Source organism: Ruditapes philippinarum, unplaced genomic scaffold (assembly GCF_026571515.1).
Source record: "Ruditapes philippinarum isolate M1 unplaced genomic scaffold, ASM2657151v2 ctg4878_1_1_1_1, whole genome shotgun sequence".
NCBI lineage: Eukaryota > Metazoa > Mollusca > Bivalvia > Venerida > Veneridae > Ruditapes > Ruditapes philippinarum.
In genome coordinates this window covers 1,272-73,360 of record NW_026862602.1, presented here as the reverse complement: position 1 = coordinate 73,360, position 72,089 = coordinate 1,272, and the positions used below count along the sequence as shown (strand labels likewise).

At 33.0% G+C, this 72,089-nt stretch overlaps 2 protein-coding genes and 1 pseudogene across 2 annotated transcripts; all 3 read left to right on the top strand.

Annotated features, from left to right (window-relative positions):
• Positions 1 to 14,280: 14,280 nt before the first annotated feature.
• Positions 14,281 to 16,922, top strand: LOC132719535 (heavy metal-binding protein HIP-like). The gene is made up of 2 exons (XM_060703311.1): positions 14,281 to 14,819; positions 16,242 to 16,922. The coding sequence occupies exons 1-2, from the start codon at positions 14,357 to 14,359 to the stop codon at positions 16,652 to 16,654; spliced, it is 876 nt and encodes a 291-aa protein (XP_060559294.1). The 5' UTR covers positions 14,281 to 14,356; the 3' UTR covers positions 16,655 to 16,922.
• A 10,132-nt stretch (positions 16,923 to 27,054) lies between these two features.
• On the top strand, positions 27,055 to 32,509 carry LOC132719533 (complement C1q-like protein 4). The gene is made up of 2 exons (XM_060703310.1): positions 27,055 to 27,484; positions 31,757 to 32,509. Exons 1-2 carry the CDS (start codon positions 27,412 to 27,414, stop codon positions 32,095 to 32,097), a joined length of 414 nt encoding a protein of 137 aa, XP_060559293.1. The 5' UTR covers positions 27,055 to 27,411; the 3' UTR covers positions 32,098 to 32,509.
• A 21,545-nt stretch (positions 32,510 to 54,054) lies between these two features.
• LOC132719534 (uncharacterized) lies at positions 54,055 to 56,866 on the top strand (annotated as a pseudogene).
• Positions 56,867 to 72,089: the final 15,223 nt, after the last annotated feature.

Sequence of the window (72,089 nt, the reverse complement as noted above, 5' to 3'; positions counted from 1 at the left end):
TCGTGATTTGTCGGTCTCCCTTTTTCAAAAATCATGACTTTCGTTTTACTTGTGTTTATTTTTAAACAAAATGTATTGCAATAATTTTCTACATCGTTTAATAAATATTGTAAAGATTCAGGTGTGGTAGTAAATAATACTTGGTCATCAGCATATAATATTAAGAAAAATTTAAGTTCGTTAAATGAAAATATACCGTCAATGTCCGTATTTATATGTTCCATTATGTCATTCACGAACATCATGAACATAAGAGAAGAACTCGGGTCTCCCTGTTTGACCCCTTGATGTGAGTTGATGAAACTGGAATGGATTTTTCCATTATGTTTCAATGCAGAGCGAACAACAGAATACATAGATTTTATAGCATTAATCATTTTTGTACTTATGTTTTGATTTATCAATTTTTGCCATAGTATAGATCGGTTAATCTTATCGAAACATTTTTCGTAATCAATAAATATTGTATAAAGTTTTTTACCGCTATTTAATACTTTTGATATGATAGAATGTAAAATAAATATACAGTCTACCGTACTTTTTCCCTTTTTGAAAACCAAATTGACAATTTGATAATTTTTCATACTTTTCACTCCATGCGGTTAATCTATTTAGGAGTATTTGCGAGTAGATTTTTTTGACAAGATGTTATTTAGTGTAATACCTCGATAATTCTTCGCTTCCTTCTGATCCCCACCTTTAAATATAGGCACAATATAACCTAACCCCCATGATTCAGGATATTCTGCTGTGTCAAATATTTTATTGAAAAGAACAACCAGGTATTGTGAAATAATATCGTATGATGTTTTAATAATTTCTGCTGAATTTTATCCGGACCGGGTGATTTAAAACTATTTTGTTTAAATACAGCCTTTTTTATCTCCGATTCAGTAATTGGTAAATTTAACTCTTCATCTTCGACATTTTCTGTATATAGATCTTCTTCTATTATGTTTTGAGTTGTATTTTCACCTAAAAGATTGTTGAAATGGTCATGTAATTCTTCAATACTTATTTCAGCATTATTAGAAGTTGACTTTTTATTGGACTGTTTTATAGATTTCCAGAATTTTCTGGGTTCCTTTAAGGCTATGCTTTCTAATTTTTGCCCTTCTTGTACTTTAAAGCGATAATTTGTTTTTTTGCTTGACCTTATTATATTTATTACGGAATTTATTGAAGTTCATTCTATTTTCTAAAGTATTATTCTTTAAAAATGCATTTCTTGCTTTTTTAAAATCTTTTTTTGCATTATAGCAATTTTCATTAAACCATTTTAGACGTGCATGATTTTGTGTGTGTTTTCCATTGTGACGAGAATGTTTACCAAACGTCGATAATTTTTATTGCATTTGTGTGCAATAATTCTGTTAAACTTGTAACTTGATTGTCAATAGATAAATCACAATAATTTCCTGAATACGTTTTACAAATATCATTTAAAATAGATGAACGAAATAAATCAACTTTACTTTCATCCCACACTATTTTTGTTGCATTATCACACTTTGAACTGTTTTCCTTCATTTATGTTAAAAAATCTATATGATTTTTCAATTTTAGAGAAAAATATAACCTGCATGATCAGAAAAGACTGTCCATTCTTTGATAATAAAAATTCAAAACAATGTTAAATGCATTTTTATCAACAATAAAATAATCTGTTACGCTTAAACCACGTGATGAGCTAAATGTAAAATTGCCTAATCCACGGTCGCTGTGCATTCGGCCATTGGCTATGACATGATTAGTTGATTTACATAGTAAGGTTAATCTCCGCCCATAAGAATCAATCACGTGATCGCTATTGGTGCGGTCATGAATAATACATTGATCATTTAAAAAAATATCATCTTCATCGTCAAGATATTTATCATATTCTAAAATATCAGATAAGTTCCCAGTCCTAGAATTAAGATCTCCAGTAATGAAGGTTTTACCTAAATTATTATATATTTTTCTATTCCCTTTTCTATTTCGTCAAAAAATCAAAATCTTTATCATACAAAACTTTAGAACCAGGTGTGGAATATAAGCATTACATATGTATACATTTTCTCAAGGTCGAGTAAATCTTTGTAAATTTTTAGCCAAATAATACCATACTTGTGAGTCTCTACAATAGAAATATTTGAACTAAATTCATCTTTAAAATAAACAGATATTCCTCCGCTATAGCGTCCTTTCTTTGGTGCCACTTGATTATTTCCATATAAATGAAAACTTTGATAACCGTTTATTTCTAAATTAAACATGTATTTTTCACTTATCCAAGTCTCACAAAATAAACAAGATATCGTAGCTGCTTATATAGTCTAAAATTCCTCATCATTTAATTTTCTTGATAACCCGTTTAAATTCCACACAAGAATTCGTAGTTCCTCTTGCTCTTCCTAGCTTGTAATCTCGTGGAATGGTCCCTCGGCATGATCACTGACTAAAAGTTTTGCTCCAGCCCATTTGACGAATCTGCCATTTTTCTTTTCACGATCCATAATGGAATAGAGTTCTTTTCTTTTGGCCAGCACAGCTCTAGTTTGTTGAACGCCGACGCCTTTCTTTTTCATTTTTAATTCCGCGAACTTGTCATTTGCAGTTTTACGTACCAAATCTCTATCTTTCCATTCCAAAAATTTAACGACAACAGGTCGTATTCCTTTACGTTTGTTGGTACCAATTCGATGGGCTCTTTCAATATTTATTTCCTTTTGGTCGATGCCTAGGTCATGTTTAATGAAATTTTGTATAATGCTTCGCAGTTTTTGTCTGGTGATTCGTTAAATCCATGAAACAACAGATTGTCCCTTAAACTACGGGCTTCCAAGTCATTGACTTTGTTGTTCAGTTGCATATTGTCCGTTTCTAGAGAGCTAACTTGTTTCTCAAATGATATGCACATGTCTCCGAATTTTTTAATGTCAGATTTTGAATTGGCTTATTTTTTCTTTGTTTCTTCAAACTCGTTACTGAGAAATGCGGCTGCTGATTCTGTTTCATTTACACGAATGTCCATAGTTCTATATTTGTTTTCGAGTTCATCTACTTTCAGGCAAATTCTATTTACTGTTTTTTCAATTCCATCGATCTTTTCTACGGATTTTTTGATCATTTTTATGTCCGTATTTATTACTTTTATGTTCTCAATGAGTTCAGTGGCCCATGTCGACGGTGTTGGGGAAAACTGCTGCTGCATCGGCTGTAACTGAGTGTAACTATAAGTTGGAGATGGCGAAAATTGACTTCCGTATTGTGGATTGGTAAATGTCGCAACATTTGTAGCCACATTTTGTCCAGTAAAATTTTCATTTTGCATTTTGTTGATATCAAATATGAAATGTTCAGGAGAAGAAGTATGCAAACGTTTGTTTTGAATACTCACATCAGATACACATGACTGTCCGACACAATAACCTGTTTGTCCACTTTATACAACATGTTTAAACATGACGGTCAGTGTTTGCATTACATTATAATCCGTTAAGCAGTTTTGTCAGTTTGTATCGTACCTATTCACAGTCACTTAAATTTAAATAATGTTTTATTTTCATTTGTATAGATTTAATCTTATAATTTTATCTACAATATGATTTTATAGGTTAAGAATCTATTGCTATTCAGTCTAATTTTTACGGGTTTAAGGAAGAAAACATGTCAAGGGTTTTAACTGTAAAGCAATTATACCAGAAACTCTTGATGTATTTTAGAACAAAATTAGCAATAGTTTCTTATTTTAGCAATATTAAGTTATGAATATGGAATGAGAAGAGAGTTAACTTTGTAATTTATATTTGAAATTCTTGTAGAGTTGCCTCCCTTCCTTTAGATTAATTTTTATAGTCTCTTGTAATTCTGATAAGAATGGCCGTACAAAAGTAACTTTTACTTTGTAAAATTATGTCATTGAATTGTTTTATGTTGTTATGTATGGATGAGACTCAAATAAAGAATATATATACCTATTAATGTTATGAAAAAATCAATTGGTCTTAGCCAACCTAATATAAGGTCAAGCTATTTAAATTCGCTTCCTTTTTTCTTTTCTTTTTGGTTGTTGTGTTTTTTGTGGTGTTTTTCTTTTGTTTTGTTTTTGGTTTTTTAGGGGGACGGGGGAGTTTGTGTTTTATTATTATAATAATTATAATAATAATTAGAATTATAACTTATTATTATTATTATTATTATTATTATTATTATTATTATTATTATTATTATTATTATTATTATTATTTAAGTCACACTTTACCATTTTTATTATCTATTTTATAACAAAAGTGAGATTATATATTATTATATTATTTTTCACTGTAAAACGTGAGTTGAATTTGCTTTATATTTCAAAAGATACACTATTATTATGGTGATTGAAAAACATTGATAATTACAAATGTTAAAGAAAAAATAGAAAAGAGTTAATGTTTTTTTAATGTAAAAAGACTGCTTACTTGATGTTAACGATGAATTATAAAAGCTATTTATAAAATTTTTTTGGGCGAGGTGGCTTTTTTATTTTTTTTTTGCTGAAAATGAAAATAAAAATTGGAAATTATGGCAATCAGTAAAGTTATTTTGACTTTTTACTTTTACACCTGTTTATTTCACCTGCAATTTAATTTTGTTGATCTAAACAAAACCAATCCGTATTTTGCAGTGACTCCAGGTCTGACTAACGTTTTTGATTTTCCCATAGACTAACATTATGAGAAATGGTCCCTAATCCGACCTTTATGGTCTTTATCTAAGAGAATGAAATGCCTGACACATTAAAATGTGACGTTTGTATATTATGTTATTTTCGGAAACTCTGTCATTGCTTTTCAAATCTATCCTTATCATTGCTTTCGGGTTTGCTTAGTTTTATACGTTTTTCATAGTTCGAAACAAACAGTGACGTTTTTTTAAATAGAAGATGATGTAAAATGAATACTATAAAAGAAAATTGCATGGCGTTTGAAATTGTATCTCGTTATCAAATTTATTTATTTATTTGTTTGTTGGTTTGTTCGTCCGTTCGTGTTCGTCCGCTATCCAGTCCTTCCTTCCTTCCTTCATTTGTACCTTCCTTTCGTCCGTCCGTCCGTTTGTTCGTCTGTTCGGGCAAACATATATAATCTTAGTTAAAAAAAGAGCAAATACCATAAACCGACTGATTTGTATTGTTATTTTCCGGGTATATGGGGAAAAGTGCTACAAAAAGAGCAAAGAATACGCACATAAACCCAAAATGTTGGCATCTTCGTTCCATCATTCGTCCGTCCGTTCGTTCGTTCTTTCTTTCTTTCTCTTTCTTTCTTTCTTTCTTTCATTCATTAATTCTTTCATTTTTTCATTCTTTCATTCATTCATTATTTTATCTATTTATTATCACATATTATCATAGATAACAAATATGAATAGCTAAATTAATAGAATTGTACGACTGTTATAACTTGTAAGGACGACAACTCCTCTGCCCTTATAACATCAGTATTTTGTTAATGTGCGCTGCAGATTTACCTCCCTAAATCACGCGAATGTCTTGTCACATATTCATGTTAACACATTTTCTTGCATAATCACGTTTACAGAGAAACGCGTAAAACCACAAAGATTTGTGCTGCCTGGCAAGCTCTCAGGTCTACAAAACGTTATTATCTTTAAAGTGCATACAGACAATAACAGCTTTTATCAGATTAATTCATACGTTTAGTATTAAAAAGAAGATTTTGAAGGTGGCACAAAGGTGGCATTTGTGTGTGTTTCATTTATCTTGTGCGCATAAGATACTATGTCGTGGCCACGAGTTACTAAGTCGTGGCCACGAGTTACTAAGTCGTGGCCACGAGATAGCTGAGTCGAGACCACGAGATAAATAACCAATCATATTACACCATTTATATGAATTTCCCTAATTAACTAGACATGTGCTATAGTAAAAGGATGCCCCTACTTCACCAGCCTGTAAAAGTGTCATTTATACAGCTTATTGACTGGTCAAAAAATTTACATTTAGCGTCACTGTGACCCTGACTTTTGACCCAATGGTTATAAAAACCATGGCTTATCCCTTCTAAATTATTCATCAGACAAGGATTTTACCTTATAGGCTATCTACTGTCCATGGACAATGTCCCTTCCAAATAAAATAAACCAGAACTTATTCCTTCACATGTTATCGTATAAACAATGCTAACAGGCCGTAGTACGTACAAACTGACCAATGCTATCACAAAATTGTCCGAACAAAGAGCTATAGTCAAAATTAAAGGCTAATGGGTCTTGGAAGGTGACTTTCAAATATGATCCTAAAGATAAGTTCAAAGTGAATATCTTCACTATTTTCAATGATTAATGTTGCATGTAAAACAACAAACAAACAATAGCTACCTCGTGGCCACGACTTAGTAACTCGTGGCCACGACATAGTATCTCGTGGTCACGACTTAGCTATCTCGTGATCACGACATAGTATCTCGTGGCCACGACTTAGCTATCTCGTGGCTACGACTTAGTAACTCGTGGTCACAAAATAATAACTCGTGGCCACGACTTAGCTATCTCGTGGTCAGAACTTAGCTATCTCGTGGCCACGACTTAGCTATCTCGTGGCTACGACTTAGTAACTCGTGGTCACAAAATAATAACTCGTGGCCACGACTTAGTATCTCGTATCTGATTTTTCATAATTGTCTTGAAAATGTAATCTTAACATATGAATGGAAATGTTAAGTACAAGTATTCGCATGTTTTATATTTTATCTATAAAGCTAGATTAAACGTTACGATAAAATATGTACAGGCCAGATACTCGCATTAATTTTACAAAGACTTACATGATAAGAAATGACCCATAAACGGACCTCAAAATTGAGTTTTCATCATAGAGATGTGATTTTTCTCGGAGAATGACATGCTTGACACATGCTTGACACATAAAATTTATCTCGTAATATAAGGGTAGCAAACAAGATTTTTATTCAAATTGACTTATAAGAGGATTACCATCCACACCACCCTCCCCCCTTTTCACTGTAATTATCTTACAGACTTACACAAAAAATTCATGTTTTGTGTGTGTTTTTTCTTTCAGAAAACAGTGAACTGTTAGTTTCTAAAATAGTTTTTATACTTAAACACAATACCTTTTCACCCAATCTTCGGATGTTCTATTGAATCTTACGGTTTTCCCTGCACTTTTATAGCCAGTCGCTGGCCATGTAACAAAGCGAGAGCCTGACCTACATGTATATTCAAGTTAAGCATCCACCTTTTGTCAGATAGGCCATCATTTACATTATTGAGCTGCCACTAATTAATAGCGTAATTTTATACATGCGGCATATTAAATCTTTTCAGATTTCCCTGTGACAATTTACTTACATTCATCTATAATAAAATAAATGGCGTGTTACTGTTGCAAGTGCTTAATTTTATTTAGATTTCGATTACTTCCCTTTATATTTCCAATTTTACCTGCACGAAAACAACTTCAAACGGAGATAAAAAAATCCAGAAATGGCTGTTTATTTTATTTTTCTAATTATTTCATTTATATTTTTTAATTCTAATTTCGTTCTGAAAACTTGCGATTACATAATTATATACAGTTTTATACATATTTTAAGTCAGTCAAACTTGAAAAAATTGTGTTAACAAAACGATATGAATGTTACTTCTTATGTATGTTAAGCATAACTTACAATGCAGTAGACTGCTTAAACTGCCGGTGACTTCAGGTATTTGATACATGTACTTCAGCTGCTGAACTACATGTAGATGTAGAAAATAAAAAGAAGCAATCTATGAAATACTTATATAATATAAGCTTTCTTCAAATCATACAAACAGATTATTCATTTTACAATTAGCATTCAGAACAAAAGAAATGGCTGCAATAAATTTAACTGTGCAAACTTCAAAACGAGATATCCATAGTTTTAATTGTTTAGCAATGCCAAGAATGTGTTAAATTGAGTTTTAATAATAAATTTTGAGCATTTAAGATGTTTTACAATTAAAGATAGTAGCGCTGAACGAGAAGTAAGGTGTCATAAAAAGTAGCAAAATGTAGACAAAATATTATGTTGACTTCCACACAAAATATTTATTCACTTTAATTATGCAAATTGCCAGCATAGCAAAGAAAGCAAAAGATAGTTCATCTATGTGGCAAATGAGTATATTTCTACAAACTGTCACAAGATATAAAAAAAAGTGATAGCATTTTTATGGAAGCTTGAATTGACCCCCCGAGATGCCGTGGTCCGTGATAAATTTATGTGGTCATGTTGACATATATTAGTGCGACATGGCGTGTTTTACCATGGTTTGGATGGGGAAAAAATATAATCTTGACAACACCTGTATCAGAGCATGTCGACTTTACTTTTGTCTATCATAAAAGAGGACTGGAGCCTAATTATTATTCGGAAACTAAACCCCGCCCATCGATTAATGATTGACGTACTGCATAACTATATCGTTGATTTTAAGCTTTAAAGTATATCAGTTTGATGTTTATTTCCTCTCTTTTATACATGTATATCAATTGAGTTATGTATAATACGCGCAGAGCATTTTGTTGAATAACCTTTCTGGAAACAAAACAAGTTAAATTACTTAAGTGCTCTTTAAATAACCTTTCGGCTAAAATTTTCAAATGAACATTTTTGAAGGTTATATGTATATACATATATAAAATATAGAAGGTTGCTTAGCAAACACTGACTGAAATTATTAACTGGTAAAACTGCTTGTTAAACACGCATATACAAACAAGCACATACTCAGATTAAAAGACCTTTCAAAGTCTCTAGCGAATAGTACTACAGAAATGTTCTTTAAAGAATGAATCATTCGATGTATTTAGATTTTGGTTTGGTGGGAGTGATTAAGTTTCCGAATATTAATAAGGTCTTTCCGACAGTACACATGATGTTATGATGCTGTGATATTTACCAAAAGCAGAGATATTACTAGGCTTGTCGAGATGAAACAGGTTGACATAGCTGTTCACAATTCTCATCAACTCCTTTATGGAGAAGATTACATGCATTAAAACAGGCGTTGTCAAGACGTCTTTAATATCCCACCAAACAATGATAGAAGGCGTCATGTCGCGTGAAAATGTGTCGACATGCCGACACTGGAGTTATCACGCTTATGGCTTCTAGGGGGTCAATTCAAGCTTCCATACATTTTTGATGCATAATGGGCCTTTGTTAAAGCAAGGATATAATATTGACGTTGAAAATCTTGATATTACATACTAGTTGTGTAGCTTAACATCAAATAATGCATAATAAATTAAATGTGTATCCAATAAAATTGATAAATTCAGAATAACTTGTTAAGTCAGCGATAGCCTCACTTCCGAGAATGCGTTTGACCCCTAGTGTTGCTTTAAAGTTTATAACACCCGAGGTTAGCCAAAATCATCTTTCCTGTTTCGGCGACTCGTAACCTGTACTAAGTTAGTGCGCCCTAACCAGTTAAACAAATGAACCGAGATTGTGACGTTAGTTACCTACATCTGCTGCTGATGAATACACCAATTTTGATGTTTGATAATATTTACATTTAATTCACCTAGGCGTTGCTGTTAACTTTTTTTATTTATAGAATGACAGGGGTGTGATTTAGTGTCAAATTCTGTCAGTTTGTATTTTTTGGACCTCCACTGAGGTCTACAGACCTAAAACAATTAAATTTGAAAATCTAAAAAATATCAAGTTGAACACTTAAACTGGTAAACTCTGCCAAGGATAACAACGGTAAATACTAAGAATTGAATTTAAACTCGATTTTCTTTGCTATTATTAGCTGAATTTGAGTGAAAAGCGTTGCAACGCTTTTTCATTTTCTGGTCATTTTGCAGAACAAAAATGATAATTTTGGAAAAACGTACATACATGTATTTTGGTTTACGCATGCCTTGTCATTGTTTTGTTTGGTTTGGTTTTACAGCGAATCAACATAATTTAGGTCAAATGGCGCCAGAACAGGAAAGTTGATTTTGGCTTACCTTGGGTGTGACAAGCTAAGAAATTTGATTATGAAAATCCATCTTGTACGCAGAGGATTTGAACCGAGCACATCTCGAACTACTTTAGACACTATCTAAGTTTAATGTTGGTATACTTACCTCTTAAGAAAATGTTTATACACACTATGTACAGGCTTTCATGTATTTGCTGTATTTTTTAAATTTTCATAATACCCAGAATGTGAATATTTCAAGTAATAATGACTAATGTCCGAAATCAGGAGGTCGATATACTTATAAAAAGAATACAAGAAAAAAAATACATAAAGTTTTAACTATCTATTTCGCAAATATCTACAATATTTCCATATTTCTTACTATATGCATTGGCAATAAGTTACTGGTATGGTAAAAAGCAGTTTTATTTGGTGAACAGTTAACTGTATCATACTTAAATATTGTGTATGGGCCTAGCATTCAAAAATGGATATAGAGAAGGAATGTTCTAATTCCATGTACTGATATGGTGAAATGTAGAAGACTATCTAAAACGACATGAACGACATGTGTTTTCTTTTAATAAAAATAGTTGTAGTGTGCGTGTGCGTGAAAAAAATAGCTAAGTTCTAGACACAGCTTCAAATGGAAGATTGTGGAATGTGTGTGACAGGTCCAATTTAAGAAGAAACTGTTAAACCCACATGACAGTGCATATTTAGTGCACGTTAAAAATTCAGAAAGTTTGTACTTCAAGAAAAACATGTTAAAATAAACAGCACTTAATAAGTAGTAAATATTTTTGGATCATGTTCTTTTTTAAATGCCATGTAAAATGGTATTCATTTAAATCAAATATTTTCATTCGAGTCTCCTTTTTTGGAGTCCAAATAAATCAATATAAAATCACAAGTGTTCTCCAACTAGCGTCTTTTTCTTTTCCGAGTCCAAAAAAAGCCACATGAAATCACAAAAATACGCAATCTAGTCTCGTTTTAACTGTCAGAGTCCAAAAAGTCCATATCAAATCACGACTTTATACCTTGTAGCTTTGTTTTGATTTCCTGAGTCCAAATAAAATCTTTATTGTATTCAAAAATGTATAGTATTGTTTTAGTAAAATATATGTAAAGTGTACCCACAATTAATTACGTTTGAACCAACTTGGTCCGTCATATAACATTTACGCATACAAAGACTTGGAATTTCTTAACTTTGTAACAAATAAATGGATTACAATTAGGAAATAGAAATGAGCCTTGACATGACATAAACAATGCGCACATCAGTTGGATGTAAGCAAAAAAAAAGAAATTCGTTACTGCATGAAAAGAATAAAATTGTTCACCACAATGATGACGGTTTTCCGCAGTTTAAAGATATGGGAAGAAATGACTCATTTTTACAGAGTACAAACTGCGCTGATAAAAAACCTATTCTGGTAACCTTAAACCTCTGAAATAAAACACTAGCTGAATCGTGATCTTAAGTACCAATGAAGAAAATTTCACATGGAAAATATGACTTGACAAATCTAATTTCATCTATTCAAACGACACTTGACATAGTGTCCTTACAACAACGAAAACACTTTCAGGGCTACTTATTTAAAGTAAATAAACAATAATTACAAGTATTCTTTTGATTGTTATTTTATTTCAAGTGTCGAGATGTTTTTCCAAGTATTTCTCCTTATTGTAACATGTCATGGCTGATATGTATATAAATTGGAACACTTTGATGTAATTAGAACAAGGAAGATATCACATTACATGGATATCATTGTTTTATATAACGGACACTCAAAACAAAAGTATATAATTGAGAGACAATTGTTAAGTGTAGTGGATGTGTGCGTCATACGCTTGAAGTTGTTGAAATCCCGTCCTGTGTTATATTAAAGTAAGGGGAAAACAAAATGTCCTTGAAAATTACATCATTAAACATTTTTACGGCGCGATTTTGTTTGAAAAATCTGATAAGTAAAAAACAACTTTGTGTTGATTTTTTTCTTAAAGAAATCTAGAATGATCGTCAATGTGTTGGAGGAAATAACAACGCATTATTGTGAAATATATCGCGTTTCCGGTCTTCTTTGTTAATATATTAAGAGAAATCTCCGATAGTGTAAGAGCCACCTATTCAGAGCTGTAATATTAGCCACTCATACACTGACTTATTTAGCTGTACATAAACATTGTTTTAATATTGTTATAACATCAATATAATAACAAAATTCAAGAATGTAACATACACACATGTTCTTCAATGTTTCACTTAATTTGCCTTTTTAACACATTCAAAGTGATAATGCGTCACGTCAGTGCAACCGGATGTAACTGTTTTAACAAAAGTCAAAGTCAAAGTATTTATTAGCATAAACATATATACATGTTTTTCGCCACACATAATTGGCGGTTATATTAACAAAAGTAATGTAATATTGAAAAGTATGAAAATATATAATTCATGTTTCATGTTCATGTTTCAACTAAAGATGGGCAGTTTTAAGTACACATAAACACATACAATACAAGACATGTCATATTTAACATATCTAATAATATACAGTAAAAATATGAAAAATAATTTAAAGAAATACAATCATATTTTATTATACAACAACACTCTCGTTTCTCTTCTTTAAAGCCAGATAGACAAATTTTGCAAGTTTTATTATAACAGATCTTTTGGTTGTTGACATAAGCTTATTGAATTTATTCATATTACGCCATGTGTAATAATAATTATCTAAAATAGTTAAACGTAATTCTCTATAAAAAGGACATATTAACAAACAAATGATATGAAGCTTATTCTTCTCATGTCGATTATCATTTATCACGAAATTCATAGAATGACGACCCTTATGTCCGGGTTTCGAAGAAAATGAAATTTAAAGCTTTATTGAATCAACTACGAAAAGGCATCTATAAAAAAACGTAGGCATGGATTGGTTAAACTATATAAAATAACAATGAAACATAAACAAGGGGGGTTGATGAAAAAGTAATGGTAATTTTGAGTTATATCCATTTGATTACCGGTATCATCCGATCAAAAGATTATACTTTAAAGAAGGGAAGAAAGGAATTCTTAAATAAATTTCCGTGATAAAAATCAAACAAATATCCATGTTTATTCATTAGAATCATGTATTTCTTTATTGTTTCATTAGAAACATGAGTGTATGTGTGCATGTGCTTGTGTGTGTGTGTGTGCGTGCGTGCGCGTGCGTGTGCGTGCGTGCGTATGTTAAAAATGGAAAGTGAAAATTTCAAGCATGTTAAGTTTATGCCAATTTATTTTATTGTGTTGAAAGCTAAAAGGTTATATTAACACTCGAATCCGTTCCTGGAACCGACCAGAACTAAGCAATAAGTATAAAGTGTGCCAATCTCTGACGGGATTTGAACCCACAAAATACGTTAGCCAGTGGTTAACTTTAACCAGTGGTTAGTCATCATCATTAAACTAGTAAAAATTATTAATACGTATTTAAAACCAGGTTTTTCTTACAAATATATGTTTAATAATTTCTTCACTAGAACATTTCATATGACATGCATAGGATTAATTTTAAACATTTCTAAAACGTGCTTTAAGAACCCTTTTTCGGTCTCATTTTGTTGTTGTTCAGAAAATTCAGTTAAATAGTCATAACTTTCTTTTTTTTTTAAATAAAACATACAAGTGTAAGTACTCATTTTCTAAGTTAGAACATAACAATTCAAAATTTTTAAAAAAAGTTGTATATAATCATGATGTGTATCTTAAGGAAAATAGATCCATCGATACTTTAAGGTCTTGATATAGTGTTTGTTTAATTCCAAAAACATGCAAAATTAATTCTTTAGGAGCTTCCTGATTCTTAAAAGTTTAATATTCATTAATGAATCGGTCATTTTGTTTCCATAATCACTAACCGGCCCTATTGCATTGTGGTACTTAAGCAGTGGATAAATACGCAACCAACTGGTCAGGTAGCAAGAGTACTATCCAACTGTTGCACAATTAAATTTTATCCACTGGATAGCTGGCCGCTGGTTAAGGATTTAACCAGTGGATAAGCTGTCTATTGGTTAATTTGAACAACCCAGTCCAGCAGATTTCTAGTCCGACGTGTTAACCACTCTGCATGCTGTCACTCAACTGAAGCGTACAATTACAAATTTATGTCAAGGTTTGAAAAGTTATGTTTCCTCAAAACCATTGGAATTGTTTCATTATCTCCTAAACATCATGAACAACCCACCACAATCTTATGGATATAACATTTATCCACGTTATTTTCTCGTAACTATATTAGCGAGCAAACATAAGAGTGGTAGTCACTTGATGCGGTATTACTCTTGAAGTACATGCAATATTTCACAACTGTAGTAACAAGTTAATATGTTGTTGAAATATTATTCCGTCGTGATACTTTGTCTTTCCATCGTCAACGGAGAACCTGGAGAACCTAAATGTTTGTCGAGGTTTGACTATGACGAGAAAATGTTAATGAAACAATTAAGATTTGAAGACAAAGTTCAGAAATTCGAGGATTTTATAAACGGAGTTAAGGCGCGAGAAGCCAAGGAAAAGGAGGAACGCGATGAATTGTTTGCCGCAGAATTAGATAAAGTTACAAACTTTCAAGAATTTATGAAAGAACTGAAGTCGAAAGAAGAAAAGGAAACAGAAGAACGCTCTAAGTTGTTTGCCGCAGAGTTACACAAACTAGAGAAATACAAACAAGAGAATGCGGAAGAAGTTGAACGACAGAAAAATGTGACGTCAGAAATGCTCGAAAGTGTGGCGAATTCTAAGACGGAGTTTGAAAACATTCATAAACAAATAAATGAGACAATGAAAGGTCAGTTGCACATAAAGTATTACAGAAATGCATATCACATTTTTTGTAAAGAATTGATATTGTCTTAATATAAATGGTCTAGCTAAGCGAATCCCACTAAAGCAAATGCTGAAAAAATAACTTTATATTAAAATGATTTTTAATGAAATATACATCAACGTCAACAATATTTTGAAGATGATCAACGTTTAAACTTGGATAAAACGCATGAGTTTATTGTACGAGCTAGCATTGTGCAATATTTTCTAGGGGTTTTTTTGTTTTTTGTTTTTTTGTAAATAAGTTATTTTAATTGCCAAAGAAAGGTAGAATTGTTCATAATTAGCACGCCTTATATGTCTTTGTATGTTATACACGAGGAAGCAGTAAACAGTTTTACAAGCTTCCCGGCAATCTACCATATATTTCTAATAGTACAAGCCCAACATCAAGTTTTCTTTTTGATTGCTGTTTCTGAAGCGAAACAATACACACAGCCAAAATCTATAGTCAATGAAGTCCTACAGAAACATTAATATACTAAATTCTAGAGCTCTTTTTAACACTATTTTATGTATTCTGCTGCTTCTGCATACACTTAAATTAAAAGGCTGATTTCCAAGCTACTTCCATGAATCATATATTCTAATCCAACAGGTACTCCCTCGCTGCTTATAATGGCTAAAACCCCACAATCTGGCCACTTCAATTCCAAATTTCTTTCACATATGAATGTGACCATGGCAAAACGAAACTAACCTACTAAAACTGTATGCTGCCACCTGAGGTATAACGTTTACGTCTGGTTAGAAACTGATTGACTTTATGCGAACTTTATTTAAACTATTACGAAAAGTTTATCATTAATTATGATCACAGTGTCTATATCGTGTGCTTTATGTAGCAGAAAACCTATACAAAAGACGGTAATATTTTCCATCGTGATTTTTTTAATGTTCCATCATCTCGTTTGGAATAGATTGAAGAGTCCGCTTATTCTAATTATTAAACCCTTCATAGGATGTTTCTTGGGAAAAATTATATTCTTCCATTAAGTGAAACCGCGTTATTTTCTGAATGTTAAAACACGCAGTTACACTTTACTAAGATATGACTTAATTTTCCTACAAAAATTCCTTAATGAGAACAAATTACTACCCGAACCGTTGTATTGGTGTTCAGTCGCATGGAGATTATAAAAGTCACGAGGTAAAGGCAACGAAAGAATATTTATAATATGAAATTACATTTGAATTAAAAACAGAGTACATGAATTACCATCATGCCAAATTTCATGCATTTCTTCTTTGTAATATAAGAGTTACATAATTATATTTTTCTAAAAGTTACAATTAAAATAATTTTGATAAAACATTTATCTAAATGTATTAATGTATCAATGTTAAAACCCAAAATGTTATCACTCTGACGTCTTTTTTTCAGAGAAAGTGGTGGCTTTCACAATGACCACACCAAAGGTGGGTGCTACATCAGGATCTATGTCTTTTACAACGGTCGTTACAAACGAAGGGAACGGGTTTGATACATCGACTGGCAAGTTTACATGCCCTGTAAGCGGGCTTTACTTCTTTTCCTTACACATTATCAAAAAGAGGGCATCCGTCGACTATGCCGGATGTTACATTTATCTGAACGGATCGAGTAAAGTGAGAGCTTACATAGATCCACAGGACGGGGCAAATGGTGCAGACATCGGAAGTTACGGAGTTTCGACATCGGTGTATTTAAAGCTGAAGGTTGGAGATGTGGTGACCTTAGAGAACTGTAGTGGTACAATACCAAGCGCTGTAGAACCATGGACGTCATTCAGTGGTTATTTAGAAAGACAAGTTTAATAACTAAAACATAAATATAGTATAACATTGATACTTTATCAAAATACACCATTTATGCATAAATGTTTCAAGTATGAAAATATTAGACTTGTTAAATATAAATTGATCAGTCACTATATACGTTCATATGTATTGTTCCCTGAAACACTCTCATGTATTGTTTTCTGAAACACTCTCATGTATTGTTAATATTTTATATGGGAAATATACACATTGCAGTTTTATTATATGTTCAGAATGTACACAATAAATACGGCCATATACATAACGTATAAGTACGTATTGTTGATTGGAAAAGGAAATTAAAATTAAAATGAACTGTCAACAATTTATTTTGTCAGTTTATTAAAAAAAACAAGGCAGCAAAACGAGCACTAGCCCTATTATTATTTTTACATAATTTTATTATGAAAAACGTTACAATTGTATATTTGAAAAGATAAACGAAAGTGCAATGTGACCATTTTACATGTTTTACAATTATCTTCTTTCTTTGGTATTCGATTCTTGAGAAATATTGAATATCTTAACAGTCAAAACTGTCCATCTATGACACAATTCATTACCATGCTCTTATCATATGCAACACTTTTCCCTTAACCTCCTCTATATTTGGTCATATTTATTTCTGAAATAAGACAATACGATAGTCTAAATGTTTGTTTACTATTTCTGCATGACGTTTTACCAAAAATGACGTCAAAGTCACCTGCTATTGGCACATCTTTAATGTTGACATCTTCTTAACAACTTATTTTTGAAGGCATCTCGGTATTTCTAATAAGTCGACGTGAACACGAAGCTTGTTAGAACATCGAAAATCCCTGAGAAAAAATACAACAACCAAGTAAATTTGTCATGGTCAATACTGCTCTAACTAACAACTTACTGTCCTACCTAATGAAGAAACTATTGTTCCATTCACCGAAAAGCTAGACGAAAAATATAAGTTAACGCTTATATAAAATTAAAAAAAAATATTAAAGACACTTAATCTTCAAGTTGGCGTTTGACTTGTTTAAAATTCCTGGTACATCTACTGAATATAATTTATATTTTTTACTGCACAATAGGCATGTAGTTGCAGACATTTGTTGTTTGTTCGATACATGTGTGGGAGTTCATGCTTTTGTCATAGAAATAGGTTGATACATTTGAAATAAACATACTTTAGATGGTGGTGGTTTTGATAGTTTTCATTACTCCGAATCACGACGGTAAGCAACCCTGAAATTACCAGAGAATTGTTCTGGACAGGGCTTATTATTCATGTCAAGCAGGGCACCAGTACTAGCTTATTTTCGCAAGGAACTGATAACTTATGTACATGCCAAAGCAGTACGTATGACAACAGAAAAAATGTCATGAACAATCACAACGAAAATGACCTGCTTCGTCCGGGTATCGAGCTCGGCTCGGCCTATTTACAGTCTGACGCTCTACCTATTGAGTTAATCGAACGGTGCAATAACATAGATAACTGTTTCGATTTACTTGTTCAAAAGATGAGAGGGATTTAAGGAATGAATGGCCCTACTTTGGTGTGATATCAACATGTACATATACGTATATATATACGTATATATACGAAGCCAAAAACATGTTCAGCTCTTTTCGTGAAATTGCTTATCGTCACTTTCGGATGTATCATATTATTTAAAACACGACTGGAAGTGACTTGTCTCCACTCGAATAATTAATATTTAAAAAAAAAACAGCAGTAAGAGGGACATAAAAGTCACATAAAAGCAGTTTCGAAATCAGGATATTTGAGAATGACGACGAAAGGGAGATAAATATGTATTATTTCAAAGTCTTGAAGATTAATGAGATACACCAATGTTTTAGCGATTCATTCAACGCATTCTCCATTTAGGTATACTACTAAACATCGGATCAACCAGATGTAGTCTTTATTTTTTACTGACCCCGGGTCTAGAAATTTATGATGATAGATCATATTGATATCATGTCATTATGTTTCAGACATAATCATAGGGGGGTCAACTTCATATGATTCAACGAATGTACATCAGTTAGAAAGATCTTTCGTCTCCAGTTTCCATATGCTGGTTAATCATCCATATGAGGATGCCTTTTCTACTTTTTTCAATTTTGAATTATATTTTTGTTAGAATGAACTATCATTGAAAAAAAGGAAAGCTATTCGAACCTAAACCAGTTACTTTATAGTTACTTAGTCATTTGTCATTGTCATTTGATGCCGTCTGTTAAGAGAAATATTTGTTGTCGTTGGTTCAGATGTGCCAAAAACAAAATGCATTAATTTAGTAGTTAACCAATATTATGAGCAATGGCCAAATTAACATAAAAGCTTAAAATATTCAAAGATTGACTTTTGTATAAAATTTCCATTTATTTCTATTTTATACTTTTTTTAAAAGATGTTGTTATTTTTCACATGTAATCAATGTTAATTTTCTTTTAATCTAATTAGTAATATTTGTTTTACCTAACACAGATATCTTAGCGATTCTGTGTGACAAACACTTTCAATCGGTGACGCTTGCTGATTTTTCATAATCGAAATTGTATTCGTATCACTTGATTGTTTAAACAAAATAAAAAAGATGCATTATTTGCATGTTCGTACATTGATTCTGATTCTTTTTTATGCGTTATAGGCACATAATGCCTACGAAATCCATATATTTTTATTCTTTGGAACTGTCAAACATGTTTTTTTGTTTTTTTTTATTTGGGGGGGGGGGTGATTGAGTTATATTATGTCGCAACAACACTGACTATGTCAACTTTCCAGCTGTAGTGGTGGAGGAAGTCCACAGGTGCCATTCCGTGCATTTTTTCAGGCACAAATATGGGCACCTGAGTAGAACCACAGACGGAAAAGTTCCGAAAACTAGCTTGCTCACAGATTTTAATCCAAATTCACTGCTAGTACTCGAACTACGGACACCAAATAACATTTTATGTTACTGTTCAATCAGCATTCACCGAAAATCGATAACTGTATTACGATATGTAACTCTTCCGTTCAAAAATTCGATATAAATTTTGATTACTTCCCTTTGTAAACATTTCAGTTTACAATTTCTGATAAAAACTTATGTTAAGGATACATTATTCGTTTCTGATGTATAATGTGGGTTTAAATGAACATAAAATCACTCTATCAGTATGCTTAACACTTTTACTCTTATTTGTGAATCAGCATTTATTAATAACCTAGCAATTCCAAAATGCATATCAGTTCTATGTCTCTGTCCATGTTTGCCCTATTTGAAAATCATTTTGTTTGATCAATGTATATATTGATTTTAAGAAAGTTAGAGGTTTCTATTGCAAACATTATGATATCGTGACCTCGGTTTCAACACAGGACTTTTCATGTATAAAATTCTGATCGCAAATCTTGAATGAGGAGAATTCTAGAAAAGGATATGACTGAATCTTCTTAAAAAAGTCCTTAAAGTACGTCTTTTTTCAACATTTTTGATATCGAGAAAGGATTACGATATTGGTATAGACTATTTTACAACTTGCACGTCACTTATGAATAATGACGAACTGAAATATGCAAAATCCATTTGGATGATAACGTTTGTTATATGAGTTCGCATGTTAAAATAATTTAGTTGACTTCGATGGGTTCATGAAACGCCAGATATTTTTAATTATTTAATAAGAGGAAGCTATCCTGGTAACTTATGGAATGTCAGTGATGTAATCCAGGTGTCCATACGTGCCATGAGGAGGGAGACCCGAGGTTTTTCTCCTCAAATAAACCTAGCAAGTCGCCATATGACCTTTACATTGTAGTTGAGACGATAAACCAAAGCAAGAAAATCTTACATTTATATCACATTCGAGTACAAGTGTTTTAGTCATTTTGTTTTACAGATATTCATAATTATAATGTTGTTGATCTAGCGACTGCCACAATTTAGAACGGAGACATTCAGTTCGAAATTGCATGAAAACAAATAAAAATAATTATTTTCAGTACTACAAAAGAAAACTGTTAGATTAAAGCAAACACTAAGTGTTCTCCAGTACTTCTTTTCATAGTTTACCTTTATCCAGATGCACCTCAACATTCAATTGAATTATGTTTTTATCTCAAGTGTTTTACTGTTTAACAATGTATCAGCATCAAGCGCGAATTTACGTTAATTATAAAGGATAGCAAACACTATGTATTAAGGACGTTTTCAGGGGGTTTTATATAGACACATAGGTAAAATTAAAACTGTTCAATGGATTTCTTTAAACTTAGCTTTTTGTTAGACCATTAACATTTTGTCGCTTATAATATTTCTTTTTACCATATTCTATCACTTGCCAAGTTTTAAGAAATTATATTGAAGAATTTTAGTTTTGCCTAAATGTCTATGCGGAAACTCCCGGAATAACGTTTTGAAACACGTGTGCTTTAACAAATGCCTTCATAAATTCTGATCTCCTTTCAAAATTTCATTTTATTTAGTTCCACCCATTGTTTTCTCGTTTAGAGCACGCGCATTCTTTTACTTGGGGACCATATGCCGCTTTTCATGGAATGGCACTACTGTGTAACATTGAAGGTTCCATAATAACCGCCGTATGAACGCATCTGCGGATGTTTCTAAATTCAAAATGATACCATTTTCGTGTTTAAATTTTGAATGCTGCTTAAACCGATGTTAGGGGGCGTGGACAGTAGTTTGCACTTGACATGTCTTGATTGTCTTGCTGAGGGAATGAGCGTTGAAACAAATGTATAACTCTGCAAGTAACTAACTAAACTTATAAATGGTTGTGAGATATTTTGATATGAATATAACAATACTTATTCAGTAAATATTGTATTTGTTAAATATTTATTTAAATAATTTTAAAGTGATAAAGTTTACAACCTAACCGAGAACAGTTTGATGTTATCTAACAAACGATCAGATACATACAAGTTATTTATGAAGGGTGCTGTTCAACTTAAAGTCACAAATATTTTATATGAAACTCGTATATTCTAACTTCTAACATATATTTGGAATATTTTTCTTACTTGTCGGTCATAAACGTGTTTAATTCTATTCAGCTGGCGCGGATAATTTCCTCCGATTTAATTGAAATTTTCCAAAAATTCTTATGTGCAAAAAAGATCGCTTGTCGGATTTTATTATACTTTCATTGCCGAACATAATTATTTATACTTAAAGCACTGTAAGGGTTTTACCATTCATATCCCGCAAATAAACTGTTATCGTATATGTTTTCTTTCAAATAGGAACTTAAAGGAATCTAAAGTGTAGTATAGCATTTATCACTAAATTGAAAAGAAAACACACCCATTTTCAAATTAACACTCTAATATATGCACAGTATGGGACAGTACACCGGATATATCGTTTTTTGAGTCAAACTAAAACCGAAAAAAGTTACAAGAGGTGAGAAAAATTTGATTGCTCGGTTCTTAAGACACTAATCTCATCTCGATTTGATGTGATGTACTTTTTGTAAAAAACAAAACAAAACATAGTTCCTTATGGAAAGAAATGTTTTCAGTGTATAAAAACTAGTTCTCTATCAACCTGGTCGAAAATTAAAAATACTGAGTCGACAGTTTTCTATACCCTTTCCTCACGTAGATACAAATTATCAGTAAGATAGACAAACAATTGAAGTCTACAGCGGCCATAAAAATCATGTAATGTCTACATAAAATATGTGCACAAAAGTGTATTGGGTATAATGAGCAATGAAAACGATAGGATGCCTCCTTCATCTTCATAATCAGTATGATCATCATTATTATCATTGATCATCATCATTGTTATCAGTTATTTTCAGGCATACGTGGAAAGTGAAACATTGGACGGAGTAAGTATTGGTTTGGCTGCCAACATATAATTTATACAAATATATACTTGCCACACACGGCAAGTGTTCAGTGAAATGGAAAAAGTAATTTTGATACCTACCTTTATGCAATTATGTTAAATTTTTTACATCATAACGTTTACACAATATACGTGTCATTGGTCTTATGGTTAAACCCCAATGAACACAAACACGTATTTACCAGTATGTTGTTATGAAGGTATTAAATCTGTAAAAAAGGACTACTATTAAACAAAATGTAACTTTAAAATAAGATACTCGGGCGAAGTAAAACTTGTTAACTTTCAATTGTTATTTCTCAGGTTGTGATACATTATAGCAATGCTTACATAACAACGACATAATTATTAATCCTTGTTGCTCAGAATACAACCAATATTGAAACATAGAGATTAGATTAACATATTAATGTATATTCAAAGTAGGACAATTTCTTTTATCAATATTTATATAGATTCCTATTATTTTATTTTACGTTTGTCAAATTTAAAATACACATACAAATAGAACAGTTTGGTTTATATAATTCAATAATTTCGTTCCCGTTCAGTTTTACTCTATCGTTTTGTCGTTATTATATCTTCACGGATTGGCAACACGTACAGTGGGCATGGTGGGTAATACAGAAAACACAAACACTGAAAATCCGAAGCCTTTTCTTATGTAAAATACTTATGTTACAAATGACAGAATGACCAATAGTGTTATTAATAGTAAAATTAGTATTTCTAATATTTTGTGCACAAAATATGTGTAGACAAACAATCGCACATTGTCATATTCAAAATGAGGTGTTGAATATGGCTGATAATAAAATGAAAGGAAAGGAGAAGAAAGAAAGGAAACCGACACTGCTGAATCATTAGAGAGGTCCGGACCAGTTTACATACAGGTCAAACAAAAATACAACTACAACAAAAACAGTGTGATATCTGACACCATAGAAATGTATAAACACTCTACAGTATGTAGCATAATGTATCTCTACAAGTTTGATTCTCCACATGAATTGTCAACCGAACATTTCATTTTTTAAAATGATACATGCACCGATACTTAATAAAACACCACCAAATTACAAGTTTACAAATATATTACACGCAGATCCATTCCACATTTTTTCTTTATCATTGTTTGCTTATTTTCTATACAATATTCAAAATGGTGAAAGTTTTATATCTTATTTATTTTAGTGCCACAGGTTGTACAATGTGAAAGGCAACTGGATAATCTCACTCGGATTTTGTTAATTACATTCTTTAACGATAAACAAGACTTATGCCAAATTTACAATTAAACATGATGGCAGTTGGAATCCCATTAAAACCGTTGGCAAAATGATTAGAAAAATTCTCAGAAAATGAAACTGAAATAGGGAGGGTTGGTGAAAAGTTTCTTACTTGCATTACACTTTCATTTATGAATATTTGTTTCTGGTTGTTTTTAACACAATCGTACTTTTTATCTATGAATATCTTGTCTTATCTTTTGAGAAAGAAATGTTAATATAACGAAAAAAGACAAATATTTTGGCTTGCCTGAAATGTGATTCAAACTCAAAACCTGTCAAATCATAGGCAAACTTTTTGGGCACAACAAAAATCAGAAGCACACCAAATTACTGTCACATTTTGAATTTCTATTAGACTCGTTATTCTTACATACACGCATTCGGAAAAACATACAAACTCATAGCAGACTTAAAATGATAAAAAGGATATAATAACAAATGTTTAGAATACGTACGGAATATTATGTTGTAGTAGCTTTTTGGGGCTTTGTATTTTGCTACGAGCAGCGGTGGAAAATAGATATCTCGCGCGGCCGAAGGTCGGATGACTTATCAATTTTCCAACGTTGCAAGTAGAAAAATATATAGCCTCAGAAAGCTACTACAATATAATCTTCCTTTTATTATATACCTTTTCGTTTTGAGCAAAAACATGAATTTCAATATACATAACTTTTATAAGGTATTTCAGAAAATGAAATGTAGTTGTCATGAAATAAATTCATGAATAATACGTAATTTTGCAAAACCGGCTATGACTTTAATAATTTTGGTTTCCGTTTCAAAATGCTACGTTTTACACAGCTAAGATCAGAAGGAACATGAAAAATAGTCCTGTTCTTCCATATATGGTAACGTATTTGTCACATACATAATACGGACTTTTCTATCCCTTGAAGCGTATTTGCACTTCAAGATTTGCATGTATTTTTGGGAAAAGTTTTTAAGTTTGGTGCTTTCTGGGTGCCCTACTTGGGGTAGTCGGGGTCTGCGTCCTGTGAACGTTGTCTTTGCCTTATTGATCTTTATTCTTTATACGAGTTCTTTTGTACTGAACAAACTACAAGCGTGTGGAATTTATATTCACTGATAATGTGATACCAATGCATACACTCACGGTGCATATCCATATCGGTACCCTCTTTGCGAAATCTGCTGAATCGGCACCCTCTTTGCACATGCACAGGCCACTCTCTGCTAAAAACAAACCAGCAATGGATAACAATCCAGTAAACTTTCATTATAATAAGGAAAGAAGGTATGACACGTAGAAAAGATGTATACCACGGAACACTAGAATGTTTTATCTATGTGCTGATTTGTCATGTGCCCGTTTTTCATGCACTGCAACTTCACAATAAGCTAAAAAAAATTAACATGTCTTGCTTCGCCCATCATCTCGACACACTTTTCTGGCTGAAATGAACCTGCGGCTTGATTATATATGCATCATACATATTAAGTATGTTCATTTACATATCATCGTCGGACAAATGGCAGTATATTGTCAAAAATAAATTTAAAATTCATAAAAACACCCTACTTTCGGTTTTGCAGTGACACGGGCTACCTCTCTTCATTTGATTTTTGCGACGGACGCGCCCTCAGGCGCGTTCAGAGCTAAGTCATCTACACATGGGATTTCGTCGGCTACAATCGCGCAAGGTGTCCTCAACCGATTAACAGCCCAAGAAATAGTACATGAATTTGATCCTTTAAAACTCCCATACTTTGTCGGGATATCTTAATATCTTCCATATTTATCCTTTTCAATTTCAAATTAAGTTATCCAAGTTAAAATATGAACGTATATGATTGAGAAAAACGTTGTAGTCCCGTAGTATTAATGCGCAATATGCAAATTACTGCCGAAACGATTTACCGCTGTCGAAAAGTAGGACAGCAAATTATACTATAATAAAGGTTTAAGCTCTGAGTTCCAAGAAATTATTAGTAGGAAATAAATAATTCTACATTATACAGAACATTATTATTAACAAATCAAAAGTTTTTCGTGACTCTAGAATAAGTCGCGTATTTATTAAAGAAGAACTATTTTTGTGACTCATACCGTGGGTTTAGCTGAATATTCAGCAGTTATTAATAAATTAGATACAGAACAATGGTTAGTATAAATATGCATGTAAAAAGAGAGTTTTTCAACACTTTACCACCATGTAGTCTTTCATGGTAATCTTTATTGAAGGAAGTTAATATATCAGTTCTACTTCCGATTCTTGTGGTTTGTTTACATATTTTTCTAGGTCACGATATGAGTTAACCTTCGCTATTCTAAAAATAGATTCTGCACCACCTGTGCTGATTTTTGGACAGGCGATTAGGGATGTAATAAACCAACGGATTACATGCAATACTTTTAGAAATTCTATACAATTGTAAGAAGCAATCAAGTTGAAAATGGAATTTAGTGTGAAATTGAAAAGGACAACTAAACACTGTTGTGCTTAGGTGACATTTTAATTAAAATAAAAACGATGTGCTCTGGCTTCTTGTAAATAAAAAAAAATATAAATAATACACTATTTATTGCTGATGATTTTAACCAAAAATATTTTTAATGAGACATATCCAAGAGAAATAAAAATACAAATGACTTATATTTTATTGTCTATATGCCCACTATGATAGCATTCTCACATGTATAGTGTATTATGCTTGAAGTTTATTTGCATGGTTTTATTTTAGAAATAATTTGTTGACGGTTTTTTGTTCTATTTACATATCATTTCTTGGAATAAATCGATAAGGACACTGATTTACAAGTTTGACCAGAGTTTTTAGGCATAAATTTCATTCTGTATTTAAATGCTTGAAAGAAGAAAATCTGAATTATATCAGTTTGGGACACAAAATATATTGCTCTACAAATCTCGAACTTGTATGGAACAATTTTTTTCTGTTATATATTTTCTGGTTTTTTTTGTTTTTTTTTCTAAACAAAGCCTTAATGTCTCTCCGGTTGCATGTCCGTCGCATTCAGTGCTGCAGCACTTTGATTTATATCACAGGCACCCTCTCATTTTTTACACATAGGTACCCTCAAGGCACGACATATGCTTTTATTTGCGTTAATCGTAGGGTATGTAATATTTCTTACTTTTATGTAAATATTACATACTTAACTTATGTGTTAAAAAATTAAGATATTGTCATGATAACAGAGTTCCATGCTTTCTTTATAATTATATCAAATATAATATCATATTTTATATAATCAATGTGTTAATGAAACAATTAAGATTCGAAGACAAAGTTCAGAAATTTGAGGATTTTATTAACGGAATAAAGGCACGACAAGCAAAGGAAAAGGATGAACGCGATGAATTGTTTGCCGCAGAGTTAGAGAAAGTTAAAGAGTTTAATAACGGAGCAAAGGCGCGAGAAGCCAGGGAAATGAGGAACGCGATAAATTGTTTACTGCAGAGTTAGAGAAAGTTAAAAACTTTCAGAGGCTTATTAATGAGGTAAAGACAAGAGAAGAAAAGGAATTAGAGGAACGTTCTAAGTTGTTTCTCACAGAGTTGAAGAAATACAAACAAAAAATGCGGAAGAAGTTGAACGACAGAAAAATGTAACGTCAGAAATGCTCGAAAGTGTGGCGAATTCTAAGATGGAGTTTGAAAACGTTCATAAAGATATAAACGAGAGAATGAAAGGTCAGTTTCACAGAAAGTATTACAGAAATGCATATCACATTATTTTTTTTACTGTAAGTAAGTGATATTGTCGTAGTATACATGGCCTTGCTTAGCAAATTCTACAAAAAAAACAAATGCTGAAAAAATAATATGTTTATATTAAATATTTATATGCAATTTCTGTGTGTTCTAAAGCATCCGGCCTTTTATACATACACCAATTTTAAATATGGTTTTTGTCGGCTTAATAATATTTATAATTGTCCGGCCTTTTATACATAAACCAATTTTTAATATGGTTCCGTCGCCTTAATAATATTTATAATTGTAAACAAACACTTATTGTTTATATTGTCCGTCCATAAAAAGATATACATAAAACACATGCGGTTCTTTTCCGCCAAATTATCAAATGAATCAATAATTATCGCGAATATGATATTATATTTGATATAATTATAAAGAAAGCATGGAACTCTGTTATCATGACAACTTGTACATAAACGTTCTCCGTTCGGTATATCATTGTGTCTGCCTCTTTCTTTGACTTATTTATGGTTGGATCAACGGAAATTACAAACGACTTTTTATTTATATATGTTTATATGTATATATATATATATATATTTCTATTTATAGGTAGCTTACTTCATATAGAGGTGAATTCAATTTATTATTATAGTGAAAATATCGACAAGAATTCGTTATATTTTCTTGCCATGTTTTTAGTACAACAATCAATTAGGAAAATATTGATGCCACCAATTTCCTGAGACACCGCCTCCGTGGTCGAGGGGTTAGAGTCGATGACTTCTAATCCAGTTACCTCTCTGGCGTGGGTTCGATCCCCGGGAGATGCTTTGGAAGTTTAGCGCGGAGGAAGGTAGTCTTGTACTGGTGTAACTCTCCAGGAACGATGGTTAGGAAACTACCCGCCTATATGACTGAAATACTGTTGGAAAAAGGCGTAAAATCAAACAAACAAACAAACAAACAATTGTCTGAGGTATCCAGAAAAAAACGAAACCATACTTAAACGGTACCCGGTTAACTTTTTTGACCCGAAATATTCGACCTACTTCGTCTTAATTTGAATACCACTATTTGGGATATCAACATAAAGATAAGAATTGTACAAACATAGTGTATGCTGTTTGTCACAATACAGAAGGGTCATCTCCAATATTCTCCTAAAACCCATTATTAATTGCGAAAACAATACAAACAGCCAAAGTCTCGTGTCACTGAAGTCCTACAGAAACACGCCCGTTTAACTCACAACGAGTGAAAAATGTCCATCGGTTAAAATGTTGTGAGCAACTTCCGTTCCTCGTTGTGAGCACCCATCTTTGACGTGTGACACGATAAACAAGGTGAGTTTTTCATAATTTTTGAAGATTACAGACATTTATGTAAAAATATCGAAATGCAGTTAGCTAGCGATGTGTTTTCTGAGTATGCACATGTAAAGATATTGCCTGTTGGTGGACAATTTGATGGAAATACCGTGCGACGCAGTCACTCGGGGTAGCAGGAAAACTGGAGACAACTTCTTTTTGGACCTAATGTAACATTGAAAACGTCGATTCTGGTGACGTTTTGTGCATTCTTACCTTAAACAGATGCCCACAAGTCTTCAGCGAAAATTATTATCTGAAAGTCATCATAGAAACGAAGATATACCTTTTTATGCTTTAATCCTCGTTGTGAGCACCATAACCTCGTTGTGAGCAAGACAAGCCCAGTGCGTGTATGGTTTTAATATGTATTTCAAATGGCAAGAATACAATTTTCAATCTACCAAAAGCAACCAAAACGTTTTTGTACAATAGTTTTTCTTTGCAATAGTTCTTCTTTTTCTTTTTTTGAAAATTATTCTTCATATTCACAAGTCATCAGATTAACGGAAGAACTAATCAGTGGAGGTAAATCAGGTGTTTTATTTAGTGTGGCACGAGTGAACATCACGGGGTGTTTAGGAATATTTTAACAATTTCACAATCTGTGTGATACACACATACAGGTGTTTATCCTGAGCTGAAGACTGACCAAGTTATGTAAAACAAGAACTATCACAGGAAGTTGACAATGCCCCTGAAGTGGTGCTTTGTCCTTTGATTTATGGACCAGATAGATTATTTGTTTTTGGACAATTAGATCTTCAATGTGAAGGTCATTCAAGGTCAAGGTGAAATAAATATAGTTCAGTTTGAAGGTCTTGTCCAAAGGGGTATTGTGTCCAAATACGTACAGGGTACAAGGTAAAAAAACACAAAAAGAGATCAGTTTGAAGGTCTTGCCTAAAGGGGTGTTGTTTCAAAGTATGAGTAGAATCCGTATGCTAATAAGGAAGTTATGACAAATTTTTAAGTTTCTGGACAATTTGACCTTCAAGATGAAGATCATTCTGCGGTTACGGTCAAAAGGGTATAGGATAGCTGAAAGGCCTTGTCCAAAGATGTGTTGTGCCTAAACATTGTGCCAGGACATTATGGCCAATCTTTAATGTTTTTGGACAATTTGACCTTCAAGGTAAAGGCCATTCGGGGGCCAAGGTAAAAAAACACAGGTCTGTAGGACGGTGTTGTGCTAAGGGATGTTGTGTTCACATATGAATCAAGTCCGTTCACTAATAAGGAAGTTATGGCCAATGTTAAAGTTTTCGGACAGATTGACGGACTGACAGACGGACAGTTCAAAACTAATATGCCTCCATTTGGACTATGCACAACGTCTTGCAAAGAAATGCTGCTGTGCAAAAACGTTTTTATTGCTGTGGTAGATTGGAAATTATATTTTCACCATCTGAATTACATATTAAAACCATACACGCACTGCGCTTGTCTTGCTTACAACGAGGTTATGGTGCTCACAACGAGGATTAAAGCAAAAAAGGGTATATCTTCGTTTCTATGAAGACTTACAGATAATAATTTACGCTGAAGACTTGTGGGCATCTGTTTTATGTTAGAATGCACAAAACTACCCTAGAATCGACGTTTTCAATGTTACATTAGGTCCAAAGAGAAGTTGTCTCCAGTTTTTTCTGCTACTCCGAGTGGCTGCGTCGCACGGTATTTCCATCAAATTGTCCACCAACAGGCAATATCTTTACATGTGCATACCTGGAAAACACATCGCTAGCTAACTGCATTTCGATATTTTTACATAAATGTCTGTAATCTTCAAAAATTATGAAAAACTCACCTTGTTTATCGTGTCACACGTCAAAGATGGGTGCTCACAACGAGGAACGGAAATTGCTCACAACATTTTAACCGATGGACATTTTTCACTCGTTGTTAGTTAAACGGGCGTGAGAAACATTAAGGCCGATGTATATATCATATTCTTTATTAAGCTTTCCGTCTCAAGCTATACAATCTGAAAAACATCATGAAAACATGGTGTCCTAGAGCTCCTTTTTACACGAATTTAAGTATTCTGTTTAGTATACCCTTAAATTTTGAATCATATATTCGAATCCAACAGATACTCCCTCAAAATGCATGGCTAACACCACTACAATATGTCCACTTCAATTTCAAAACTGTCTCTCATGTGAAAATTTGACAATGGCACATTTAAAACTTGCCAAGTGAAACTGTATACGGCCTCTTGAGGTATAACGTTTACGTCTTCTTACAAACTGATTGGCTAAATACGGATTTTATCTAAATCATTATGAATAATCTATAAATAATTATGATCACGGTGTCTAAATCGTGTAATGTAGGTAGCAGAAAATCAGTACAAAAGACGGAAGTATTTTCCATCATGAATTTTTTCATGTTTAATTATCTCATATGGAATAAATTTTAGAGTCCGCTTATTCTAGTTATTTAACCCTACATACATGTTTCTTGGGAACAAATAATATCTTCTGTAAAGTGAGACCTTGTGAATTTCTGAGATTCAAACAGGCGGTCACATTTTCTAAGACATGACTATTACTCAGAATTATTCCTGAAAAGTTAATACTGCCTGAATCGTTTTTTGCATTTTTTTCAGTCGCACGCAGATTATAAAAGTCACGTGATTAAGGCAACGTTGTGATTATGGCAAACAAAGAAATATTTGTGATAATATAACTTTAAAAATATAAAAAGTACATGTCGCTTAATCATTACCATCAAGTCAAATTATATGCATCTTTTGCATTATAAGATCAACATAAATATTTTGTCTGAAATGTACCGGTATCATAATATGTTTCAAGAAAACATTCATCTAAATGTATCTTTTTATCAGTTTTAAAACCTTCATTCTTAAAATTCTGTCTATTTTTAGGGAAAGTTGTGGCTTTCACAGTGACCTCACCTAAGGCAGCTTCATCAACATCTTTATCTTTCACAACAGTAATTACAAACGACGGGAACGGGTTTGATACATCGACTGGCAAGTTCACATGTCCTGTTAGCGGGCTCTACTACTTGTCCTTACACATCTTCAAGATTCGGTCATCTGATTACAGCTATGTCGGATGTTACATCAATCTGAACGGATCAACTAAAGTGAGAGCTTACATAGATCCTCAGAACGGGCCATATGGTGCGGACAACGGAAGTTATGGAGTTTCAACATCGGTTTATTTAAATCTGAAGGTTTGGAGATGTAGTCACAATAGCTAACTGCAGCCATCCAATATCCAAGCGTGTAGAATCATGGACTTCCTTTAGTGGTCATTTAAAAAGACAAGTTTTGTAATTTATACGTAACAAGTAGTATTCGTACTTTCTAGAACTTGTGTCGCAAAAATAATGCTCTGAGGTCCGTTTCGTCCATGAAATGCAGTATCATGATACATAAATGTTTATATCTAAGTTTTAAATAATTAACACATGTTATCAGATTATTTTGAAGATTCTGACATATGTTCATTCTTAGATACAGGGTTAATTTTTATTGCATAAAACTTTCAAGTCGAGATTTTCATGAAATGTATATTGTATAAACTTTCAAATTTTAGATATGATAGAACATAGTTATATCTTAGCAAAATATCATTTATAAATAGAATGGTTTGTTTTGTTTTGGATAATAAACTGATAAATAACAATGGTACTAGCATAAAACTAATGTGTGTTGGCTGTAATAAGCAGATAAACAGTTAACAAAATTATGTTGGCTGTAGAAAAAGATAACAATAAAACAAATTCATGTTAACTGTTATAAGCAGATAAGACATGTAACAAAATTATGAGGGTTGTCATAAAATTGAGGAAATAAATTTCCATTGAGATTTATATTTCGATTTTAGAAAGCTGGAAAAACTGTCCCCATCACCTCCTCAGCCCTCTTGTCGGTGGTCCTGTGTTGCTAAGTTTTTTGTTTGTTTGGTTTATTTTTTTTGGGGGGGGGATGCGTACATTGAAAGCCGTCTGCCCACCACTGTCTTGAAAGTGAGTGTGTTCATGATACCTGGACTTATTACCCGGAAATATTATAATACTACCCCGCTATGAGATACATCTGTGTCAGATAAATGGCATTTTAACCGGAAACCCTGATTTGTCATAATTGTTTTGAAAATGTAGCCTTAACATATGAATGAAAATGTTAAGTACAAGTATTCGCATGTTTTATATTTTATGTATAAAGCATAATTAAATGTAACGATATTATATGTACAGGTCAAACACTCGCATTAATTTTAAATGGACTTACATTATAAGAAATGACCCAAAAACAGACCTTAAAATTGCGTTTTCAACATAGAGATGTGATTTTTCTGGGGAAATGATATGCTTGACATATAAAACTCATCCCGTTATATAGGGGTAGGCATCTAAACTTTTTTGCAAATTCACTTCAAAGAGGATTACTATCCCCGACCCACCCCCATTTCCACTGTAACTCACTGCTGATCACAAAACTGACATATATTTTTAAAGTGTAAATATCAGAAACAAATTATCCTACAGACTTACAAAATACTTCTTTTTTTCTCTCAGAAAACTGTTTTGTTTGTTTCTAAAATAGTTTTTATACTTATACATAATACCTTTTCATCCACATCGTCTGATGTCTCAATAAATCTTATAATTTTCCCTGCACCTTTTTAGACAATCGCTGGCCATGTAACAATGCGAGAGCCTGACCTGCATGTATATTCAAGTAACACAAAACATGTTGCACGTTTCTTAAGAGATTCCATCATTTACAACAATTGAGCTACCACTAAGTAATAGCGTGATCTTATACATGCGGCATATTAAATATTTTCAGATTACGCTGTGGCATTAACTTACATTCATCTAAAATACAATCAATATAATGGCGCGATACTGTTGCGTGTGTTTAACGTTATTTTAATTCCGGTTACCTCCCTTTATATTTCCAATTTCAAATATTGTACCAGCACGAAAACAACTTCAAATGGAGACAATCAGAGATTTTGATGCTTAAGCATCAAGTCGCCGAATAGCAAAATGATTGTATTATCATAAATATATGAAAATATCAGTTTAATGGTTCGAGTGTAAAGAAAAGAGGAACAATATGTTGAGTAATGTTTGCCACCGAGGCTTGAAAGGCAAGTGATATGCTGGTAATTCTACTTGTAATTATACTTTTGTACCATTTATTTCTTTATTTCAGTCTCATCTTTACATGTATACATAAAATTATAATTATGTAAAACATAAAACACAAACATAAAATACATGGAAATCCATTCTAAATAGAATTACAGGAGACTATATGTTTTATTTTTCCTCTTAGAGAGACAACTCCACAGACCATATCACAGCAGTTTACTGGTTTATGCACTGAGGAATTGTCCCCTTGGCTACACAGATGTCATATGATCATTATCATTTTCACCAAAGGTTATGTAATGTTTTAAAACACAAAACAGCAATAATATTCACACTATTGCATGTTTTTCTTACAGATATTTACATTTTGGTATAAAATGGGACACAATGAAAAAAGAAAGCACAGCTGTGAGAGGTTATAAACGGCCCTCTGAAGCCTTAAAGCATTTCCTTAGCGTTGCAACCGCAGTCCAGTAACCGCTTAGAAACTCCACCTCCGCCCCCACTAGTGGAGTCCCCTCTTCCAAAACCAGAAAATGAATGTTCATCCACTGTATATGCTGTTAAGAGTGAACCGGGCATTCGGGAAGCGATTATTGAAATTACAGTGCCTGAACATATTAGCACCATCGTCGTAAACAAAAGATTCCCCAAAAAAATTTTTTTGGGGCCAAAAAAAAAAAATTTTTTAAAACCCCCCAAAACCTTTTTTTTTTGGGGGGCCCCCCCCTTTCCCCCTTGGGGGTTTTTTTCCCCCCCTTTTTTTAAAAAAAAAAAAAAAACCCCAAAAAAAAAAAAGGGGGGGCCCGAAAAAAAAGGGGAAAAAAAAACCCAAAAAAAAAAAAACCCCCAAAAAAAAATTTTAAAAAAAATTTTTTTAATTTGTTTTTTTTTTTTAAAAAAAATTTTTTTTAAAAAAAAAAATTTTTTCAAAAAAAGGGGGGTTTTTTTTTTAAAAAGGGCCCCAAAAATTTTTCCAAAAAATTTTTTAAAAAATTTTTAAAAAAAGGGTTTTTTTTTTTTTAAAAAAAGTTTTTTTCAAAAAAAATTTTTTGGGGTTTAATTTTTTTAAAAACTTCCCCCAAAAAAAATTTTTTTTTTTTGGGGAAAAAAAAATTAAAAAAAAGGGAAACCCGGGTTTAAAAATTTTTTTTTTTAAAAAGAAAAATTTTTAAAAAAAAAATTTTTTTTTTTAAAAAAGGGGGGTTTGGGCCGGAAAAAATTTTTCCCCCCCTTTTTTTTTCCCGGGGTTTTTAAATTTTTTAAAAAAAATTTTTTTTTAAAAGGGGGGGGAAAAAAATTTTTTTAAAAAATTTTTTTCCCCAAAAAACCCCCAAAAAAATTTGAAAAATTTTTTTTTCCCCCTTTTTTTTAAAAAAGGGCCCCCCCCCCCCGGGGGGGTTTTTTTTTTCCCAAAAAACCCCCAAATTTTAAAAAATGGGCCTTTTTTTTAAAAAAATTTTTAAATTAAAAAAACCCCCAAAAAACCCCCCTTTCGTCCCCAAATTTTTTTTGGGGGGCCCCCAAAAAAAGGAAAAAACCCCTTCCCCCCAAAAAAACCCCCTTTTTTTTTTAAAGGGTTTTTTTTAAAAAAAAAGGGGGGGAAAAAAAAAAATTTTTTTTTTTAAAAAAAACCCCTTTTTTTTTTAAAAAAACCGGGTTTTTGAAAATTTAAATTTTTTTTTTTTTTCCCCCCCTTTTTTTTTTTAAAACCCCAAGGGGGGGAAAAAAATTCCAATTCCCCCAAAACCTTTGGGGGGAAAAAAAAACCCCCGGGGGTTTTTTTTTTTAAAAAAAAAATTTTTTTTTTTAAAAAAATTTTAAATTTTAAAAAATTTTTTTTAAAAAAAAAACCCCTTTATTTTCCCTTTTTTTTTCCCTTAAAAAAAAAAAAATTTTTTTTTGGGGGGAAAAGGGAAACCGGAAAAAAAAAACCCCCCCAAAAAAAAAAAACCCCTTTAATAAAAAGGGCCCCCCCCCGGGGAAAATTGGGGCCCCCCCCTTTTTTTGGGAAAAAGGGAACCCAAACCCGGCCCCAAAGGAAAAACCCGGGGTTTTTAAAAAAAAATTTAAAAATTTTAAAAAAAAGGGGCCCCCAAAAATTAAAAAAAAAAAAAACCCCCAAAGGGGTTTTTTTTAAAAAAACCCCAAAAAGGGGAAAAACCCCCCCCTTTTAGGGGCCCTTTTCCCAAAAAAATTTGGTTTTTTTTCCCCAAAAAGTTTTTTAAATTTTTTTTTAAAAAAAAAAAAAATTTTTTTTTTTCCCCTTTTGGGCAAAATTTTTTTTTAAAGGGGGGGGCCCCCCCAAAACACCCCAAAAATTTTTTAAAGAAAAGGGGGAAAAAACCCTTCCCTTTTTTTTTTCCCTTTTACCTTTTAAAAAAAATTTTTTTAATTTTTAAAAACCCTTAAGGGAAATTTCCAAAAAATTTTTTTTTTTTAAATTTTTTGGGGGGGGTTTTTCCTTTTTAAAAAAGGGGTTTTTAAAATTAAAATTTTTTTTTTTTTTTTTTTAAAAAATTTTTTTTTTTTTGGGGGGGTTTTTTTTTTTTGGGGAAAATTTTGGGGGAAAAATTTTAAAATTTTTTCCAAAAAAAGGGGTTTTAAAAAAAATTTAAAAATTTTTTCCCCTGGGGTTTTCCTTTTTTAAAAAAAGGGTTTTTTAAAAAAAAAAAAACCCCCTTTCCCCGGGGGAAAAATTTTTTTTGGGAAAATTTCTTTTAAAAAATTTTTTTTAAAAAACCCAAAATTTGGGGGGAAAAGGAAAAAAAAAAAGGTTTTTTTTAAAAAAAATTTTAAAAAAACAAAAAAATTTTTTAAAATTTTTTTCCCCTTTTTAAAAAAAAATTTTCCCAAAGGGGGGGTTTTTTTAAAACCCCCCAAAAAAAAAAAAAATTACAAAAAGGGGTTTTTTAAAAAATTTTGGGGGGGAAAAAAAATTTTCCTTTTAAAAAAAATTTTTTTTTTTGGGGGAAATTAAAAATTATTAAAAAAAAAAAAAAAATTTTTAAAAAAAAAGGAAAAATTTTTTTTTCCCCCCGGGGGAAAATTTTTTTTTAAAAAAGGGTTTTTTTTTTTTCCTTTTTCCCCTTTTTTTTTTTTGGGAAAAAATTTTTCCAAACGTTTTTTTTTTTGGGGTTTTTTTTTTTTAAAAAAAAAAAATTTTTTTTTTAAAAATTTTTTTTTTTAAAAATTTTTTTAAAAAAAAATTTTTAAAAAAATTTTAAAAGGGGTTTTGAAAAAAAAAGGGGGTTTGGTTTTTTTTTTTTTTTAAAAATTATAAAAAAAAAAATTTTTTTTTTCCTTTTTAAAAAATTTTTTTTTAAAAAAATTTTTAAAAAAAAAAAAAAAAAAAAAAATTTTTGGGGTTTTTTTTTTTTTTAAAAAATTTTTTAAAATTTTTTTTTTTTTTTTTTAAAAATTTTTCTAGAACTCGCGAGTCGGATGTGTCGCCTTGTGCACAATGTAGTTTAGGAGAAATGGCCAGGACAAAAATGAAATAGGAAAAATAACAATGAGCAATAACTAAAACAAGAGGACCATGATGGCCCTGAGGTCGCTCACCTGTATATAGCCCCCCCCCACACACACACACACACCCATAAGAAGATGTTTCATGCTAAACATCTAAGCTCTAGCTCATTGGGCTTTTTAAAAGAAGATTTTTTTTAAGTTTTTACTATACACATATAGTTTACAACAATGACACCCCTGGGGCGGGGCCAGTTTTGACCCCAGGGCTTTTATTTGAACAAACTTTGTAGACACTTACTAGGAGATGTTTCATGCTTAATATCTAAACTCTAGCTATTTGGGTTTTTTCAAAGAAGATTTTTTAAGTTTTTGCTATACACATATAAGGAAAATCAATGACCCCCTGGGCGGGGCCAATTTTGACCCCAGGGCTTTTATTTGAACAAATTTTGTAGACACTTACTAGAAGATGTTTCATGCTTAAAATCTTAGCTCTAGCTATTTGGGTTTTTTCAAAGAAGATTTTAAGTTTTTGCTATACACATATAAGGAAAATCAATGACCCCCTGGGCGGGTCCGATTTTGACCCCAGCGCTTTTATTTCAACAAACTTTGTAGACACTCACTAGAAGATGTTTCATGCTTAATATCTAAACTCTAGCTGTTTGGGTTTTTTCAAAGAAATTTTTTAAGTTTTTGCTATACTCATATAAGGAAAATCAATAACCCCCGGGGCGGGGCCAATTTTGACCCCAGGGCTTTTATTTGAACAAACTTGGTAGACACCTATTAGAACATGTTTGATGCTAAATTTCTGAGCTCTAGCTCTTTGAGTTCTTTAAAAGAAGATATTTAAGTTTTCCCTATATGCATATAGGGAAAATCAATGACCCCCTGGGGCGGGGCCAATTTTGACCCAAGGGCTTTTATTTGAACAAACTTGGTAGACACCCATAAGAAGATGTTTCATGCTAATTATCTAAGCTCTAGCTCATTGGGCTTTTTAAAAGAAGATTTTTTTAAGTTTTTACTATACACATATAGTTAAAAACAATGACACCCCTGGGGCGGGGCCAGTTTTGACCCCAGGGCTTTTATTTGAACAAACTTTGTAGACACTTACTAGAAGATGTTTCATGCTTAATATCTAAACTCTAGCTATTTGGGTTTTTTCAAAGAAGATTTAAAGTTTTTGCAATACACATATAAGAAAAACCAATGACCCCCGGGGCGGGGCCAATTTTGACCCCAGGTCTTTTATTTGAACAACCTTTGTAGACACTCACTAGAAGATGTTTCATGCTTAATATCTTAACTCTAGCTATCTGGGTTTTTTCAAAGAAGATTTTTTAAGTTTTTGCTATACACATATAAGGAAAATCAATGACCCCCAGGGCGTGGCCAATTTTGACCCCAGGGCTTTTATTTGAACAAACTTGGTAGACACCTATTAGAACATGTTTGATGTTAAATATCTTAGCTCTAGCTCTTTGAGTTCTTTAACAGAAGATTTTTTAAGTTTTTACTATATGCATATAGGGAAAATCAATGACCCCCTGAGGCGGGGCCAATTTTGACCCCAGGGCTTTTATCTGAACAAACTTGGTAGACACTCATTAGAACATGTTTCATGTTACATATCTTAGCTCTAGCTATTTGGGTTCTTTAAAAGAAGATTTTTTAAGTTTTTACTATATGCATATAGGGAAAATCAATGACCCCCTGGGGCGGGGCCAATTTTGACCCCAGGGCTTTTATTTGAACAAACTTGGTAGACACTCACTAGAAGATGTTTCATGCCAAATCCCTAAGCTCTAGCTCTATGGGTTTTTTAAAAGAAGATATTTAAAGTTTTTTCTTTCGGTTGCCATGGCAACCAGAGTTCGGCATGGAATTAAATTCTAAAAATGACCACCAAAGGAACATTCCTGTGAAGTTTGGATGAAATTGGCCTATTGGTTTATGAGGAGATGTCATTTAAAGTAAAAGTGTACGGACGACGGACGGACGACGGACGGACGCCGGACGAAAAGCGATCACAAAAGCTCACCCTGTCACTTTGTGACAGGTGAGCTAAAAATAATAAGTGCAGAGCAGCAGTTTCTGTGCACTGCACTTCTTATCAATAAGATCTATCATTCTATGATGTTTCAAGTCCATAGCTTTCATACTTGAGGAGAAATGACCAGAACAAAAATAAAGTAAGAAAATCAACAAAGGGCAATAACTCAAAAAATAAGAAATGCAGAATATCAGTTCTTATGCACTGCACTTTTTCTTAATGAGATCTATCACATATAAAGTTTCAAGTCCATAACTTTTTAATACTTTCGGAGAAATGGCCTGGACAAAAATGAAGTATGAAAATAAACAAAGGGCCATAACTCAGAAATTAAGAAATGCAGAGTATCGATTTTTGTGCACTGCACTTCTTCATAATGAGATCTATCATCCTATGAAGTTTTAAGTCCATAGCTTTTATTCTTAAGGAGAAATGGCCCGGTCAAAATTAAAGTATGAAAATAAACAAAGGGCAATAACTCAAAAAATAAGAAATGCAGAGTATCTGTTCTTGTGCACTGCACTTCTTCTTAATGAGACCTACCATCCTATGAAGTTTCAAGTCCATGGCTTTTATACATTAGGAGAAATGGCCCGGACAAAAATAAAGTATGAAAATAAACAAAGGGCAATAACTCAAAGATTAAAGAAGTGCAGAGTACCGATTCTTGTGCACTGCACTTTTTCTTAATGAGATCTATCATCCTATGAAGTTTCAAGTCCATAGCCTTTTTAGTTGAAGAGAAATGGCCCGGGCAAAATTAAAGTATGAAAATTAACAAAGGACAATAACTCTAAAAATAAGAACTGCAGAGTACCGGTCCTTGTGCACTGCACTAAGTTTGAAGTCAATCAGACTTATAGTGACTGCTTTATGCTCCGGACAAGCTTTAGGGGACGCCGACAACGACGCCGACACAGACGCCGCCGACGCCGCCGACAAAAGTAACTCCTATATGTCACCTTTTCAAGGCGACACAAGAAAGGGTCGATATATATATATTTTAAAGTATATTTCATCAAATTAATAGAAACTAGAAATGTGTCCATAGGACACGGGTGCCCCCACCGCGCCACTGTTCTGTCAATCTTTTTTACTAAGTCAAGGGAAATAACTCTACAAATACTGGATAAATCCACAAGGGAAACCCCAGGTGCAAATCTAAAATATGCTGAGCAACCTGCCCATAAGGTTTAATGACTATGTCAAATCCTTTTTGAGAAACTTGCGACACATGTTGAAAAATTGCAAAAATTTTCTAAGTGAAGGGCATTAACTCTAAAAATACTAAATAAATCCAGACGAAAATACCCGGTGCACAACTGCACATGCTGATCAATATTCCTGTAAAGTTACATGACTCTAGGTCAAATACTTTTTGAGTTACGTGCGACACATGTTGAAAATTGCAAAATTTTACTAAGTCAAGGGCAATAACTCTGAAAATACTAAAAATATCCAGACGAAAATACCCAGGTGCACAACTACACATGCTGCTCAACATTCCTGTAAAGTTTCATGACTGTAGGTCAAATACTTTTTGAGTTATGTGCGACACAAGTTGAAAATTGCAAAATTTTACTAAGTCAAGGGCAATAACTCTGAAAATACTAAAAATATGCACATGAAAATACCCAAGTGCACAACTACACATGCTGATCAACATTCCTGTAAAGTTTCATGACTCTAGGTCAAATACTTTTTGAGTTACATGCGACACAAGTTGAAAATTGCAAAATTTTACTAAGTCAAGGGCAATAACTCTGAAAATACTAAAAATATCCAGACGAAAATACCCAGGTGCATAACTACACATGCTGATCAACATTCCTGTAAAGTTTCATGACTGTAGGTCAAATACTTTTTGAGTTACATGCGACACAAGTTGAAAATTGCAAAATTTTACTAAGTCAAGGGCAATAACTCTGAAAATACTAAAAATATCCAGACGAAAATACCCAGGTGCACAACTACACATGCTGATCAACATTCCTGTAAAGTTTCATGACTCTAGCTCAAATACTTTCTGAGTTATGTGCAACACAAAAGTGAACGGACGGACGGATGGACGGAAGGACGGACGGACGGACAGACGGACGGACGGACAAGGGTAAATCTAAATGCCTGCCACTAACGTGGGGGCACAATAAATTAGCGCATACGGCTGCAAGGACCCTCATAACATAGTTTGCAGATTATTTGTGAGATAAACGATCTAGCTACTGTTCTGGTGTTGAAGTTTGTGTTTCGCCAATATTAATGAGTACAATAACGCATATTTAGCATTTCTTTATAGTTTGCTTTTCGGTATACCTAACACATTTGCCGAACTATATAGCTTCATAAGGTACTACGTTTTCGGCATTTATTTCCACAACTATGTCTGATTTTGCACAATCCTGCATTTTTTTTAACAATACTGCAATATGGGATATATACGACGATTAAATTATTGGTGCATATCGTATCAAAGTCAACTTCTGCATCTTTCTTTCCCAAAATATTACATTCAGTGAGAGTATAGTTCATTTTAATATAAGAACGGTTTTTTCTCATTTTTTTCCAGTTTTTTACATTACAATTTGGATTTTGTATACACGTATTCGCCTGTTCTTCGCAAGAATACGACTTGCGATTCTATTTTAGTCCGTGTGCTTACATGCGGTCTTATCAAACATATGAATAACGGATGATGCATATTAAGATTACACCGAAAGAAAATTCTTCCAAACATAAATGAAATTCTGAGAATATTTAAAATCAGCCATCATGAAAAGACAACAACAACAGAAACACAACTTACATGCCAATATATCTACATGTATTACTACTATTTATTTAAAGAACCCTATCTTTCACTTTCCTTTGAAAAAAGGCGTATATTTTAATTATATAAGAAATAGCCATATCATCTATTTACCATGAAATTTATTATATATAAAGATAAAGTGTTCCGTTTTTATGTTTAGAAAACTTTCATATCTTCCTCAATATTTGTATATATAATATGTTATGTATTTTTATATCAAAAGGGGCGCCCGTGGCCGAGTGGTTAAGGTCGTTGACTTCAAACTACTTGCCCCTCACCGCTGTGGGTTCGTTTCCCGAATAGACTTTGGAATCTTTCATGTGAGGAAGCTATCCAGCTAGCTTACGGAACGTCGGTGGGTCTACTCAGGTACCCGTTCGTACCTGAAATAATGCACGGAAGGGTCTTCCTCCACCAGTTAATTTTGAACGTCGCAATATGACATATACTGTGTCGATGTGACGTAAAACCAAAAACAAACAAACATATATCAAAAAAATAATGATCTTACCTTTGCCTACTGACAAGTCTCAACTCAACAAGTTCATTATCTGACCTTATTACATAATCAAACCCTACGAAAAACACGAGAATATTAAAATAACACCTGATTTTTGAACGAATGAATTACAAGAGCGTAGCGGATGGTATCTTGGCATGACTTCGGAATTCTATCTTAAACATGATAAAGTACGTAAATAATATTTTTCTTGTTAGTAATATTAAGGAATACTGAGTTAAAAACTGATGTCTTGATAGAGAAACAAAAGAGCATGTAGGTAAGATAGTTACGCTCTCTCGGTCTTCAAATCGCCACCCGTGTCTGTAAATACTATGCAGACCTATTCCTCGTAAGGAAACTATTACTTCAGAGATGGATTGATTTGCAACATACTGAATTTCTCGTGGTATAAATACAAATTTGATATTAAATTTATTTAGAAAATTGTACATTGATTGAATTTTCATGGAATTCGATTTACACTGAATAATGCATGGAATCTGAATTTCACTGCATTTCACATGGAACATAATGCACACTGAATTTCACATGGGGTTTGAATTGCACTGAACTCATCATAGCATTAAAATTAAGCTGAATTTCTCTTGGTATTTGAATAACCGATAAACAGTTTCGATAGGTTATTCTTATCAGTTGAGTTTTAAGTAAAGTTAACCGGTTACATATCTCTTAGTATAAATTATATGTAAAATGGTGTGACAGGCGGTAGGTTTAATAGTTAATTTAAGTACCTTCGGTGTCAAAGAGGGAGAATAGTCTGACCACCTATGTTTTACAATTCTCGGGCTTACCGCATAAAGCACTTTTAGTGCTTTGATTAACAATCACATTCAAACAGCTGGGGATTTAAAGCGTCTTTTCAGTGCAACCCGGGCGCAGCCAATTCTTCTCGTCGTTATCATTTATCACGAAATTAATGGAATGACGACTCTCATGTCCGGGTTTCGAAAAAAATGAAATTAAAAGCTTGATGTAATGAAGTACGATAAGATAATCTATATCAAAAAGGAAGGCGTGGTTAAACTAGATAATAAAAGAATGAAACATAAATATCAGGTTGATGAAAAAGTAATGGTAAGTGAATTTCGGTACCACCTGATCCAGAAGAAAACAACTTAAAATAAGGGAAAGAAGGAAGGAATTTTTACACAAAGGTCCACGAATATACATAATCAGTGCGTGCGTGCGTACATGTATGTGTGTTGGTGTTTGCGTGTGTCTGCGTGTGTCAAATGTGGAAAGTGTTAATTTCAAGCGTAAGGTTAATTAATGCCAATTTAATTTAGTAGTGTTGAAAGCTTCAAGGTTATTTAAACACTCGAATCCGTTCATGGAACCAAACAGTACTAGGCAATGAGTAACGAGATTTGAACCCACTCGGCCGGCAATTCTTAGATTTCAAGCCTCAGATATATAGTCCGACGCGTTAACAACTCAAACATGCCAACACTCACATGAAGCATATGGTTATAGATTTATGTGTGAGGTTTAAAGAGTGATGTTTGCTAAAAGCCGTTAAAATCATTTTAAGGTCTCCAAAACAACAGATGTCTAGTCTAGTCCGACGCGTTAACTACTCCAACATGCCGCCACTTAAATGAAGCATATGGTTACATATTTATAAGTGATGTTTACTAAAAGCCGTTAAAATCATTTCAATGACTCCTGAACAAAAGATTTCTATTCCGATGTATTAATCACTCCACCATGCCGCCACTCACATGAGGTAACTGGTTACAAATTTATGATATTTCAAGAGTTATGTTTGCTTAACACCGTTGAAATCTGTTTAATGTCTCCTGAACATCATGAACAACCCATCACAATCTAAGGAGAAATTTTATCCTCGTTAGATTCTTGTTACTATATAACGAACAAATATAAGAGTCTAAGTCACTTGATTGGATATTACTCTTGAACAACAAAGTGTATGTAAATATCTGCCCACGGGTGTTACAAATTAATATGTTGATGAAATATTATTCCGTCGTCATACTGTGTCTTTCTGTCGTCAACGGAGAACATGGAGAACCTAAATGTTTTTCGAGGTTTGACTATGACGAGAAAATGTTAATGAAACAATTAAGATTCTAAGACAAAGTTCAGAAGTTCGAGGATTTTATTAACGGAGTAAAGGCGCGAGAAGCCAAGGAAAAGGAGGAGCGCGTTGAATTGTTTGCTGCAGAATTAGAGAAAGTTAAAAACTTCCAGGAGGTTTTGAATGAAGTAAAGGCGAGGGAAGAAAAGGAAAAAGAGAAACGCAAACAATTATTTGCAGCAGAGTTAGAAAATTACAAACAAGAGATTTCGGAAGAAATTGAACGACAGAAAAATATGACGTCAGAAATGCTCGAAAGTGTGGCGAGTTCTGAGATTCAGTTTGAAAAAATCCATGAACAGATAAATGAGAGAATGAAAGGTCAGTTTTACAGAATGTATTTCAGAAATGCGTATCACATTATTCTTGTTTTTGTAAATAAGTGATATGGTCTTCTTAATATAAATGGTCAAGCTTATGAAATCCTACTAAACCAAATTGATGGCATTTTTTTTAGATTAACTTTATCTTTAATTAAAGATATATAAACGTCAACAATATTCTGAAGAAGTTAATTGTTTAAACTTGGATAAAACACATGAACCAATAGTACAAGCTGACATTATGTAATATTTTCCGTTTGTTTCGACTGTTTAGTTTTTTTGTTGTTTTTTTTTGTTTTTTCGTTTTCTTGTTTTTTTTGTTTGTTTGTTTTTTTTTTTTTTTTTTTTTTTTTTTTTTTTTTTTTGGGGGGGGGGTGTATAGAAGCAATATCAATTACCAAAGCATTCGTTTCCGTATGTTATACACGAGGAGGCAGTAAACAGATTTTCAAGCTTCTCGGCAAACATCTCACAGCAGAACAATCAAAACCTCGCATTCAATAGTCAAAAACAGAATTTCTAAAGAACGCCCAAAACGACAAAATTGAATATGTAACGGGCTCGGTTTGATTGCGCCTGTTTATGAACGGTGTTGTATAATGCAAGTTACCGTCAATGCCCCCTAGCAGCGGCTTAAGCAAATTTCAACATTTAAACAATGAATATCTGTCTGTAGACTGTTATCACACACCGGAAATAAATGCATTTTTAACAAGATTCAAGATTGAAAATGGAACTTTTGTGTTCTAAGGCATCCGTCCTATATACATACACCTTCAGTCACTGAAGTCTTACAGAACATTAAGGCCGATGTATATATCATATTCTGAAACAAATAATATTCTTCCGTGAAGAGAAGCCTTGTGAAATTTTGAAGATTCAAACACGCGGTCTCATTTTCTAAGATATGGCTTTTCCTCAGAAAACTTTTCTTATTTTTTGGAAGAAATTACTACCTGAATCGTGTTTAGTATTGTTTTAAGTCACGCGCAAATTATAAAAGTCACGTGGTAAAGGCAACGTAGTGATTATTGCAAAAGAAGTATTTGTGATTATATTACTTTTAAAATATAAACAAAGTACATGTCATCATACCATCATGTCAAATTATATGCATCTTTTGCATTATAAGATCAACATAATTGTTTTTTTCTGAAATGTATCATAATATGTTTCAAGAAAACATTCATCTAAATGTATCTTTTTATCAGTTTTAAAACCTTTAATCTTACAATTCTGTCGTTTTCAGGGAAAGTTGTGGCTTTCACAGTGACCTCACCTAAGGCAGGTGCAACTTCAAGCTCTTTAACGTTAACGTCGGGAACGGGTTTGATACATCGACTGGCAAATTCACGTGTCCTGATAGCGGGCTCTACTACTTTTCTTTACACCTCGTTAGAAAACAGTCATCCAGTTACAGCTATGCCGGATGTTACATTTATCTGAACGGATCAAGTAAAGTGAGAGCTTACATAGAGGCCAATGGTGCAGAAAACGGAATTTACGGAGCTTCGACATCGGTGTATTTAAATCTGAACGTTGGGGATGTGGTGACCATAGAGAGCTGCAACTCTCCAATATCCTCTCGTGTTGAATCATGGACTTCATTCAGTGGACATTTAGAAAAACATGTTTAATAACTTATACGTAATAGGTAGTATTCTTATTTTCTAGTATTTGTGTCGTAAAAAATTCTCTGGGTTCTTTCTCGCGCATAAAACGCCGGTTAATATAGAAAAGTGTATATTTATGTTTTACATAAAAAAAATCATTTTGAAGATTGTGACATATGTTCATTATTAGACACGTCTGAATTTTACTCGATTAAAGTTTTTCATAAGGATTTCATTCTGTATAAACTAGAATATTGGATACCAAGAAAAAGTTATATCATAGCTAAATTTTGTTCACCTTTAAATGTATCATTTATTAATGTAATGAGTCCGATGGTTTTGGATAATAAAACTGATCAATTACAATTGAATTACTGTTTAAAAGCTGCTAGATCACACGATTTTGATAAATTTAATGGCATGGAAATCAAATTATCAGAATGTAAAAATTTAAAACCGTTTTACATGTTTTAATTGACTGAAAGTACATAATAATTATTGTTGATGGAAAAGTAAATAAAATATATTTGAATTTTCCTAATTTTTTTTCTGAGTTTACTGCAAAGCTACGTTACAGATTAAATAAGCATTAAAAGCCAGCAATTTGTTCATGTATTAATATTATCAGGTATAAGGGGATGAACCCGACCCTCTCATACCTATAACGGGGTGAGTAAACGGGGTTGCCCAGTTTGGACCTCAAACAAAAACTCAATTTGTAATTTGTTCAATATTTCTTTATATAATTACCGGTGTTTCAAAAGAAAAATGTTAACATTTTACATGTTTTATGGTTTCTTTGGTACTAAATTCAAGTAAGATGCATATCCTTACCTTAACCACGATTAATATCATAAGTAATTTTGTTTATTTTTTAATATGGACAAGAACATTTGCCATTTACAGATAATTTCAAATTAGATTCTGATTTAATTGCAGTGCAGACCATGATCAGATATCAAACATATTGAATTCAGCAAAAGAAAGCCCATTATTAATACTGGCCTTATTTATTATAATTATTTTGACGGAATGCTTATAAATTACAGTAGGAACAACATACGGGGGAATATAGTTTTCCCGTTTTGGGGGAAAACTGTTCATGTCTTAAACAGTTCCTTAACATGCATTTATGATAATTATAAAAAACTTTTCCCTTAGACTTCTCTATTTTGGGCTAATTTAATAAAGAAATAAAGACAAACTTCCCTGATTAATGTTTAATCATTAAGAAAATTGGATATGATTAACCTTTATATAACACACTCTTCTAACCAACAACTAACTGTCCTACCTAATGAAAAGAATTACTGTTTCTTCCACTGAAAAGCTACACGAAAAAGATAAGTTAACGCTTATATAAAATTTTAAGATATTAACTCGTAATTCATGGTACCTCTACTGAATATAGTCTTGATAAGTATGTAATTGCAGTTATTTGTTGTTTGTGGTCATGAAATCGATACAGGTGTTGGCGTTCATGCTACTGACATAGAAATAGATTGATACATTTGAAATGAACATACTTAAGATGGTGGTGTCGTTGATAGTATTCACTCCGAATCACGACAGTAAGCAACACTTAATTTACCAGAGCACAGTACAGCGACCGAATCGATCCTGTCAAGCATGCACTTGTGATATTTGCATTTACTTTTGCAATGAACTTATAACTTCTGTACATGCCATAGCAGTTTGAATGACCACAGAAAGGATTTCATGAACAGTCACAACAAAATTGACTTGCACCGTCTAGATTCCCAACCAGGAATGTCCAAATCAGAGTATTACGCTAACTGGACCGCGCACTAACATAGATAACTGTTTCGATTAACTTTCAACATCGACTTTTTGAAAATATGAGATGAGAGGGGATTCAGTAAGGGATGGTCTTATTTTGGTGTTATATTAACGTGTTCATTATATACGAAACAAGCCAAACACATATTCATCTATTTTTATTATTTGGCTTATCGTAAGTTTCTTTTTATTATCTTAACGAAAACACGACTGAAAGTGACCATAATCTCCAAAGACTTATTTTGGAAAAACACAATGATGGCCGTAATTCAAATTGTGACCCATACATTTGTATGTGGATACATGTTCCATATCACAAAAAGAAAAATAGGCAATATATTACACTCAGAATCTCTTTTTTTGCCAAATACAAAATGCAGTAGTAGTTAACAAGCATCAGGAGCAAAGAAAAAAATATAAAGCTTAACATGTTCATACGTTGATTTCTCTGTATAAATAAAGTACTTTTTGTTTATACAATTCACATGTAATTTTTTCACAGGGAAAATGTATCCGTTTAAACAAAAAAACATGCATTATTTGCATGTTCGCACATTTAATTCTGATTTTATTTTGTTCGATATAGGCACATTATGCCTACGAAATTCATATATTTTTATTTTTTGGAATGGTTAAACATGTGTTTACAGTTTAGTTATGTTTAAACAATGGATTAAGTGCAACGACGGACGCCCACTAACATTTTATACGGTATGTTATTCTTCCGTGCAAAAACTTGATACAAATTTCGATTTCTTCCCTTTTTTAACTTTCGAGTTAACAATTTCTGACAAAAACTTATGTTCATGATACATTATTCGTTTCTGACGTATAATGTGGGTTTAAATGAAAATAAAAGCATGCTATCAGTATGTTAAACACTTTCACTTTTCTTTGTTGATCAACATTTAATTATTAATAACCTAACATTTTAAATAAAGGATATCAGTTCTTCGTCTCTGTCCTTGTTTGCCCTGTTTGACATCCTTTTTTATTCAAGGTATTTAGTGATTATAAAAGGTTTTTATGTTAACATTATGCTAGTACGTGCTATCAACACAGGACTTTTCGTGTATAAAATTCTTATCGAAAATTTTGAATGAGGAAAAGTCAAGAAAAGGATATGTCTGCATCTTCTTTAAAGAAAATAAAGAATAGGTTAAAACCAAAAGTCCCTAAAGCACCGCTCTCATTTTTGATATCGAGAAAGTATTACAAGATTGGTAAAGAATATTTTACAAGTTGCCGGTCACTTATGAATAATGACGTACTGAAATGTGCAAAATCCATTTGGATATTATAAGAGATTGCAAGTGAAAATAACTTCCTTCTGTTGGACCTCAGTCGTTGACTTTGTAAATGCTTTGGGATCGAGAAACACCTCAGATTTTCAATTGTCTATTGAGAGGAAGCTAGCCTGATAACTTACGGAATGTCAGTGATATAATTCAGGTGCCCATTCGTGCCACGAGGAGGGAGACCCGAGGTTTTTCTATTTCAATAAACCTGGAAAATCACCATATCACCTTTACATTGTAGATGAGACGTAAAACCAAAGCAGAAAAACTAAAATTTAAATCATGAACGTGTTTTAGTCATTTTGTCATACAGATATTCATAATATTTAACATTTTGTTGATCTAGCGACTGCCAAAATTTAGAACGGAGACATTCAGTTCGAAATTGCATGAAAAAATAATACAATTATGTTTACTACAAAGAGGGAAAAAAGATAAAAGTCCTCCAGTACGTTAAACTGTAATGTTCAAATCACGTTTTCTTTTTTTCATAGTTTACCTTCATCCAGATGCACTTCAATATTCAATTGAATTATGTATTTTACCTCAATAATTTTACTGTTTAGCCATGTGTTTATTTAGATACATAGGCAAAAGTAAAACTGTTTACGCATCTGTTTACTTTCAAAACAGAAAGGAATCTGATATGTTTTATGGCATTAATCATTAAATTAAAAAAATCAACTTAGATCTACTTGCAAATTTACAATCTTGCAAATACACACTATGGGACCGTACACCGGATATATTGTGTTTTGATGCAAACCAAAATCGAAGAAAATAAAAAATCTAGAATTAAGAAAAAATTGATTTCTCTTTCTTCTGACACTTATCTGACCTCGATTTAATTTTATATTATCTTTATGAATGCCAGATATTACATGATTATGTAAGTATGTATTAAGTATCACTAAATGAAAAAGTCATGATTTGATGAACTTTTTGTAAAATACTAACAGTTATTCATAGGAAGAATTGTCTCCGAAATACAAAACAAACTAGTTTCTTTTTAAACCTGGTATATAATTAAACAAATCTGAATCGACAGGGTTTTTTTTTCTTTTGAAGTCACATACCCATTTTCAGTAAGATAGGCATGAAATTGAATTTTACAGCGGCCATAAAATACAAAATACACGCTTAGTGTATTGCGTATAATAACATGTGTACAAAACTAGGTACATGTATAATGAGCAACTATACTCAGTATAACGTACAAAATGAGCTATAAAAAATAGGATTTTGTCTCCATCTTCATAATCAGTATGATCGTCATTATTATTACCGCCATGATCATCATCATTTGTATAAGTTATTTTCAGACACATGGAATGTTAAACATCAGACGGAGCAAGTTTTTTTCTTGGTTGCCAACATATAATGTATACAAATATGTACAAGTATATACTTGTCAAACATGGTGAGTGTTCTGTAAAATGGAAATAAATAATTTTGATACCTACTTTAATACAGTTATGTTATTTCATGTAATTAATTATAACAAATGGGGTTAATAATCTTGAACAGATGAAACACTTTTAGATATATATGTTCCGAAATAATCATGTCTACAGTTTTTCTCATATGTTTCAAGTCAACAAAATCCTGAACGTAGAACACAAACAAAACCCGTTCTACATCATTTTATTTCGTTTATATAAAAATATGTGTGTATTTTAGTTTATCTATACTCGTCATCGGTATTCCATAGGGGTGAGTCCTCAAGAAAAGTATAAGTCATGTTATATTTTGGAGGTTAGTGCAAGATACATATAAAATGCCCAAATTTCTGTAGTTTCTCCTGGTTCTTTAACGTGCCAAATTGTTCAGCACTGATACACGGAACCTCGGTTTAAAAGACTCATCCGAAAGACTGATAAATAATAATAAGTCATTTTAGTTGGCCAGCCTGGGAATGAAACCCACTATGTCCATATTACAAGTCTTGCGCCCTAACAGATTGCGCTAAGTAGGCTGACAACAAACAATAATATTTTTATTTTAATTTTAGTGCCTACGGTTGTACACAGTGACAGGGAACTGGATCATCTCACTCGGTTTGAATTAATTTCGTTATTCAACGATAAACAACACTTATGCCAAGTTTACAATTACGCATCTGTAATCAAGGCAATGTGAATCCATTAAAACTGCTGGCACACTAATATGAGAAAAAGTGGTGTTTTCTTTCCGAAAATGAAACTGAAATAGGGAGGGTTGGTGAAAAGTTTCTTACTTGCATTTAACTTTCATTGATCTTGTCTATCTTTTAAAAAAATGTTCATATTACGAAAAAATTTGTTCGGTTGTCTGAAATGAGATTCGATCTCCAGACATGACAAATTATAGACAATCTTTTGAAGCTTCCAGAAATAGAAGCCAACTTAATTATTCTTACATTTTTGATGTCCATTAGGCTCGTTATTCTTACATATTAGGAAACACATACAAACTCTAAGCAGGCTTAAAATGATTTATTAATAAATTATATAATAACAATAAATTTATAATACAAGTAATATTTCGATGCTGCACATCAAAGACACCGCCAAATGATTTGAACAGTCACAGGTAATGTACTAAATTTGACTATCCGAAGTACTTATCAATCATTTTCATGTTCTTAGGATGTGCTCATTGTTTAATAATAAAGATGCATATTTTTTGAAAAAGTATAACCTTATCCATAAATTCACAAGTTATGCCATGTCTGAAATTCTGAAATGTTTGTCTGTTGCGACAAAGATTGAAAGGTCTGGTGAAAGCAAAATGAATTAGATAACAAGTAAAAATGAAATGATTGGTATGCTTACTTGAATGTAGTGAAATCAAGCGTCCTAAAGATATTGATATTTGGTCGAAATATTGGTGCGAATTGCATAACGTTTGAATTATTTTGAGGACGAACTGTTCTGTTATTTTACAAATAAAGCAAAAAAATGTCTGTAATATCAAATATTGATTATCAATAAAATGTTGAATATAATGAATTCCTAGTTACTAGTGTTTATATGGTTTACTTGTTTATAAAAGATTAAACTATTTGATTTAACAAAAGATTGCATATTTTTTTACATGTAACAAAATAATCTAAGCATAATAGAACACTCGTCACAGAATCCTTCAAAACAACCTATTGCAAATATTTGTGACACATTTTAAAACAAACTTATTTTTTCAATTAGTTAATCTGTTTTATATCTTAAATTATAATTATTTTCATGAATAACCATACGTTGTGCCTGTTTTGTAAAAATATATGTCCGTTGCGCCCGTAACGTCAAAAAATCTCCGTTGCGTATTTAAGCCATACATCTTGTTCCATGTCCGAATTTGGTTCCCGTCATTAGAATATTGACACATTATTCATTAGGTTATTACAGATAAAAGATAAAAATAAAAAGAAAATGGTATTCAAACATGTCACTATCACTTCAGTTAAAGGTTTATTTTAATTCTTTAAAGCTCGGTGACATGTTGTACATCAGAAAAAGCTATTTTTATCAGAGAGTATGAAAACAGTGGAATTTTGTTATTAATAAACGGAAAAAAGTACACAAAATCAAGATTAAATTTTACCAATTGCTGAATAGACGGTTGCATATCTACTGCACGCCATTCATACATGCTATTCTAACATATTAGTAAAAACCGTAAGGAGGCTTAAACGATTTAAATGATATGATAAAATACATTAACAACACAATGAGATGCGAATTCTTTTGTCCATTTTGTTATCATGTGAAATTTAATTATTCTTTTTGACTGGCTAAAGGCAGTTGGTGTACAGGTAGAACTGTTCAAATCTTGTCAATTGTATATATATCACCGTCCAGGAACGGCGATAATAAAACTTATGGGATTTTAAAAGATAATTCTTCCATAGGACAGTGATTCAATTACATCTTGCTAGACAATAGGAAGGAAGGAAGGAAGGAAGGAAGGAAGGAAGGAAGGAAGGAAGGAAGGAAGGAAGGAAGTCTTCAATAAATGTACGCGATCAAACCAAACAGGAATCCAGGTTTATTTAATGCATTTCTTTTTTTTTTCATTAGAAGCATTTGTTTGGAGCGCACATGTGTTTGCAAGAAAACAACCTTTAAAATATTTTCAATGTCTCGCTTACATCATGAACAGCCCATTGCAATCTTAGGAGAAAATATTCTATCCTAATTATCTTCTCGGAACTATATTAGCGAGCAAATATATGGGTAGTAGTCGCTTGATGCGGTATTACTCTTGAACAAGTGCATGCAAGGATCTTTCCATTCATTTGGTGTAACAAATTAATATGTTGTTGAAATATTATTCCGTTGTGATACTGTGTTTACCTTTTGTCAACGGAGAACATGGAGCACCTAAATGTTTTTCGAGATTTGACTATGACGAGAAAATGTTAATGAAACAGTTAAGATTCGAAGACAAAGTTCAGAAATTTGAGGATTTTATTAACGGAATAAAGGCACGAGAAGCAAAGGAAAAGGAGGAACGCGATGAATTGTTTGCCGCAGAGTTGGAGAAGGTTAAAGAGTTTAATAACGGAGCAAAGGCGCGAGAAGCCAGGGAAAAAGAGGAACGCGATAAATTGTTTGCTGCAGAGTTAGAGAAAGTTAAAAACTTTCAGAGGCTTATTAATGAGGTAAAGATAAGAGAAGAAAAGGAATTAGAGGAACGTTCTAAGTTGTTTCTCGAAGAGTTGAAGAAATACAAACAAGAAAATGCGGAAGAAGTTGAACGGCAGAAAATTGTTACGTCAGAAATGCTCGAAAGTGTGGCGAATTCTAAGATGGAGTTTGAAAACGTTCATCAACAGATTAATGAGAAAATGAAAGGTCAGTTTAACATCGAATATTACAGAAATTCATATCACATTATTCTTGTTATTGTAAAAAGGTGATATTGTATTAATAGCGTAGCAAATCCTACTAAAGCAAATGCTGGAAAAATAACATTTTTATATTGTTTTTTTTCTTTTTACACAAAAGACGTAGTATTTTCCATCGAGACTTTCTTAATGTTCCATTATCTCACATGGAATAAATTGTAGTGTCCACTTATTCTAATAATTAAACCCTACATAAGATGTTTATTGGGTTAAAATAACATTCTTCCATTAAGTAAAAACCGCGTAATTTTCTAAATGTTCAAACATGTTATTACACTTAATTACATATGGCTTATTTTTCCAAAGAAAACATTTTATTTTTAAGAAAAATTATTACCGTCTTTAGTATTAATTTTAAGTCACATGCAAATTATAAAAGTCACCGTAATGATAACAAAATATATTATTTACATAAAATTACTTTTAAATTATCAACAGAATACTGGAAACTACATCAATATTTACCACAAATGACATGCCTTGTACACTATTAGAACTACATAATTATATATTAATAAAATATGAAGCTTTAAAATAATTTATGTTATAAGAAAACATTCATCTAAAGGTCTCTTTTATCAGTTTTCAAACCTTTAATCTTACCATTCTTTTTTAGGTAAAGTTGTGGCTTTCACAGTGACCTCACCTAAGGCGGGTGCTACATCACCATCTCTGACTTTTACAACGGTTATTACAAACGAAGGGAACGCGTTTGATACATCGACTGGCAAGTTTACATGTCCTGTTAGCGGGCTCTACTACTTTTCCTTACACATCATTAAAAAAACGGTCATCTAGTGTTGACTATGCCGGATGTTACATTATTCTGAACGGATCAAGTAAAGTGCAAGCTCACACAGATCCACAGAGCGGTGCAGACTACGGAAGTTACGGAGTTTCAACGTCTGTGTATTTAAAATTGAAGGTTGGAGATGTGGTGATGTTAGATGGTTGCAGCAGTCCTATAGCCGACCGTGTAGATCCACGGACGTCATTCAGTGGCCATTTAGAACAAGAAGTTTATTAACTTATACGTAATATTATGCATGCATGTATTTTTTAGAATTTGTGTAGCAAAAAGCGGTCCGACTTCTTTCTCGCTTGATATTTAAAAGTTCGTATCCAAGTTTTAAATGATAAACACAGGTTATCAGCTATTTTTGAAGATTCTGTTCATTCTTAGAAACAGTGTGTACTTTATTCGATAAGGCTTTAAAGTTGAGATTTTTATAAGAAATTTACCCTTTATAAATTTTGAAATGTTTGATAAAAAAGCTTTATTTTGTTCAATTTTCAAAATATTACTTTTATAGACTGGTTCGAATCTAGTTGTATACCAATATAAGTTTATTTAAATCAAGTGACCCCTGGTTTGTAAAACTATTTTATATTGAGATTACAATGATTACAGAATACATATAATGAAAGCGAGCAAGTATGATTCAGATCATCGTCAAACCAATAATAAACGCTGAGAAACAATTTATTCTGTTTACCTACAATATTTATGTATATTAAATTACTTAGACATTCTTTGTAACAAATCTTTCAAGAAACGGCCATAAGGTGATTAAAACATTTGCTGTTATTTACTGTTCATACACTTTGATGTAAAGGTTGCATTATCAAGTAAACTGGTCTATGAGACACCTTCGTCTATGGTGTGAATGTTTGAAATGGGAAAAATATAAATTGCGGAACAAAAAATATTTCAAGAATATACAAGTTAAATACCTAAATGACTCTAAGTACGGTACTGATGTTTGGAACAGCAAATAGACATTTACGTATTAAATTGTCGTCAGAAAATTGTGTGCAGTATCAAAAAATTAGGACAGTGTTATTAATATGTAACTAGTTTGTTGGTTTGTAGTATTGTATTATGTTTGTTGTATTATCGTAAATTTGTATGTATGTTTAATATTGAAGTATTCTTGTTATGCTCTTCATTCAATCGAGGAATAATATATATATATACAGAACATTTTTTCCTCTTAGTTTACTGACCAAAGCAATGTGACTGTTGTCTCCACTCGAGTGACTTATATTTGAAAAATAAGAGTTCCAGTGTTAGGATAATTTGAGAATGACGACGGTAAAGGGGAGATAAATGTGTTTAATTTCAATGTGTTGAAAATGTATGAGACATACCAATGATTTGAGCGATTTATCCGATGCATTCTTCATTGTGGTATACTACTATACATCGGATCAACAAGAGCTAGGCTTGATTTTTAAAACTTATCCCAGATCTAGAAACTTATGATACATATCAAAATGATTTTTAAGTCATCATAGGGAAACAACTTCATATGATTCACCGAAATGTGCATCGTTTAGAAAAATCTGTCGTTTTCCGGTTAAACATATATGTGTTATGCTCCAACACGAGGACGCCAATGAAGACGATTTTCAAGAAATCGAACAGTACTTTTTTATATTTCTCTTTTTTTCATTGTTTTTTATTAATTTGAACTATTATTTTACCGTACACAAACAGATCATTTTAACAGATGAACATTTCGGTGAACCATATAAAGTTGGTCACCCGTATGAATCGAGTAAGGCTCGAACCAATGATGGCTAGGTTGACAAGAAGACACATTTAACACTTTGGTCGCTGTTCGTGACTGATTCTACGAACTAAATCACGGCCAAAAAGGCAACTTTCACCACAGCTTCAAACTTAATAACTTTCTAAATTATGTTTTACATAATTCTACTGTAATTCCTTTAGTTTACTATATCTGCGTTAACATATCGTGGTGATTCTATGTGACAACACTTTCAATATGTAACATTAGCAGATTTTTCATAATCAACTGGGAAATCTTTATCCGGATCACTTTTATTAACAAAATCCGTATTTACATGTCCATTTTTACTTTGGGATTTAAGGTAACAACAAGTATATATTCAAGTTTTATGTCTACGGATTTTTGGATTTTTTTTTTTTATTTTATCTTCTTTTTTGTAATGATTGGCTTTTACGTCGCAACAACACAGTGTATGCCGACATTCTAGCATTGCTTATGGAAGAAGACGTCAAGTGCCCTTCTATGCATTATTTTAGGCACGAATGGGCACCTGAGTAGAACCAAAGACGTTCCGTGAGCTCGCATGAAAGAATCCAAAGTCACTGCCGAAACTCGAACCACTGACGCCCACTATGATTTAGATTAATTTAAAGATAAATTAGCATTCACCTAGAATTGATTACTCTATAATGGTATGGTATACAGATTCTATATAAGTTTCGATTACTTCCCTTTGTAAACTTTTCAGATGTCTAAGAGAAAGAAACAGTGATGGTTGTATAAATTTTCTTATTTATTTAGCATTCGACAAACCGTAAAATAAGCATAACATTATAAAGTTAATATAAAATCGCAAAATAAAAATAAATTACTTATTATATAAATTAGTTCTGATAGCTTTTTAACAATGTAATCTACAATTCGATCAATGTACAGCAAAATATACATTTGTACTTCAAAATAATTCTTTACATCAAGTCACTGGGTAATTGATCACGTGATTTTAGTTAACGCTAACTTTCGGTCATCTCTCATAGCCGCACCCAAAACTGAAAGGTTTCTTCGCTAATATTTCGTTATAGTTTTCATTATTTGAATTTTAATGAAAAAAATCAAAAAAATCTACAAAACAACAGTTTTTCTTCAAATTTATATGACAGGCCATGTTTAAACATGGAAAAACGCGATTTAGAGTAATTTCAAGTATTTTCATCATTTTCTGTTAACCCATTACTTCATATACATGCCTTTTAACGCTTTTTTCACCCCCCACCTTTTTGTTGTCTCAAATGGTGAAAAAATGCATTATTTAGGCCCTTAACACTTGTTTTTGTTTGAGAAATTTTGTTAAAAAAGTGACCACTTTTTCGGCGCGGCCCTCCAACCAAAAGATACATCAGGGGGTTGCCAGAAGGGGGATGTGCCCCCTTCTGTTTGGGGGGGGGTTTGAAGGGGGGCGGAGTCCCCCTAATCGCCAAGAAAATTTTGGACTTGTGAGAGGCTATAAATGACCCCAAATTGATCATATGGTAACGTGTAACCAACGCTGAAAAGCATTTGACTCTATCTCAATCCATTGAGAAGTTGCAGCACTTTGAAATCAATTATAATGGAAAAAATCAACGCAAAAAAGTGATTTTTGGCAATTTTGAGATGTCCCCTCGTTGTCATGGTAACAGAAAATGTAAGCCTGAGCATGTTGTTGCAAGGGCAATGGTCCAGTCAACATTTGTGCCAAGTTTGATTAGTGTTGAAGCAGTTTTTATAGAATTATAGCAATTTGAACTTGTAACGGGAGACTTTTCAATGAAAACAGCCATTTTTCACAAAATGCTCATGAAGTAATGGGTTAAAATAAAATATGCTATGTCCCGGGCAAGTGATTGAATGATTCCAAACTTTCCATTGGTAAATCTTTCTCCGCTATGCTTGCAGACACGTTTCTATGCGCTATACGTAATATTTTTATGAAAATATTGTTATAACATTGTGTCACAATTTCTTCAAACTAGTCGAGAAAAGCATAATAGCTGCATTTTAAAAATATGTGTACCATTGGAAATGAAAAATATTTGCCTGGAACATATTTGTGTCTTATTCGTTTGAAATATGTCACGAGAAATTTGAAAATATATTCGAGTGCAGCCATGCAGACACGTTTCTATGCGCTATACGTAATATTTTTATGAAAATATTCGGTAACATTATGTCACAATTTCTACAAGCATCTCGAGAAAAGCATAATAGCTGCATTTTAAAAATATGTGTACCATTGGAAATGAAAAATATTTGCCTGGAACATGATATGTGTGTATTATTCGTTTGAAAGATGTAACTACATTCGAGTGCAGCTAGTGTGGCCCAGTGTAACAGTAAATATGTGTCAAGTGATCACCCAAACTGAAGTTTGATGATCAACATCGATATCAAGCTTTGATTGTTGGCAGTAGTATATGCGCCTCTTTGGCGCCACGAGTGCGCATGCGCGGCGGCCATGTTGTTTTCTATTAATAGTAACTCATTTGCATAGAAGAAATGACCTCACTACACAGGCGCGGCGGCCATGTTGAATAACAGACGCGCGGCGGCCATTTTGAATTCTATTTTAAGACTGACATCATCACGTTATAAATAGAAACGCGAATAAAAAAATATCTCCCGGAAGTATACGGAGCTGACTCGTATACACGATTTAGGGCTTGAATCGCGCACATTGAGGGTCAGGTGCTCGGCCCTAAACGGAGAGATGACAAGATAAAACAAAGAAATAAAAAATTTATCTTATTATCAAAACGTATCAAGTAGTATAAGTAAATGAATTGTTTATAATAAAAAAGTAATTATAACATATTTAAATATCATATAGATTTATCCATACACGAATTGAACCTATTTTAAAAAAACTATATTGATGCAAAAATAAATATATAAAACGAAACCGATCTTAGGGCTTGAATCGTGGACATTGAGGGTCAGGTCCTCGGCCCTAGACGGAGAGATAATTACCATCATGACAGATAAAAGAAATGTTTGTAAATAGATACGTACTTAACATTTTAATTTATAAAAAATAGTTTTTTAATAGGTTCAAAATAATATTGATACAAATATAACTCGTTTACTTACCTACATTTAGTAAGGAAATGACTGTCATAGCGTAACGTTCTTGTAGACTGCGCATGATCTATTTTTAGTCGCGGTATTTCACAACCACCAGGAGCTATTTCATCAGCCCCACGCGGGTGTCAATGAAAGAAAAAGGCATTAAGTACAGTCGCCGCTCAGTCTAGATTCACAATACCTAGCGGCACTATGTTGAACAAAAACCCTTTTATCCTTCGTTACTAAATATAACTTTTTATTAATCACAAAAGAATCTATTATCCTTTCAAACGCAGCGACCGTCAAGTACAGTCGCCACTTAGTCTAGATTTACAATACCTAGCGGAACTATGTTGAACAAAAACCCTTTATCCTTCGTTACTAAATATAGCTTTTCATTAATCACAAAAGATTAATAGAATTGACGGACCTTTTCTGTTACGGTTGATAAACCGGAGGGGATGAATTAATTGAAATATGGACCAATGAAGATGGTTTATTTTTACAACGCATCAATGATAGACCTGACAGAATGCTTCAAAATAAACCCTAGGTTCTCGATTCGATTTTTAGCCGTTCTCGAGTTATGGCCAATTAGCGATTTTTAAACCAATTTTTCAAAGTTAATAAAACCCTTAGATTTATATGTTGTTTGAAAGATCTCTGCGAGTAGATACAGAAAATGTATTATTATATGGATCTATCTCTTACTATTTCTGAGATAGGAGAGTTTGGATATGGCAGACAAAATCACTCATGCGGAAAAACGCGCATAACTTTTTCGTTTATGAACGAAACATAGTCGTGTTTGGTATCAAATTGAAGGTCTTGACGAGTACATTCAGACGCTGTTGATAATAAAGTTCATTCTGGAAGTCAAAATCACTCATGCGTAAAAAATATATATATTGGTTACTAGAGCAACAGAATACGATATGATTTTTAATTGTTGACTACCAATTGAAAGAACAGTTCACTACCTTTAATTTACACCCCCATTGTCGATTCGATTTTCAGCCGTTGCGCAAGAGCGATTTTAAACCCTAAATTGCGAAAGTCAATAAAAACGTTACAACTGTTTTCCAATCGATTCGTCTCGTCGCGCTGATAAAGAAAATATATAGGTTTATGGGTTTATCTTTTACCGTTTTTGTGTAATTCGAGTTTAAAGTCACCGGAAGTGACGTCACGGAAATTTCAAAATCGATTTTTTCCGTTATTTCTTGACCGAATATACTCTTGTTTGGTATCGTTGGAAAGCATTTTACCACACCTGTTACCTGACGCTATTTAAAAAGCCATTGGACCGGAACTGAAATCACTGAAGCGTAAAAACGTGTTTTTGTACCACGTCCGGACCGATCTTAGACGTGTTTGGTATCAAACGAAACGTCTTAAGCCTCTCTTTATGAATACGGACTAAAATCGAAATTAAAATCACTCATGCGTAAAAATCATTAAAATAACTAAAATAAGCTTACCCCCAGTCTTTACTCCTTGCCTATCAAACTATTTATGACAAGTTACTATAGCCTATCGTTAAACGGTCCAGTTACGACAGGTTTAAACCGGTATTGCTATTTTTGATTAGCCAATGAAATTGAAGAACGGTGACGTTTAAAAATAGACAGCCTCGTTTTGAACCCACTCTTTTTCATTAACCAATCAAAATTGAGAACGATGACGTTTAAAAATAGACAGCCTCGTTTTGAACCCACTCTTTTTCATTAACCAATGAAAAGTGGAGAAGAATGACTGGATAAATTTTGACATAAAAAACGCCTTTTTGTCTTTTATGCAACACTTTACGATATCGATTTTCAAGATTTTTGTTTCATTAAATAGACCTTACCAAATGCTTCAAAATAAACCCTAGGTTCTCGATTCGATTTTAAGCCGTTCTCCAGTTATGGCCCTTTAGCGATTTTTAAATCATTTTTTCAAAGTCCATAAAACCCTTATATTTATGTACCAATGGAAAGATCTCTGCGAGTAGATACAGAAAATGTATTATTATATGGTTCTATTTCTTACCGTTTCTGAGATAGGAGAGTTTGAATATGGCAGACAAAATCACTCATGCATATAAATACGTATAACGTTTTTGTTACTGGACATAACATAGGCATGTTGCATATCAAACGAAAGGTCTTGACAAATGCTACGAGCTCGTACTGTTAAACCGAGAGTGAAATCACTCATGCGTAAAAAACATTAAAATAACTAAAATAAGCTTACCCCAGTCTTTACTCCTCGCCTATCAAACTATTTATGACAAGTTACGACAGGTTTAAACCGGTATTGCTATTTTTGATCAGCCAATGAAATTGAAAAACGATGACGTCTAACAATAGACAGCCTCGTTTTGAACCCACTCTTTTTCATTAACCAATGAAAAGTGGAGAAGGATGACTGGGTAAATTTTGACATAAAAAACGCCTTTTTGTCTTTTATGCAACACTTTACAATATCGATTTTCAAGATATTTGTTTCATTTGATAGACCTTACCAAATGCTTCAAAATAAACCCTAGGTTCTCGATTCGATTTTAAGCCGTTCTCGAGTTATGACCCTTTAGCGATTTTTAAACCAATTTTCAAAGTCCATAAAAATGTATATGCCGTTTGAAAGATCTTTGCGAGCAGATACAGAAAATGTATTATTATATGGATCTATCTCTTACCGTTTCTGAGATAGGAGAGTTTGTATATGGCAGACAAAATCACTCATGCGGAAAAACGCGCATAACTTTTTCGTATATGAACGAAACATAATCTAGTTTGGTATCAAATTGAAGGTCTTGACGAGTACATTTTACTTACGCGATCAAACCGGATGTTAAGTCACTCGTGCGTGAAATTTATTTATTCTCCCCAACCAACGGACCGATCTTATCAATACCTGTATCGAACGAAAGGTATTACTCACTAAATTCAGAAAATGTATATTTTTGTATCGCTGACTCGGATAGGGCACGAGATATGAAGTAAAATTACTCAAGCGTAAAATGTGGATTGACGCCTTTCTTAGTCAATATAACCCGGTCATGTTTGGTATCGTACGAAATGTTTTAAGGTGCTCTTTATGAATACGGACTAAAAATTACTAGTGCATAAACGCTCTATTTCTATTAAACATTCTTCATTGAAAATACTGTACTTGAAATATAAACTCAACTTACTGCGTAATGATGTTTACTCTTTGACGTCCAATCACCAAATGACTGAAGTCACCACTGCGATACATTATGCGCATGCGCTGATCTAAATTTAGAAATGGCATTGTCCAATCTAACAGCAGTTACTCTTTTCTTATGGACTGAATGTAACCAATCAGACAGAAGATTTATTTGACCAATGATTTTGGTCACGTGACTATTTATAACATAAATAGATGAATAACGTCATGCCAAAAATAGCAGCCAATCAGATTTTAATACGTGTGTATAAAAAAAAGAATGTTTTTCTGCGTATACATTATCATTGGAAACAGGATTTGTCTTCTATTTATCTCCTGCTCCACCACCACCAACACCGCCGCCGCCGCCTCCGCCGCCGCCGCCACCGCCACCGCCACCACCACCACCACCACCGCCATCACCACCATAACCAGGTGGCGATGGTGATGGCGGTGGCGATGGTGATGGCGGTGGTGGTGGTGATGACGGTGGTGGTGGTGGTGGTGGTGGTGGCGGTGGTGGTGGTGGTGGTGGTGGCGGTGGTGGTGGCGGTGGGCGGCGGTGGTGGTGGCGGTGGCGGTGGCGGTGGCGGCGGCGGCGGCGGCGGCGGAGGCGGCGGCGGCGGCGGCGGCGGCGGCGGCGGCGGTGTTGGTGGTGGTGGTGGAGCAGGAGATAAATAGAAGACAAATCCTGTTTCCAATGATAAAGTATACGCAGAAAAACATTCTTTTTTTATACACACGTATTAAAATCTGATTGGCTGCTATTTTTGGCATGACGTTATTCATCTATTTATGTTATAAATAGTCACGTGACCAAAATCATTGGTCAAATAAATCTTCTGTCTGATTGGTTACATTCAGTCCATAAGAAAAGAGTAACTGCTGTTAGATTGGACAATGCCATTTCTAAATTTAGATCAGCGCATGCGCATAATGTATCGCAGTGGTGACTTCAGTCATTTGGTGATTGGACGTCAAAGAGTAAACATCATTACGCAGTAAGTTGAGTTTATATTTCAAGTACAGTATTTTCAATGAAGAATGTTTAATAGAAATAGAGCGTTTATGCACTAGTAATTTTTAGTCCGTATTCATAAAGAGCACCTTAAAACATTTCGTACGATACCAAACATGACCGGGTTATATTGACTAAGAAAGGCGTCAATCCACATTTTACGCTTGAGTAATTTTACTTCATATCTCGTGCCCTATCCGAGTCAGCGATACAAAAATATACATTTTCTGAATTTAGTGAGTAATACCTTTCGTTCGATACAGGTATTGATAAGATCGGTCCGTTGGTTCAAGGGGCAGGACGTGAAGTGGTTGCACACTTGGTTCAAGCGAGCGGATTGGTTGCAAACTTGACAAAATGGCGAACACGGCGTGATTTTTTGAAACGGGTGAACGAATTTTTGCTAGGCAAGTGGGTTTCTTTGTTATTTTGAAGTTCATTAGTATGTCTATTCCATAATGCAATATATATGCCATACTCGGTTAAACGTTTCAGCATCCTAGATTCTGATTTGACGAAGTTATTGAAGATATTAACTGATCATGTAGATATTTTTTAATTTGACATGTGACTGTTCTGGTCAATTTTTCTCCTAATTTATTCGAATTTGTAAGTTTTGAACTGCATTTAACAATAACAAAATATGTTTCTGTCAATGCTGTACAAATGGTTTAGTTCGCAAGTTCGAAGATAACGTTCAATACACAAAAATATCTTGTTCAAGCACATTTTGGTTGCAGACTTATACTTCAAGCATTTTTGGTTGCAAACTTTTGTGTCAATAATGTGGCATGCATATTTTTAGCGAGGAATAACTAATCTTTTTTTTAATAATTAGCAATATTAAGGCAATTATACCCGTTCATCTAATATTAAGAAATATATATGCAAATTGTGCATGCGTGCAGATATAATTTATCCTAACACGGGGTATTTCAAATAGATATAAAACACAGTATTCAGTTGTGCTTATCTTCATCATTTTTTCTCCTCGATATACTTCTTTTCTTTTTACAAATCTGGAAACAAAATGATCCCTCGGAAGCATTAATCACAACAAAATTACAAGAGAATTGCAGACTCGGTTTGATTGAGTCTGTACATAAGGGATACTGAATAATTGCAACATCCCTCACGGCCCCTAGCACCGGCTTGAGCGGTACTCAATTCTCAACACTTAATAGTGCTGGCATCAATGATCCCGAAGGACCAGAAAAATATAACAACACTGAAGTGAAGAACGGGGAAACTTTTTACAGCTGCCACACAGCACTTGACACCTGCTGTTGTGAAGTATAAAATCTGGAAACAACGTGATCCCTCGGAAGCATTAATCACAACAAAATTACAAGAGAGTTGCAGACTCGGTTTGATTGAGTCTGTACATAAGGGATACTTAGGACATTTTTTTTTATATCTTGGCATGACTAATTGTAAAGGAAAAGAAGAAAAAATAGCAACAAACAGCTTGCATTATTGTTCTTTTTTGAGATTTGAAATAAATTTGATTATATAGTAGATAAAAACTGTATTAACATTGACACAAGGGCATTATTCACATGTTTCATTAAATTGTTCCTTATTATTGACCAATCGATCGAAACATCTTCCAAATTCCCTTACTCGGACAATATTATATGACTTTAAGTAGTTTTGTCACGAATCAGTCCATGTAAATAACCAATCGTATATCATTTATATTATGATCTAATAATCAAAATCATCTTTAGAATACCAATTGACATATAATGTACATCAAATCCGAAATATTGTTAACAAGCATGTCATTTTAACTTTTGGTTTGTAAAAATATTTTAAGTACATTTTATGTACTTTATGTCTAAAGCAACTGCTGATCTTTACATACGAAACAAACAAGTTAACATTATTTGTGGTTTTGATAAACTTTGGAAATTTTGCCGAGTAGCATCGTATGTGTGCACATGTCAGAAAATAATTCGCTTACATACAACAGTACTCTCACATACGTTTGTTTTGTATGTAGTTTTCATTTGCATTTTACATATGATGACATATTTTAGAATTGAAGTATCAATAAATATTTTTTTATGCTATTATTTTGTTTGCAGGCTTTTACTGATGATTATAGTATTGAACTGAGAACCATGTAATTTGAAACATAAAGTGCATAATTGTTGTAAAAGAAGAAGTATTAATAACATTTATAACAAAAACAAATAACAGAACATAAATGTCAATAATTGCCATTGAAAATAGGTTAATAAATATAACCATCTACACTCCTTTTGCAAATTTTACTATGGATTTCAATAGAATAAGAATAAGTTTGCAACCAAAAATGCTTGAAGTATAAGTCTGCAACCAAAATGTGCTTGAACAAGATATTTTTGTGTATTGAACGTTATCTTCGGACTTGCGAACTAAACCATTTGTACAGCATTGACAGAAACATATTTTTGCTATTGTTAAATGCAGTTCAAAACTTACAAATTCGAATAGATTAGGAGAAAAATCGACCAGAACAGTCACATGTCAAATTATAAAATATCTACATGATCAGTTTATATCTTCAATAAGTTCGTCAAAACAGAATCTAGGATGCTAAAACCTTTAACCGAGTGTGGCATATATGTTGCATTATGGAATAGACATACTAATTAACTTCAAAATAACAAAGAAACCCACTTGCCTAGCAAAAATTCGTTCACCCGTTTCAAAAAATCACGCCGTGTTCGCCATTTTGTCAAGTTTGCAACCAATCCGCTCGCTTGAACCAAGTGTGCAACCACTTCACGTCCTGCCCCTTGTGGTTGGGGAGAATAAATAAATTTCACGCAAAGTAAAATGTACTCGTCAAGACCTTCAATTTGATACCAAACTAGATTATGTTTCGTTCATATACGAAAAAGTTATGCGCGTTTTTCCGCATGAGTGATTTTGTCTGCCATATACAAACTCTCCTATCTCAGAAACGGTAAGAGATAGATCCATATAATAATACATTTTCTGTATCTGCTCGCAAAGATCTTTCAAACGGCATATACATTTCACGGTTTTATGGACTTTGAAAATTGGTTTAAAAATCGCTAAAGGGTCATAACTCGAGAACGGCTTCAAATCGTATCGAGAACCTAGGGTTTATTTTGAAGCATTTGGTAAGGTCTATCAAATGAAACAAATATCTTTGAAAATCGATATTGTAAAGTGTTGCATAAAAGACAAAAAGGCGTTTTTTATGTCCAAAATTTACCCAGTCATCCTTCTCCACTTTTCATTGGTTAATGAAAAAGAGTGGGTTCAAAACGAGGCTGTCTATTGTTAGACGTCATCGTTTTTCAATTTCATTGGCTGATCAAAATAGCAATACCGGTTTAAACCTGTCGTAACTTGTCATAAATAGTTTGATAGGCGAGGAGTAAAGACTGGGGTAAGCTTAATTTTAGTTATTTTTAATGTTTTTTACGCATGAGTGATTTCACTCTCGGTTTAACAGTACGAGCTCGGTAGCATTTGTCAAGACCTTTCGTTTGATATGCAACATGCCTATGTTATGTCCAGTAACAAAAACGTTATACGTATTTATATGCATGAGTGATTTTGTCTGCCATATTTCAAACTCTCCTATCTCAGAAACGGTAAGAAATAGAACCATATAATAATACATTTTCTTATCTACTCGCAGAGATCTTTCCATTGGTACATAAATATAAGGGTTTTATGGACTTTGAAAAAATGATTTAAAAATCGCTAAAAGGGCCATAAGCTCGAGAACGGCTTTAAAATCGAATCGAGAAACCTAGGGTTTATTTTGAAGCATTTGGTAAGGTCTATTAAAATGAAACAAAAATCTTGAAAATCGATTATCGTAAAGTGTTGCATAAAAGACAAAAAGGCGTTTTTTATGTCAAAATTTATCCAGTCATTCTTCTCCACTTTTCATTGGTTAATGAAAAAGAGTGGGTTCAAAACGAGGCTGTTATTTTTAAACGTCATCGTTCTCAATTTTGATTGGTTAATGAAAAAGAGTGGGTTTCAAAACGAGGCTGTCTATTTTTAAAACGTCACGTTCTTCAATTTCATTGGCTAATTCAAAAATAGCAATACCGGTTTAAACCTGTCGTATAACTGGACCGTTTAACGATAGGCTATAGTAACTTGTCATAAAATAGTTTGATAGGCAAGGAGTAAAGACTGGGGGTAAAGCTTATTTTAGTTATTTTAATGATTTTTACGCATGAGTGATTTTAATTTCGATTTTAGTCCGTATTCATAAAGAGCGGCTTAAGACGTTTCGTTTGATACCAAACACGCCTAAGATCGGTCCGGACGTGGTACAAAAACACGTTTTTTACGCCTTTCAGTGATTTCAGTTTTCCGGTCCAATTGGCTTTTTTAAATAGCGTCAGGTAACAGGTGTGGTAAAATGCTTTCCAACGATACCAAACAAGAGTATATTCGGTCAAGAAATAACGGAAAAAATCGATTTGAAATTTCCGTGACGTCACTTCCGGTGACTTTAAACTCGAATTTACACAAAAACGGTAAAAGATAAACCCATAAACCTATATATTTTTCTTTATCAGCGCGACGAGACGAATCGATTGGAAAAACAGTTGTAACGTTTTTTATTGACTTTCGCAATTTAGGGTTTAAAATCGCTCTTGCGCAAACGGCTGAAAATCGAATCGACAATGGGGGTGTAAATTAAAGATAGTGAACTGTTCTTTCAATTGGTAGTCAACAATTAAAAATCATATCGTATTCTGTTGCTCTAGTAACCAATATATATATTTTTTACGCATGAGTGATTTTGACTTCCAGAAATGAACTTTTTTATCAACAGCGTCTGAATGTACTCGTCAAGACCTTCAATTTGATACCAAACACGACTATGTTTCGTTCATAAACGAAAAAGTTATGCGCGTTTTTCCGCATGAGTGATTTTTGTTCTGCCATATCCAAACTCTCCTATCTCAGAAATAGTAAGAGATAGATCCATATAATAATACATTTTTTTGTATCTACTCGCGAGATCTTTCAAACAACATATAAATCTAAGGGTTTATTAACTTTTTTTGAAAAATTGGTTTAAAAATCGCTAATTGGCCATAACTCCGAGAACGGCTAAAAATCGAATCGAGAACTAGGGTTTATTTTGAAAGCATTCTGTCAGGTCTATCATTGATGCGTTGTAAAAAATAAACCATCTTCATTCGGTTTCCATATTTCAATTAATTCATCCCCTCGCGTTATCAACCGCGTAACAGAAAAGGTCCGTCAATTCTATTAATCTTTTGTGATTAATGAAAAGCTATATTTAGTAACGAAGGATAAAGGGTTTTTGTTTCAACATAGTTCCGCTAGGTATTGTAAATCTAGACTAAGTGGCGACTGTACTTGACGTTCGCTGCGTTTGAAAGGATAATAGATTCTTTTGTGATTAATAAAAAGTTATATTTAGTAACGAAGGATAAAAGGGTTTTTGTTCAACAATAGTGCCGCTAGGTATTGTGAATCTAGACTGAGCGGCGACTGCTACTTAATCGCCTTTTTCTTTCATTGACACCCGCGTGGGGCTGATGAAATAGCTCCTGGTGGTTTTGAAATACCGCGACTAAAAATAGATCATGCGCAGTCTACAAGAACGTTACGCTATGACAGCCATTTCCTTACTAAATGTAGGTAAGTAAACGAGTTATATTTGTATCAATATTATTTTGAACCTATAAAAAAAAAACTATTTTTATAAATTAAAATGTAAGTACGTATCTATTTACAAACATTTCTTTTATCTGTCATTGATGGTAATTATCTCTCCGTCTAGGGCCGAGGACCTGACCCTCAATGTCCACGATTCAAGCCCTAAGATCGGTTTCGTTTTATATATTTATTTTTGCATCAATATAGTTTTTTTTAAAAAATAGGTTCAATTCGTGTATGGATAAATCTATATGATATTTAAATATGTTATAATTACTTTTTTATTATAAACAATTCATTTACTTATACTACTTGATACGTTTTGATAATAAGATAATTTTTTTATTTCTTTGTTTTATCTTGTCATCTCTCCGTTTAGGGCCGAGCACCTGACCCTCAATGTGCGCGATTCAAGCCCTAAATCGTGTATACGAGGTCAGCTCCGTTATACTTCCGGGGAGGTATTTTTTATTCGCGTTTCTATTTATAACGTTTGATGATGTCAGTTTTAAAAATAGAATTCAAAATGGCCCCGCCGCGGTCTGTTATTCAACATGGCCGCCGCGCCTGTGTAGTGAGCGTCATTTCTTCTATGCAAATGAGTTACTATTAATAGAAAACAACATGGCCGCCGCGCATGCGCACTCGTGGCGCCAAAGAGGCGCATATACTAAGGCATTGTTGAGTACAATTACTAAACAACAGTTGAAAGCTCTTTCTCAAATTGCCTATAATATTCTGCGCTTTAAAATACGCCTTACACCTTCGGAGAAAGCTCAACTTAAACGTCAAAGACGTGTCATTCATCTAATTGGAAACAGATCAATAGGTTTCAAACAAAAGAGGGAGGCCATTCGACATAAGCCTAGAGTGATCTACACCCTGGTGAAAATTGCTTTCGCGTATTTGGAACCGGTATTGGCATAATGGAAAAGTTTATTTTGGTACCTTACGAAAAATATCAACGTATGTTGCAACCGAAAACCAAAGGGTTTGGAGAAGTAACGGAAGATGAGCCTACCAAAGTGTCATTACCACCTCCCGGAGAACGGAAGAAATCAACTAAAAAGACGGGAAAATCTCAAAAGACTCAAATAGACTGGATATCATTTTAGAAAACAAAGACAATGTTCTTTTTTTTTCATATATACACCTTACAGTATCATCCACTGGTTCATTATATAAAATGAAGAGGAAACAAAAAGTTAAGTTTCCAATGGGGTCCAAACACTGACATTAATTTATCTTTTTTGCCCCTCGTATCTGTAATATAAATGTCGAAATCCATTTCAAAGGAAGTTTTACCCGTGCTAATACCGGCAACTATTATTTTCAGATATGTGTTGGCAATCAGTAAAAATAGTAACAGTAAGCCATTCCGACAGCACTATGCAACATGCATATATCCAATCAATGTATCCAAATACTGCACGAGTTATTGCTATTCGGAAAATCAAGTCAAAGTAACTGGTGTATGGAAAAAAATATCATAGTAAATAAAATGGCAGACAGTTGTACGCTTGCAAATAAAGCGCCCATGAGAGGCCCAAAATACGAATACGGTAAAATGTCTGAGATTTCTACCCCCAATACACACCCCGATAAAATACCAGTGGTGGTCTCGCTTCATTACAACACTTTGTCGCATATTGGACAATTGGTGACATCTTTGGTGGCGGGGTC

Bases quoted from the DNA above. Each gene is read 5' to 3' on its own strand.
- LOC132719533 (XM_060703310.1), top strand. From the start codon at position 27,412: ATGCTCGAAAGTGTGGCGAATTCTAAGATGGAGTTTGAAAACGTTCAT. The intron at 27,485-31,756 runs GTCAGTTTCACA...GTCTATTTTTAG, and splicing joins TATAAACGAGAGAATGAAAG to GGAAAGTTGTGGCTTTCACA.
- LOC132719535 (XM_060703311.1), top strand. From the start codon at position 14,357: ATGTTGTTGAAATATTATTCCGTCGTGATACTTTGTCTTTCCATCGTC. The intron at 14,820-16,241 runs GTCAGTTGCACA...TCTTTTTTTCAG, and splicing joins AATAAATGAGACAATGAAAG to AGAAAGTGGTGGCTTTCACA.